Source organism: Arachis hypogaea, chromosome 20, assembly GCF_003086295.3.
Source record: "Arachis hypogaea cultivar Tifrunner chromosome 20, arahy.Tifrunner.gnm2.J5K5, whole genome shotgun sequence".
Lineage (NCBI taxonomy): Eukaryota > Viridiplantae > Streptophyta > Magnoliopsida > Fabales > Fabaceae > Arachis > Arachis hypogaea.
This window is the reverse complement of record NC_092055.1, coordinates 136,344,360-136,416,448: the sequence shown is the minus strand read 5'-3', so window position 1 is coordinate 136,416,448 and position 72,089 is coordinate 136,344,360. Positions and strand designations below refer to the sequence as shown.

At 32.4% G+C, this 72,089-nt stretch overlaps 6 protein-coding genes across 6 annotated transcripts; 2 read left to right on the top strand and 4 right to left on the bottom strand.

Annotated features, from left to right (window-relative positions):
• Positions 1-13,094: 13,094 nt before the first annotated feature.
• On the bottom strand, positions 13,095-16,818 carry LOC112785175 (uncharacterized). The gene is made up of 4 exons (XM_025828620.3): positions 16,535-16,818; positions 16,250-16,375; positions 15,430-16,148; positions 13,095-14,073 (listed from the first exon to the last, which is right to left on the bottom strand). Exons 3-4 carry the CDS (start codon positions 16,137-16,139, stop codon positions 13,890-13,892), a joined length of 894 nt encoding a protein of 297 aa, XP_025684405.1. The 5' UTR covers positions 16,140-16,148; positions 16,250-16,375; positions 16,535-16,818; the 3' UTR covers positions 13,095-13,889.
• Positions 16,819-17,971: 1,153 nt separating this feature from the next.
• Positions 17,972-19,010, top strand: LOC112785176 (protein CHLORORESPIRATORY REDUCTION 7, chloroplastic). Its single transcript, XM_025828621.2, has 3 exons — positions 17,972-18,253; positions 18,390-18,520; positions 18,602-19,010. The coding sequence occupies exons 1-3, from the start codon at positions 18,199-18,201 to the stop codon at positions 18,872-18,874; spliced, it is 459 nt and encodes a 152-aa protein (XP_025684406.1). The 5' UTR covers positions 17,972-18,198; the 3' UTR covers positions 18,875-19,010.
• Positions 19,011-19,765: 755 nt separating this feature from the next.
• Positions 19,766-21,040, bottom strand: LOC112785177 (uncharacterized). The gene is made up of 3 exons (XM_025828622.3): positions 20,596-21,040; positions 20,356-20,464; positions 19,766-20,231 (listed from the first exon to the last, which is right to left on the bottom strand). Exons 1-3 carry the CDS (start codon positions 20,769-20,771, stop codon positions 20,154-20,156), a joined length of 363 nt encoding a protein of 120 aa, XP_025684407.1. The 5' UTR covers positions 20,772-21,040; the 3' UTR covers positions 19,766-20,153.
• Positions 21,041-36,971: 15,931 nt separating this feature from the next.
• Positions 36,972-39,535, top strand: LOC112784967 (exocyst complex component EXO70E2-like). Its single transcript, XM_025828355.3, has one exon. The coding sequence runs from the start codon at positions 37,431-37,433 to the stop codon at positions 39,258-39,260; it is 1,830 nt and encodes a 609-aa protein (XP_025684140.1). The 5' UTR covers positions 36,972-37,430; the 3' UTR covers positions 39,261-39,535.
• An 18,172-nt stretch (positions 39,536-57,707) lies between these two features.
• Positions 57,708-61,072, bottom strand: LOC112785752 (UDP-glycosyltransferase 83A1). Its single transcript, XM_025829187.3, has 2 exons — positions 60,497-61,072; positions 57,708-58,760 (listed from the first exon to the last, which is right to left on the bottom strand). Exons 1-2 carry the CDS (start codon positions 60,975-60,977, stop codon positions 57,907-57,909), a joined length of 1,335 nt encoding a protein of 444 aa, XP_025684972.1. The 5' UTR covers positions 60,978-61,072; the 3' UTR covers positions 57,708-57,906.
• A 1,682-nt stretch (positions 61,073-62,754) lies between these two features.
• On the bottom strand, positions 62,755-66,741 carry LOC112782378 (UDP-glycosyltransferase 83A1-like). Its single transcript, XM_025824735.3, has 2 exons — positions 66,124-66,741; positions 62,755-63,777 (listed from the first exon to the last, which is right to left on the bottom strand). Exons 1-2 carry the CDS (start codon positions 66,599-66,601, stop codon positions 62,900-62,902), a joined length of 1,356 nt encoding a protein of 451 aa, XP_025680520.1. The 5' UTR covers positions 66,602-66,741; the 3' UTR covers positions 62,755-62,899.
• Between the last annotated feature and the right edge of the window lie 5,348 nt (positions 66,742-72,089).

Here is a 72,089-nt window from a genome sequence, read left to right as displayed (position 1 = left end):
TCACGGACCCAGTTTTCATATAAAATAAGTTTGAAATCATTCAGGGGTCCGGAAGCCAAGTTATGGCTCGCCGAAATTTGGCCAAAAACCAACTTTACACAAAAACCCTCAAACCTCAATTTTCACGAAAACAAGATTTACATCCACAACTCCAAGGTCCTATACAACATTATACAATCCAAATTACCTTCTCTATATCCTCATTCTTTCCACAACCTACAACACATCATTCAACTACTCAAACCCAACAAACCATATCCAAAATAACATGATATATCAATGAAACAACAATAATATTTTCATAATTATAAATCCTCACTACATCATCATCAACCACAAGCAATAGCGATCATTCCATTCTCATACTCATTCAGCCTCATTCTCAAAAGTTTTACTAAGCATTAAGCACAACCATAAATCCAACCTATCCTATGGTCATCTCGCCTAAGTTTTCATAGAGCATTATATATTAAATAAGTGAAACCTAAACCATACCTTGGCTGATTTTCACGTATTATCTAAGGCAACCTACTTAGGTGAAAGACAAGCCCTCAACACCAAAATTTAGATTTAACACTAACCAAGTTCCCAATCAAGCTTCCAATGGCTCCAAGGACTCCATATCATACATACATACACACCTAACACATATATAACATATTCATACCCAAAATTCAATACCCAACATACTCAAATCAAGAAATAGCTAGGGTTCTAGAGTTCTCACCTTACCCAAGTGTCAAATAAGCAAGAGTGAGCATTTTTCTCAAGCTAATCGGACCCTATAACATCAAAGAACCAAAATCTCAACACCACTCTAATAAATTTAAAAAATTTGGGGAAAAGAGGGTCTGAGAATGAAACTTAAGGTTTCTTACCAAATTAAGCATCGGGCTTCGTAGAGCTCGTCGTTGCAGATGCGTGGACGCAAACGGTGCGGCAATCGGAGCTCCGGATTGAAAGATATGGCAAGTTGAATGAAGAACAAAGGTTTGGAGTTAATCTTCTCCTTCCCCACTTGCATGCTCAGCGTGCTTCTCTTTAAGAAGAAGAATGAGTTGAAGCTCATGTGTTTTAATAAGATGGGTTGGGCCTTGGGCCCAGTTCGACCGATTCGCCGTTCGGTCCAATTTTGGGCCAAATTCTTTGAAATTAGTGTCAAAATTCTTATTTTAATTAGTTCTATCTTATTAAAATATAAAATTTATATTTCTAATTTATTTTATAAAAATTAATTTATTAATTAATTATTCGCTAATTTTTTGAGATTTACATCCCACCTCATTTATCTCCACAATTACCTTTTACAACTATTATTTCTTTACCACCAACTCGTGTTGCACCCTTTGCAGAACCTATTTCCATCCCCATACATGATATTGAAATCACTTTGCCAAGTTTTACACCATTCTCAACCCAAACTAGACCTACAAATAGGCCCCTATGATTGCCCGAGCTAAAAATGGAATTCATAAGCCTAAGGCACTGCAGGTCAGTCTTGAACTAAGAACAGTAAAACAAGCACTTGAGTCTCCAGTTTGGAATCAAGCTATGGATGATGAGTAAAAAGCATTAATGAAGAATCAGACTTGGGAATTAGTTCCCATTCAGCCCTGTGGTTAAGCCAACTTCAATTCGGTTAATGCTTACTCTTGCATTGTCAAAGTCTTGGTTTATTAGGCAACTTGATATTCATAATGCCTTCTTGAATGGGGATCTCTATGAAGATGTTTATATGAGGAAGCCTCAAGGTTATGAGCAAGGAGACTCTAACATTATGTGCAAATTCAAGAAAGTACTTTATGAGCTGAAATAAGCACCCAGAAAATGGTATATGAAACTACTTGGTGCATTCAAGGAGCTGGGGTTCACACCAACAAAGTCGGATACTTCTCTCTTTAAGAGAATCACTACAAAGTCAAGAGTCTATGCCCTTGTATATGTTGATGATATCATCACAGGTGATTCAGCTAGTGAAATTAACAATGTGATAAGTTTGCTTAATGATAGATTTGCACTAAAGGACTTGGGAAAGATTCACTATTTCCTAGAAATTCAGGTCACTAGAACAAATGATGGTGGTCTCTTGCTCTCTCAAGGAAAGTATCTCAATGATGTGCTTCAAAAAGGAGGGATGCAAGGCTGTAAATCCCAAGCTACTCCTCTACCCTCTACTCTAAAGCTCACAGCAAAGGGTGGTAGTACGTTTGAGGACCCAAAACTCTATAGAAGTGTAGTTGGTAGCCTCCAATATCTCACAGTTATAAGGCCAGAGATTGCTTACTGTGTCAATCGAGTATGCCAATTTATGTAGTCTCCTTTGGATTCACATTAGAAAGCAGTTAAACGAATCCTAAGGTATCTATTTGGAACCTCAAATTATGGTCTGCATCTTCAGAAACAAGCTCAGCTCTCCTTTACAGCCTACAGTGACTCTGACTAGGATAGTGATCCTGATGACAGAAAATCAACTACTGATATGTGTGTGTTCTTTGGCACTAATCTCATCTCTTGAACCCCATGAAAGCAGACTGTTGTGGCCCATTCTAGTACAGAGGCCGAGTATCGTTCAATAGCAGTGGCTATCACTGATATAATGTGGATTCAAAATCTTCTAACCGAGCTTGCATGTCCTTTATCAACAATTCCTCAAGTGTATTGTGATAACCTCAATGCAATTTTATTGGTAGCAAATCCGATTCTGCACTCAAAGTTGAAGCACTTTAAGCTAGATTTGCATTTTATACAAGATTATGTTGAGAAGAAGTCTATTCATGTAAGTCACATCCCTGAAACCAGATAGATTGCAGATATTCTAACCAAAGCTACACCATTCAGCACCTTTCTTCATTTTTGGTCCAAACTCAATGTAGAAAGCTCTTCAAACTTGAGTTTGATGGGAGAATGACAGTGTATAGATAATAAACATCATATAATTAGTAAAATTAGAAGATGATTCTAGCATAGTAGTTAGTTATGCTATGTCAGCTAGTTAATTATGATAAAGTTAGTTTGAGTGCTACCCAAAATCACTCTATATATATCAAATTGTAATCAATTCTCTGCAACTTTAGAATAATATCTACCACACCTAAAATGCTTTCTTTCTCATCTCTCTACTCTCTTCTCACCTAAAAAGATATCCTGGTACCTTTTACTCACCAAGTCAAACTAACTTATTAATAGCTCTATAAGTTATATATTGTTGTAAAATAAATAGATAAGGAAGAGAAAATAAATATAAAATAAAGAGATGTAAATAAATAAATTTAGTATTAATGTTCACCACAATCAATATCTCAATATAATAGAAATGATTCATATATATTACTAATATATGTAGTAACATATATATAAAAGAGAGAGAAGAGTGTTTATATATTATCGTAGCATATAAAGAAAGAGAAGAGTGCTTTATTATTGTTGTGTGTCATATGCTTCAGATTCTACTACCATTTATACACGTATGAAGGACACTCTTTTCAAACTTTATTAAATACAATCACTCTTGATAACCTGAGTCTTATGGAAAATGGGCATCCACCTCAGACATCTTATCACAACACTCCCCCTTGAATGACCATTTAGGATTATGCCTCATTAAAATCTTACTAAAGAAAAATCCAATGAAAAAAACTTTAGTGAAGGAAAAAGAGTACAATATCCTTTATGATGAGGACTGCCTAATTAAAAATCTTGTCAAGAAAAACCCAATGATAAAAAACTTGACCAAGAAAAAAAGAGTACAGCCTCCCCCTCTTGTCATCATTATTTAATATCTCAAAATCGGCATCCCAATCTGATGTACCAATCTTTCAAAAGAGGATTTTGGAAGTGACGTCGTAAATAAATCTTCCAGATTATCACTTGAGAAGATCTGTTAGACATAAATTATTTCTTGATTTTAAAGGTCATGAGTGAAGAAGAATTTGGGAGAAATATGCTTTGTTCTATCACCTTTGATGTATCCACCCTTGAGTTGATCAATGCATGCTGTATTATCTTCAAACAGAACAGTTGGAGCTATTTTATGATCAATCAGTCGACATAATGACAGAATATATTGGTATCAAACTCCTGATCCAAAAACACTCGCGACTAGCTTCATGTATCGCTAGTATTTCAACATGATTAGAGGATGTTGCTACAATCGTCTGTTTCGTGGACCTCCATGATATAGCTGTACCACCATATGTGAACAGATATCCTGTTTGAGATCTCTCTTTGTGTGAATCAGACAAGTATCCTGCATAGCCAACTAGTCGTGACTTGGATCCATATGGATAAAACAATCACATATCAACCGTTCCATGAAGATATCGAAAGATTTGTTTGATTCCATTCCAATGTCTTCTGCTTGGAGAGGAACTATACCTTGCTAGTAAATTCACCACAAATGATATGTCAGGTCATGTATTATTAGCAAGCTACATTAGCGCTCCAATGGCACTAAGATATGATACTTCAGGACCAAGGATATCTTTATTTTCTTCTTTAGGACAAAATTGATCTTTTTCCACATCTAAAGACCTTACGAATATTGGGGTACTTAATGGATGTGACTTATCCATATAAAATCTCTTCAAGATCTTTTCTGTGTATGTTGTTTGATGAATAAAGATCCCATTTTTTGTATGCTCGATCTGCAGGCCGAGATAAAATTTAGTCTTTCCAAAATCTTTCATCTCAAACTCTTCTTTTAGAGCTTTTATAATGGTTGATTGGTTGGAATCTCTTCAGGGGTTCCAATGATATTTAAATCATCAACGTATACAGCAATTATAATTAATCCATATGTAGATTTCTTTATGAAAACACATGGGCAGATATCATCATTCTTGAATCCGTTTTTGGCCAGATACTCAGTAAGACGATTATACCACATTCGTCCAGATTGCTTTAGACCATATAAAGATCTTTGCAATTTGACTGAGTATAATCCCTGTGAATATTCATTGGATGATTTAGATATCTTTAATCTTTCAAGAACTTTCATATAGATATCACGATCTAATGATCTGTATAAGTAAGCTGTTACCACATCCATTAAATGCATATGTAGTTTATGGTATGCGGATAAACTGACCAAATAACACAATGTTATTGCATCCACTACAGGAGAATATGTTTCTTCATAATCTATATCGGGCCTTTGTGAAAAACCTATTGCCACAAGTCGAGTCTTGTAGCGTACAATTTCATTTTTCTCATTTCGTTTTCTCACAAATACCCATCTGTATCCAACAGATTTTACATCTTCTGGTGTACGAACTACGGGTCCAAAGACTTCACGTCTTGCAAGTGAGTCTAACTCAGCCTTCATAGCTTCTTCCTATTTTGGCCAATCATTCTTTTGTCGACATTCTTCAACTATTCTTGGCTCAAGGTCCTTACTTTCATGCATGATATTTAATGCCACATTATATGCAAATATTCTATTGACAATTGTCTTATTTCGGTCTCATTTTTCTCCTGTAAAGACATAATTTATCGAGATCTCGTTATTTTCACAATTTTCAGGTACCTGAACGTCTTCTATCATCAAAACTGTATAAGAAATTTGGACAAGTGCAGGTGTCTTTACTATGTCTTTATCTTTTTCAACAGGAATAGTGTTTACCTATTTTCTTTTTCGAGAATTTTTGTTTTTGGAACCGATAGGCCTACCATGCTTTTGACGTGAATTTGTTTTGGTGGCCATTTGTCCGGCTGGGACATCAATTCGAATTGGAGTATTTTCAGCTGGTATATAGGATTTAGTAACCCTTTTCGTATTAGAAAATGCATCAAGCAATTCATTTGCTAATTTTTGCAAATGTATAATTTTTTGAACTTATAGTTCACATTGCCTTGATTGAGGTTCTAAATGCATCAAGGATGATGCATTCCAATTAAGTTCCTTTTCAGGAAGCTTATTCTCTCTCTCTAATGCTAGAAATTTTGATTCATCAAAATGACAATCTGAAAATCGAGCTTTAAATACATCTCCAGTTTGTATCTCAAGATACCTTACTATAGAGGAAGAATCATATCCAACATATTTTCCTAATTTTTTTGGGGTCCCATTTTAGTGCGAGAAGGTGGCGCAATGAGAACATATATCGCACACCCGAATATTCTTAAATGGAAAATATTTGGCTGCTGGCTAAAAGCTAATTGCATAGGAGAGAACTTATGGTAAATTGTTAGCCTCAAATGAATAAGTGTTGCAGCATACAAAATAGCATGCCCCCCAAGCCGAGGTTGGGAGATTTGTTCTCATAAGTAAGGGTCTAGCAATTAATTGGAGGCATTTAATAAGTGATTCTGCTAACCCATTTTGTGTGTAAACATGAGCTACTGGATGTTCAACGCTTATTCCGTTAGCCATACAATAAGCATCAACGGCTTGGGAAGTAAATTCACCAGCATTATCAAGACGAATTATTTTGATTGGATTTTCTGAAAATTGTGCTTTTAATAGAATAATTTGAGCAAGTAATCTCGCAAATGCCAGGTTGTAAAAAGACAATAAGAACACATGTGACCATCTCGAAGATGCGTCTATTAGTACCATAAAATATCTGAAAGATCTACATGGTGGATGAATAGGTCCACATATATCGCCCTGAATCCTTTCTAGGAATTCATGGGACTCAAATCTAATCTTTACTGGTGATGGCCTTAAAATTAGTTTTCCTTGAGAACATGCACCACAACAAAATTCACTTGATTTAAAAATCTTCTAGTTCTTTAGTGAATATCCATGGAAATTTTCAATAATTCTTCACAGCATGGTTGTTCTCGGATGACCCAATCGATCATGCCAAGTTATAAATTCATTTGGGCTAGTAAACTTTTTGTTTACAATGGCATGTGATTCAATTGCACTAATTTTAGTATAATATAATCCAGATAAAAGTGAGAGTAACTTTTCTAATATAACATTTTTATTTAAATTATGAGTTGTGATACATAAGTACTCATGATTTCCCTCATTCATTGTTTCAATATGATATCCATTCCGGTGAATATCTTTAAAACTCAACAAGTTCCTTAGAGTCTTGGTAGACAATAGTGCATTATTTATTGTGAATTTTGTTTCTCCGGAAAATAAAATCATAGCTCTTCCAGAGCCTTCTATCACATTACCTGAGCCAATAATAGTATTAACATATTCTTCTTTTGGTACAAGATGTGTAAAATATATATTACTTTTGAGAATGATATGCGAACTTGCACTATCCGCAAGGCAAACATCTTTACTATATGTCCTTTCCCTTTTCTTCAAAGACAAATAATAATAAAATGGGTAGAAATATTTGCACAGTAAAATTATTTTCTTGATTTTTTTTAAGAAGTACGGTATATAATATCATATACTAAAAATTTTATTATTATTATTATTTTAGAACTTGACATATTTAGTAATTTTGAAATTCATAAACATAAATATTTTATTAAACATTATTTATATACATCACACTTGGAATTCAAATATATAGAAAATAAAACTTAAAGTATTTACCCATTTTGGTCCTCAAAGAATTTCATATCAGACACTTTAGTCCCCAACTAAAATTAATTATTCAATTGGTTTCTAACAATTAATTCCGTCAGTCATTTAGGTCCTTGGCTCCGTCAACTCTAACGGAAGACAAAACGGTCCCTGACAATTCTAACAGAGGACAAAATAATTCCTGACAACTCTAATAGGGGACAAAATGATCCCTGACCCCTTTGTTTGAAAACGACATTGCTCTTCCCCAATTTTCATCATATCTCGCATAATCTTAACATTCATACGCTTCTTCTTCACCTTCATAGTCTTCTTTTCCATCTTTTCCTTTCTCCTCTTCAACTCCAAGGTCAAGCCATGGTGTAACTGCCACGTGTGTTGCACCTACCTCAACATGTCATGGACCACACACTTCTTAAATCTCTGTGACTAGTACACCCACCTCCTCCGCACTTCACCCACCAAAAGCATCCACCTCCACGTCCTCGATAACAGTATCACCTCCAACCCCGACAACGTCCACCAGATCCTCAAGACCAAATTCCATAACTAACCCAAGGACATGCCTTTTTTTCACTCTCCGGCAAGTAATATAGATTGTTGGACATTAGGATATCATGAGAATATTCTCTTTCGACATTATATGCAAATTCTCATTTAGAATGGACCGCGAGTGCTTCATTCCTTCTTTCTCGAAGTCCAAGTTGGCAGACAGTTTCGACCTTGCATCCAAGTTATTAGTACAACAAACAATATCGTCGTTGCTGCTTATATGGAAACTGAAACGATTACTGAACGTTGGTTCGGAGAAGAAGCTGAAAAAAGCAATTAAAATGGTGGACAATGTGATCATGGAGATGATAGGACAGAGGAGGAAGGAGATGGTGACGACGATGACAGGTCTTAAAAAAATCAGACTTGCTGTCTAGATTCATGGGATCCATCGAAGACAACAAGTACATACTTGAGAGACATAGTCATTAGTTTCTTGAGTGTTAATTGGTTGAGAAAAAGTTGAGAATTTTTCTTCTTATGAACATTAAAGTTGCAGAGTGTACATTGTGTAGCTTGAAGTTACAGTGTTAAATTGTTAGTGTTATACGAGATATGATGAAAATTGGGGGAGAACAGTGTCGTTTCCGAACAGAGGAGGTCAGGGACTATTTTGTCCCCGGTTAGAGTTGCTAGGGACAATTTTATCTTCCGTTAGAGTTGACGAAGCAAAGGACCTAAGTGACCGACGGAGTTAATTGTTAGTAACCAATCGAGTAATTAATTTTAGTTGGGGATTAAAGTGTCTGGTCTGAAATTTTTCGAGAATCAAAATGGGTAAATACTCTAAAACTTAACAAAAAGTTTCTTACATTATTTATTGACATGAGTACTTAACAAACCCACATATTAAACTTTTTCATCATTGATCAAATGACCAATATTTTCTTCAAGATCCTCAAAGAAATCAGATACTTTATAATGAGTGGTGCACTTTTCAACAACATCATTTGAAACAAAATTTGTCTCCTTTCCTTTGTCATCATTTTTCAAAGATGCTTGATAAAGATCAACTAGGTGCCTCGGGGTACGACAGGTACGCGACCAATGACCCTTTCCACCACAATGGAAATATTTATCCTCCGTTGATTTATTTTGCCCATTATTTCTTTTTTTATCCTACTTCTGGTGAGATCATTTCTTATGAATATAATTTTTCTTTTTTCCATAATTTTTCTTATTACCAAAACCTTGTCATTTACCTCTTCTGGGGTAATGATTTACCGCATTTGTTTCCGGAAATGGGGTGACGCTGGCTGGGCGCGCTTTATGATTTTTTAAAAGCAATTCATTGTTGCGTTCAGCAACAAGAAGACATGAAATTGGCTTAGAATATTTTTTTAAATTCTTTTTCTCGATACTGCTGTTGCAGGAGCACATTCGAGGCATGGAAAGTCGAACAAATTTTTTTTAACATATCATTATCAGTTATCTTTTCTCCACATAATTTCAGTCGTGAGGTAATTCGGAATATTGCTGAATTGCATTTATTTATGGATTTAAAATCTTGGAGATATAAGTGCGTCCACTTATATCGGACTTGAAAAAGTATCGATATCTTTTGATGATTATACCTTTTTTCAAAGTTTTTCTACATATCTACAAAATCTTTTAGTGTGAGATATTCATTTTTCAATCTTTTATGTGTCATATGTCTCAAATTTTACTACTATTTATACACGTATAAAGAATATTTTTTTTAAACTTTATTAAATACAATCACTTTTAATAATCTGAGTCTTATAAAAAATAAGTATTCACCTCAAACAATCTTATCATAACATATATAATTGAGTAATACGCCTGAGCGTTGAGTTTTTGTATAATTATATCTTATTTTGTTTATTATATTCTCGTGCAGTTATTATTGTTGTTCTTGTCGTTGTTAACGCGAAGAAACTCCGTAAAAGAGAGAAGAAAATAAGAAACCGAAAGCGCAGTGTGAGAGAGACAGAGTAAGAGAATTTGGAAGATTGATTTCTTCACTTTGGGAAATGGATATATCAATATAATATAATTCTAATATATATATATTACATGTATTTTAGGGTTATTTTGATAATTACTGCATATATTTCAGAAATATATTGATTATAAATCAAATAACCTTTTAACATATTTTTTAGAATTCATAAAAATATTATAAGAAATATTCTTAATCCTAAACAAACAAATGTTTAAGAAGAATATTATTTTCAGTTATAATATTCACACATAATTCCTGAAAATGTAATTTATAATTTTAATAGTAATTTAAAATATAACTGGTTTTTATATAAAAAAAATCGTATTAAATTATCAATCAATAATTTTTTTTGTGACTAAAGATCTTTTATATTTAATGAGAGGTCTTTATTTTAATATTCACTTGAAAAATATATTTTTATATAAAAATATATAATATATACATATATATGACTCGAATTGATTGAATAGAGTTGAGACTCAATCCACATAAAAATTTTATCTGCACTTTATCTTATTCGTTACGGATCTAGTTGATCAACCGAATTGAGTACCCACGAATATGATATATGTTGCACTCTCTATGCAATCATTTAACTTGATCAATTTTTTTTATTTCTTTTCCAAAAGCAAAACTAAATAATTAAGTGAAAAAAGTGATGGTCACTTTTTGGTGTACATTTGGGAAATCCATTTCATACGCATTAAAATTCTTAATTTAATTTATGAAAAAAGTATTAAAGAATTTGAATTGTGTTGTTAAATTAATAAAGGATAATATATCCCTAGCTAGAAGAATAAATCAATATAAAAAAAAAGGGGTATCTTTCGGATACCCCATTAAATATGATAGCAACAAAGCACTAAAAAACTAAAACGTTAGGTTGAAAAGTTGTAATGGATTCCAACTCTCCAACGTAAACGGGATCCACAACTTTTAATATATTTAACTATTACGAATTTGAGTGAACATGCTGTTTTTTTAAGCTGTGAATTTGTTGTAATTCAATTTTCTGTACCACCCTAAAATTAAACAACTTTTAACTGAATCTATTTAATTATTTTAGCTTCATGCTGGGATTATTTCTATTTTCATTTTCATAATAAACGAACAAAACATTAAAGAAAATCAACAAATAGGACCCACATAAAAAAATTTGAAACAGAAATTAACATCTGTTCTGCTGTTGAAATATACAGTAAAGGATAAATTAGAGGTTTGTTATTGGTTAATGTATTATTACAGACAAAATGCGGGTATTTGATTCATAATTATCAAAATTGAATTAATCAAACTATTGGATCATCGAATTATTTGTTTAATAAGTGAATTACATGTTGAATCGATTCACTCGATCACTAATTAAATAATTATATAAAATTTAATTTAATTTTTTATTTTTATAATAAATATTTTTTTAGTTTTATTTTTATTAAATTAACTATTATTTTTTAAATTTTAATAATTTTTCAATTAATTAATATTTATTATATTGCTCAAGTATTTATAAAAGAAAATAAAGATAATAATCATGGAAACAGAAAATATCTTGTACTTAATTAAAAAAAATTCTTTTAAATTTGTAAATATAATTTATTTATGTAATATATTAGATAGAAAAATATCATGCATGGTAAATAACAATTTTTTTAGTTTGGCCGAATTTTACCAAGTTTGACTATGTTAATTCATCCAGTTTTGATCGGTTATTAGATTTAACCAAGTTTCAATAGGTTAATTGCGCGACAGATTTAAATGATGGCTCAATCTCAGTTGATGATTAGATTTTCGGTTCAACCTATCGAATCAAACTGAGTTTGATAACCATTATTCGAACTCTGATATTTATTTAAATAAATGAGTGAGTTAATTACTCGATTAACCAAGTTGATTAAGATAAATAAAATTTTTATTATTTCTTCTACGTTAAATTATATTTTTTAATTAAATTTATAATTTTATCTTATTCACATCGATTACTATTTTACTAGATTTTTTTTTTATTTTTTAGAATTTAACTATTATGTGCCCTAACGGCACATATTAAGATTGCTACTATTAAAAAAATTTTTTTAACTTTTTATTTTAACAAATACATTCCAAATTTAAGTAAGAAATTTCGATTAAAATTTTAATTTGAAAACTTGATAAAATATTAACATAAATATTAATTAATTATTAATATTAAAATTTAAGTAAATTATCATTAAATATATTTATCTAAAAGAATTTTAGAAAAGAGAAAATTATATGATAATAATATTTAAGATAAAAAAGAATCACGAAGAGAAAACCATTAAGAATAAGAGAGAAAGGCCAGTAAAGTAATCACTAAAGTGGATGACATAAACTTATAAATTTAGCCTAAAAAATACAATTTAATATAAAAGAAAGTATAATTTTTATGCTTAAATCAAAATTGAATGTGAATATTATTTCTGACCTAATAGATAGGGGTGAGTGCAGGTAGCGGATATTCGAATCGAACCAATTAAATTGGTTTTGGAACTAACAGATAATCGGGTCCAACCCGAACTAAATCGATGACCTTTGTTAGTTATTGGTTCGGGTATCGGTTGTGGGGGTGCAGAACCCGAACCAACCCATGAATTCGATCATATATTAATTAAATAAAAAAATTGATTTTTAATTAAAAAAATTGAATTTCCATTAGACAAAGATTATTCACTATTAATATGTTTAGATTTTAATGAGTTTAGTTTTTAATGTATTTGGTATTTAACATGTTTGGATTATTTCTATTAATGTTATTGTTGAATTTTTAAGATAAAAATTTTGTTTTTTTTTTATGAATTTCAAAGTCATTGGGTACTCAATTATCCGAATCGAACCAATCCGTTTTTAATCGGTTTGGTTTGGTTCAGATACATACACAAAAAAAATACAAATTCGAACAAAACTGAACCAATTATATTTTAATCAGTTCGATTCTAATTTCATCTTGAACCCGAATCAAACCGATTTGTGCTCACCCCTACTAATCGAAGTATGGACTATGGAGTATAGCAATTTTCTTAGTTAAAATCTCTCACTGCTAGACCAATCCTACGCTACACCCGAAAATAAGAAAAAGAATAACAATAGACTAAATCGTATTACAATATCTAAATCCGAAATTAACTTAATCATGGCAATTGATCAATTTCCATCCTAATCCTATTTGGATAGAAAATTCATGTAACAATCATGTAAACTATTACTACAACTCTACAAGTATAGACATTCATGATTCATGGACACAAAAAAAAAAAAAAAAAAAGAAAGAAGAAAAAACACTATATATATACTATTTCTTTGATCACATTCTCTCCCACCAAACAAAATCTAAGGAAAGTGGGAGGAAAAAAATGTAAAGCTTGGCAGGATAATCAGATTCTCTTCCTTGATCTTCATCCTCCATCATTTTGAAATCTTGGTAAGTGTGTTAAAACATAAATACAGAGATTCTGATAATAGAAAGACTGAGAAGAGAAGCAAACAAAATATTTTTGTTTTGATACAAAACTTGTTCAATTTTCTGCCTCTTCAAAAACTTGTTCAGAGGCGAAACATTGGAGATACAATTTTTTTTTTTTTTTAATTTTGTCTCAATCGTAGTTTCTAGATTCATAATACAAACAAAGAAATAGACCAAATACTTTTGTTTAGTACAAAATTTGTTCAATTTTCTACCTCCCAAACATTTTTTTTCTATCTTTTCTCAATCTTAATCTCTTATTGCTGTTGTTTTAAGACACTTACCATCAAAATCAAGCATTGCATTTGCATATGTTAAAAGGTGGCACTCTTAAACAGGGGCAGAGTCATTTAATGTTTTTCTGTTTCAACATCATTTTGAAGACTTATCATCTGTCAGAAACATGAGAAGCAAAAACAGCAATATCTTCCACCTTGTTTTGATGCCTTTTTAGCTTTTGGAGGAGGAGGAGGCCGCGGCGGCGATGATTTCTCTGGCTGCTGTTGTTGCTTTTCAGTTTTTTCATGCATTTCTGATTCTACTGTTGAAGAACTTATTCTTTCTCCATTATTTGTTAATCTAAAAGAAATCAGGAAAAGAAAGCTATGGTTAATAGTAGGAAATTTTACCCTTTTGTAATGTTTAGAATTTTTTTGAAGAATATAATTTAAACAAAAATATAAATGAAACTGAAATAATTTCAAACTGCTAAAAAATATTATCCAAAATTTAACCTTGAGAAGGTACAGGTAACACCATGAATTGTCAAATAAATAGTTGCATATCTAATCATTTGTGCTATAACTAGTGATGGATTAATTCTTATAATAAGATATTAAACTTTAATTCTTATAACTGGAATTCATGTGTTACTAGCAAAACTCCAAGAGGTTAGTTAGGAGTTGGAGTTTGCATGTAGCAGTATCCTTAGTTAACTGAAATTCCAGCTAGGAAGAATATCTACTTGATTTCAATCATGTTTACTTAATAGCTTTTTGTTGTATTACTTAGAACTGGTAGTACTACTCGTACCTGTGGTTATTCAATCTGTAAAGAATATGATCAGATTCGGGTGTTAAGTCAATTTTATCCGTTCAACCCATATTTTTAAAATATAATGTCTATGTTCATAAAAATATATACTTACAATGAAAGAGCGAAGATTTTAATCTAAGTTTTTCTGTTATATAAACACTTATTGGTTCTGCTAAGAAACCAATTAGGAGGGTAGCCAACTAGAACCAACTAATTAAAAAACAAGAGGTCTGTTATAAAAAAGAAAAACAATTTTCTATTATTTTAATTTTTCGAATTTTAAAACAACTTAGATTGTAATTAGTTCCTAGACTTTTTCATACTTAATCTAACCTAATAATTCAATTTGTTAATAATACATAAATAATATTGATATTATAAAAATATAGAAAGACTAAATATTGTATTTGAATGAAAGTAAATTTATTTTTTTACTGACCCAAGTAAAGAAATTTAGGATATAATAGACTAAAATTTTAAAAAATTTAAATTCATGAATAAAATTAGGGTAAAACTTAGAGAGTGCTAAGGACGAATAAGTTTTGTGATTTGTAGTTATCAATTAGTCATTATTGGTGTTTTTAATGGTATGAGATTTTATCCAATGATACGAGATTACTCATTTTTCTTTTGCTAGTTAAGTGCTGCTCAAATTTTAATAAAAATACTGGTCCTAAACTTTCTCTAAAACTTAAATCCTATCTTATCCTACTCATTATCATTGCTATACTATTACTACATGACATAGCATTCATATTAAAAAATGCAATTAACCTTTTCAGTAATGTGTTTTATTGGAAAAATTTCCCTAAATCCTGTGTATATTATATAATATATACTCGAGATTATGCATAACAACACATAATAAAGCTGATATGATATGATGAAAGTGTTTCTTACATCGGAAACTGAAACGAACGACCGCTCTCCATGGATCTGTAAGACACAATAGGGACATTATTTGCTTCTTTACTATGATGATCCATTGTTGTTTTGTCCAATACTTTTGTCTCAACTTTTCTTGATTCCTCATCATTCTTATGCTCATGCTTTTCCAAATCAAGAACCACGCTTCTGTCCGACGAATCCGACGAGTCGGAGTTTCTGTTGTTGTTTTCTTCATAACTCACTTCCTGAACAGTTGGCAATGGCATGGAAACATTGTAAAGTTCCCCGGATTTGTTATTATTATTGTTCATTGCAAAAGAAATGTCCCTAGTTATGAAACTCCCATTCCCTAATCGGATACTAAACAAAGATTCATTTGATGCAACACTCCATTGTTCGTTAGGATTTGATTTACCGAACACAGATGCTGGAATTCTGTTCGGATCATAACCGCTTTCCATTGTGTAATGAGATGGAGACTGTGCAGTTGAAGCACCCGTGTAGCTCCATACGGGAGAATCATATACATGTAGATCATAACTATGTTCGAAACTATTTCTATTTCCCCGTTCTTCTCTATCGTCAGGATCTAATGACGATTCTGACGATAGAGAAGAGACAGAATATCTCTTAATAGAATCCACGTCGCTGTCGCTGTCGTCGTCGTCTCCCTTTAGGTTAACTTGCACTTTTAGTTTCTTGCTACTTCCTTTGTTATCCATTTGAGAACTCTACAAAAGCAAGATAAGTAGCAATGTTAGATGATATTGAAGAGAATAAAGCAATTCTTGTAAAATGTAACATATATACATTTGTAACAAAAAGGAGTTACCAAGGTTTTTGAGTTCTTTTGAGGAGGCACAACAATGAAATTGTGTGTATCTTTTGTTCTAATTTCTTATTTTTTTTTTATACATAAAGGCACATATATAAGAGCTGCAAGATATTAGACATCCTTCTGCAACAAGAAATTAAATTGAATTATCATTGACTTGTAACATTTTATCTTACATTGAAAAAATGAAAATAAAATAAAAAAGCTAACATGTAAGCAATGATCTTATTGTAAAAATTAAACACCGAATAAAAAAAACTAAGGTAATGCTATGAAGCTTACTCAAATATTCATAATTGAATCTTTTAACCTTGCAGCTTCAAATTATAATTGATTCGTTCAAATCAATTCAACATGAAGGTGAATTGCAAGGACCCAGAAAAGAGATTAACCTTTTTTGGGCCCCCAAATTAGAAGAAGATGGAAAATGACAATAATGAAAAATTAAGCATGAAAATTTTGAGGAAGAGAAGGTCAAACATGAAATGGTCCCAAAGGTTAATTAAGGTTTAAAAACTGGGTTTTGGGGATAACGTTCTGTTAATGAAGAAAACGCAGAAAAAACTAAAGTGGTCAAATGATAAAAATAGTCAGAGAGAGGTTCCCGGGATCTTATACACTTATATAGCAATGTGATTGTCAATTTACTAAATTGGGTCACTCTCACAGCCTCTTTATGCAAATAAAAATAAAAATAACAAAAATAAGTTATGATATATATAATAATTGATTAACTTTCCATGATTTTAATTGCTTTTAAATCTATCCATATAGATATGGATCATCACCTAAAGCAATGACGAGCATGGTGAACCATCAGCCACGTCATTATGCCACCACTTAAAACTTGCATTAGGAAAAGCCAAAAATAGGCAAGGTATAATGTCAAAGATTTGTCACCACTGAGAAGAATACTAAACATAGTCTAGATTCAGTTCATTTCTACCAATTCAAGTGTGTGTTTTTTCTCTAGAACTATGTCATTTGCATTCCCTCTAGAAAAGGACTAGTAGGACGTATGATGTCGGGTAGGGTAGAATTTATATTTTATTTTAATTTTATTTGTAAGTTTAATAATTTATTTATTAAAATTTAAATTTTTTTTAATTTTAATTTGTTATAATTTAAAGTTTTTTTTTACTTGATTTTATTCAATTTTATTCATAATAAATTAATTTTTTAATCAAATATAATATTTAATTATTTTATATTTTATATTTTATAAATATACTAATAAAATAAAAAAGATAAATTAAGTCTATATTAAAATTAAAAATAACAAAAATATAATGAGATCCATGTTAAAATTAAAAAACAGGAATAATATAGATTTGATTTTCATCAACTTTATTTTATATGTATAATAATTTATTAATTTTTAATTATATATTATAATATATTAAGACTATTTTGCTCTGAACGAGACATATTGCGGGTCGAGTTGTCAATCCTATCTAAACAGGTCAGATTAGATACTCGCGGATAAAGTTAGTATTGCCAATCCTAAAAAGGAGTAAAATTTAGAAGATTATTGGAATAAAGTGAATATATTAATTTTATTTTAATTAATTATTTTTTATTATTTTTTTGAATATAAAAACTAAGGATTAATTTATTTTTTTAAAGTTAAAAATTAATTTATGTTTCTATTTTACTAGAAACTAATTTGTCAAACATTTAAAAAAATATAAAAATTTTGACTCTTTTTAGGACTAGTTTGTTGAATGCAATATCACGTTCTGAAACTTTGAGAAGAGGACAAGGTGTAGAAAAGGACAATGCTGAAGATATGTTAAGAATGGAGGGTAATTTAGAGAAGCATAACAAAAGAAGTTATCCATAGATAGATTTTGTGATTGTAAATGTTCCTATGTTTATCATCATCTATATCAGAAAAAGGATGATAACCAAAAACTATGAATGAAACTTAGATCAAAATAGTTGCTATGGTAGGAGTTTTGCAGTCTCAGCTCTTCAATGTTAGAGTCCACACCTTAACTTGTAAGTTATGCTCTTATGTATTTTGGTCTTTGACCTTTGTTCAAAACATAACTGTATTAGTGTTGATCTTTGTTTTTATATTATGTACATTTTTGAATCCATTATGTATGATTTTTTGTTTCTTTCTCTTTTGCAGCCAGAACAAAATGCCTCATTCCAAATCCAATAATGCATACAACTTCACGAGGCCTAATTACATGTTTTGATGGTACTTCAATCCATCACAAAATGCCTCAAGTTCCAAGTGATTGCAGAAGTATTACAAAGGTATAAATAAATATACTAAGATTTCATATTCACAGCTGTTCAAGTAAATTTATAACACACTAAAAATAAAATTCCTATAAGGTATTTGGGCTGCGGCGAAGAAGGGCGAATGAGAGGACTGAAACTTATGTGCTGTTAGAACCAGGGCAGGAAGAGAAGTTTGTTTCTGAGGAAGAACTTAAGGTCAAGTTGAAAGGGTGGCTTGAAAATTGGCCTGGCAAGTCTCTTCCTCCTGATCTGGCGCGATACGAGAACATCGACGATGCTGTTTCATTTTTAATAAGATCTGTTTGTGAACTTCAGATTCATGGAGATATTGGCTCAATTCAATGGTACGAGGTTCGTTTGGAGTGAACAGATAGATGGTGTAAAATCATTCTCATCAAATATAAAAAATACAATACTCTCTCTGTTACTTAAATTTTGTAACGCATTTATTAATTGTTGTAGTAATTAATAAATATTAAATAAGATAAAGTTTAGTTTTTTTTTATCTTCTTAGCATTATCGTTTTTATTAGACTATATTTATAAAATGATCAATTAGTTAATAATAATAATTAAATGCTAGTTAGTTATCTTTCTTTCTCCTGTTAGCACGTGTATGCATATGTATAATATACTTCTAGGAAAATGATCATCTCCAGTTTTTTTAACAATTGATAGAATACACTGTAATTTGATTCTATGAGTGAGACCAAAAATAAATAAGAGAGAGAGCAATGAATGGTTAGATTGAACACTTGATACCATCCAATTTTTTTCTCATTGGAAAGGATCCACTCCCTATACTTCTATAGTTCTATGTACTCTGAGAATAGAAGTACATTATATATAGGTGGCTATTCCAGTGAAGATTTAATGATTGTCATCATGTGAAAATATATCACTTTGACCATTAGATGATAGATTATAGGGTTTGATTTTTATTTGAAGTAAAAATATTACTTTTATTTAAAGTGTTGCTAAACAAATAAATTACACTTTTAAATAAGGATCATCATAAAAAGATATTTTTGGCATCTTCATGGAAATAGTTGCCTTATATATATGCATCTATGTGCTAACAAGATAAAAAAAATAATTAACTAACACTTAATTATTATTCCTAACTAATTGATTATTCTATAAATATAGTCTAATACTCTCGTGAAATTTTGTTTTGATTAGTATTGTTCTCATTTAATTTAATTACTCCAAAGAATTACATAATTAATCTAGAGAAGTTGTTTAGTAGCACAAAAGATTTTAGGAACTGCCATTTATTTAATGAAAGTTTATCAAAAATAATGCTCTAAATAACTTTATAAGACCTACGTAATTGATTCGTTATTAAAAGTAATTAAATGGCTAAATGCATTGATTAGATTATAAGAATGAACAAAACTTGTGAAACTACTCTTGGGGAAGAAAATCAAAAGAGCATCTTCTTCCCTAATTGTCACTGATATTTAGTTAGTCCAGCTGGCACCTTTTATGTGTATATAAGGCAAATTTGCAGTATGATTCTCTATCATAGCATTTTTTTGAGACTAATAGATATAAAATGAGATGAGATTATCACAGAACATATAGTTCTTTCTTTGGTAGTAGAGTATTACAAAATCTTCAAACATGATTGAATTCTTCAGGTTTTAGTTGAGCTTCTCTTCGATCAGCATTGGCACTTTGTTTTGTAAAGGACTCACATCCTGCAAAGACGTGTCTGGGATCTGCAATAATTGTACCAATTAATTATCTATTTTTTTTTATGGATCCACTTTAATACAATAATCACCCAAATTAAAAGTAAACATGTTCTAAATTATAAATATAGGTTTAATTGTGATGCACTACCTTAGTTTCAGTTTTAGAAGGTGGTGGTAACAGTGCACCACCCCTTTTGGTTCTGGCAAGAAGCCCTTTGGTCACAGGGGATACCATCAAATCTGTTGGGCTTGTATACCTTAATAAATATATATAACAACAAAACGCATATTAGGAAAATTTTCAACTAGTATAGTGTCACTAACCGTTACACCATATAACAAAAAAAAAAAAAAAGTATAAATGTTATTTACTTATGCATATACATACCTTTCTGGGTACTTGAATGCCTTGGGGACTCTAAGGCGATCTGGGGTGACAGGTTTACGCAATTCGTTAAAGGAGCTCAGTGGAGTTGTTGGTGTTTTGCAATCAGGTTGAGGTTCAGGTTGGAGTGGTTTTGCTTGAATTGGAACTTTTGGAGGCGTTTTCAGCATGTTTTCCATGAGTAAATCTTTTCTCTGTAGGGCACTTGAGAATGTGATGGTGATGAAAGTGGTGGAAGATTAAGTAAGGTGGGTGAATGTTTAGAAGAAAGGAAAAAAAAGATTGGGAAATACAACGGTCGAATTGTGTGTGGCAAGCAGTGATAGAAATATATAGAATTAGAATAGGTGTTATATATTCAAACACAATGAAGGCCGTTGGAGATGGATACAACGACCACCACCAAAGGTTTGGGAGTCATCCTCTCAAATTTTTTTAATTATTTAGTAAAATATGATGTCTTATCGTTTAGTATTTTTTATATATATTTTTTATTTTATTTAAAAAGTATAAAGTGAAAATTATACTTTACTACACAATTGAACAAAAAAATTGAAATAATCATTTTTTTCTACTAGATAAAATATCAATAATATTAATTTTAGCTAATTTTTTTATAAAATATTATAAAATTTAATAACAGAGTGTTACACTCAAATTTTATTAATATCTAAAAAAAATAAACGATTATCTTCAAACAAATTTGATACTCGTTGCTTTTTTCATTTGAAATTTTGTTGTATATAGTTTGCTGCTTTTAAAGAAAGATAAATAGTATTTGAGTAAAGCGCAGGCTATAGTGAAAAGGAAAACTGGCAAAGAGATGAAAATTCTTTATATTTTCTTAAAGTCTACACAGAAATTATTTTTGTTATGGGAAAGAAGTTGGTGTTTTAGGAGGATATTGGAGGGTGGGATGATTTACCGGGCGGTGGAGCTGCCGGTCAACAAGCAGGGGCGTGGTGACCCTGCTACTGAGCAGCGTGTTAGCACCACGCAGGGACATGGTGACACGGCGAGCATGCAGGTTCTGGCACCACGCAGGGCGTGGTGGAGCTGGCGTCGCGGAGTCCCGATGTTCCTGCACCACGGGGGCGTACTGCAGCTACTGCTATGCAGGGGATAGATCTCACCTCGGTAAACATCAAGTGTGGCCTCTTCATTGCTCTATATAAAAAGTCTCCTCCTCCAACTGCAATATAGAAAGAAAGTGTGTTAGTGAGAGGGCAGAAAAGCATTAGGAGAAGGGGGATTGTGAACTCATATCAGAGGGGAAGGGTGTTGCTGCTCCACAAGGAGAAAGGGTGGGAAAATAGGCAGTAAAAAAATATTATTTTGTATTTATTTTAAAGAATGGTTCGTAATTATAATGCTCCAAAGGAACATATTATAAATTATTTGTATCATCTAATTTATGTAAATTGGTAAATTATATTTTTATTGTGTATTTTAATTTCTGTTATTTTTTGTTATTTAATATGTTAAAATATAATTTTTTTGTTAATTTTAAATTAATTTTTTGTTATAAAAATACTAAAATAAAATATATATTATACTATACTATACGACATACTAAAAATTTTAAAAAAAAATATATTTCTCTACAATAAAAATATAAAAATAATACTATAGTAAAATAAAAAATATATATTCTATAAATAAATATGTATGTTGAACATATTCAAAAGTTTAATATATAAATGTTAAAGTAATAAATAAATATTAGAAAAATATATATACGTTGTTATTAATAATATTAGAAAAATATATGTTGATGCACGAAAAAAAATTATTTTGACTATGGTAATGCACTGCACGTTAATGATTCTAACAAATAAAATATTAAAATAAATAAATATGTAAATAATATTATTAATTGAAGTGATCACATACATTTTATAAATAGATATGTTAATATTTTTTATTAATAAATGAATATTTATAACTAATATAACAAATATATTTTTGTTGATGCAGTCTAACAGAAATTTGTTGGTGCGTAAACTGGATCCGCCACAGAGTTGGAACCCGAGGGTCGAAAACTACTTACGCGCCACGGGATTCTATCACGTATCTAGGATTGGGATGATAAGAGGATTTCACCCGTTGTTAGCTGCTCTGGTTGAAAGGTGGAGGCCGGAGACTCACACTTTTGTGTTGCCGGTGGGTGAGGTTACAGTGATCCACCGTCAGCCTCAGCTGATCCACGTGGGGCATCAGTCGATATGAGCCATGGTTTGCGGCGTCCTGCTTCCGACCACACGTCAGAGGGTGCATTGTGTGATAGTGGATTCCTTCGGCGGACATACACACTTGTTGACGAGTACAACTCCGGTGCATCCGCTCCAGCAGAGGCAGGTGGGTCGGCCCCCTCCGACAGAGGCGGGTGGGACGGCCCCTCCGGCAGAGGCGGGTGGGTCGACACCTCCGGCAGAGGCAGGTGGGTCGGTCGCTGTAGGTATGGATGACTCAGTTCCAGGTCATCCATATGACCTACGGACGGAGCGAAATCCACCTGATAGTTAAAGAAAACATATTATTCGGTCATCACGTACCTATGTTTGAATATTCCGAAAACTCCGGTGCATGCATAGCGTCGAGATCCAACTCACGCATAAAAGGTGGCACGTTCATCGGTTGACTGATCGAGGGGTGAACCACTACATTATCCGCTGCTGTCTCAACTCCCACATCACCAACCTCGTCTTCGTCGCCGGCTTCATAAGTGGCTTCGAAGTTCTCTTCGTTGTCACTATTCATTCCCTCGTACACTGCAGCTCTATCATCCTCCACCTCTAAATCATTTTGAATCACTTCCGTCTCTACGGTTTCAAACTCAACATACAGCTCAATCTGTGGCTGTCGCATCTGAGTCTGCCGGTGAATTTGAAACATATTATGCATAGTCACTTCGTCAGTGATTGGCATGGTATCAAACTGTATTAGACCACCGAAAACTACAACCAGATTCCGGTACAGAATTCTGCTCTCTCTCATTAACGTACCGTTCTCCATGCTTTGACAGAGACCGTTTTGAAGTTCCATAAACGTCATGGTGCATGAAACCACAAACGAAAACGGATTCTGGCACACAAACCTCACTCCCTCATGAGTATTACGTATTATCTCACTGTCGCGATACACTACCAAGTTTGCGGTACCCTCTATTACACCAGAAACACACTCAAAGAACACTCACACACTTCCTCAGAATGAAAATGGACCCAAGCACTGCCTTATATAGAGAGTAGTATTCACCACGCCCCACGTTTTGATTGCCTCAGGCCAATCACGTACTGCCATGTGTCAGGACGCCCCTGCGTGCTGACTCAGCACGCCCCCACATGCCACGTCATCACGCCCCCACGTGATGTCCCCGTGTACCAATCAAGCTCCGCCACATCATCATCACGCCCCACGTGCTACATCAACACGCCCCCACGTGATGCTTACATGGCCCATTCAGGCTCCGCCACGTCATCATCACGCCCCCACGTGATGCCTGTGTGGACCATTTAAGCTCCGCTACGTCATCATCATGCCCCACGTGCTAGGTCAGCACGCCCCCACGTGATGCCATCGTGTCCCACTCAAGCTCCGCCACGTCATCTCGCCCCCCACTTGTGGCAGTCAACACGCCCCTGCATGTTGACCATGCATCCACCATAGGGTAAAACACAATATTCCCCCATTTCTGGCCAAAACACCACTTTCCTTCCCATATTAAATTCTTGAGCCTAGAATACACTTCTTTTTATTTTCTCAATACAAAAATCTCTTCATTTTAGAATTATTTTTTTAGTAAATAGTAAAATGATTTTTCAAGTTTTATCCGTTAAATAAAAACAGAATTCACGTACAATTATATTAACATAAAATTAATAATTAAAATTAGGGATAAGTATTGTTTTGGTCCCTGACGTTAAGGGTCCGAATCGAAACCGTCCCCATTGTAATTTTGGATTTAAAATAATCTTTAACATTTTTTTCGTATTAAAATTGTCCTTTTAATTTTTTTTTTGACAAAAATACCCTCACCACTACCAACACAATTACCTCCTCCATCACCACCAACACCAACACCAACACCAACACCAACACAACCACCAACACTACAACCACCACCACCACCACCACAAACACAAACATCACCACCAATACCAACCACCAACACCAAGAACACCAAACAACAGCAACAACACCAAACCAAGAAGCAAAAACAGAAAACAAGAAAGCAGAAGCAAGAAAGCAGAAAACAGAAAGCAAGAAAGCAGAAGCAAGAAAACAGGCGGCGAGGTTGCGAGGCAGAGGCGGCGAGGCAGAGGCAGCAAGGCAGAGGCGGAGAGGCGGAGGCGGAGGCGGAGAGGCGGAGGCGGAGGCGGAGAGGCGGAGGCGGAGGCGGAGAGGCGGAGGCGGAGGCGGAGAGGCGGAGGCGGCGAGGCAGAGGCGGCGAGGTGGCGAGGCGGCCGCTGTCCCCCTCCCCCTTCCCCTTCCCCCTCTCCCCTTCCCTCCACCCCCACCCCGCGTCCTTTCCCCTTCCCCCCACCCCGAACCCACGTCCCCTTCCTCTTCTTCTTTGGCTTCTTCCACTTCCCCTCCCCTTTCCTCCATCACCACCACCACAGAGCCGCCGTCACCGTCCCCCCTCCCCCTTTTCCCTTCCCCCTCCCCTTCCCCCTCTCCCCTTCCCTCCACCCCCACCCCGCGTCCTTTCCCCTTCCCCCCACCCCGAACCCGCGTCCCCTTCCTCTTCTTCTCTGGCTTCTTCCACTTCCCCTCCCCTTTCCTCCATCACCACCACCACAGAGCCGCCGTCACCGTCTCCCCTCCCCCTTTCCCCTTCCCCCTCCCCTTCCCCCTCTTCCCTTCCTTCCACCCCCACCCCGCGTCCTTTCCCCTTCCCCCACCCCGAACCCGCGTCCCCTTCCTCTTCTTCTCTGGCTTCTTCCACTTCCCCTCCCCTCTCCTCCATCACCACCACCACAGAGCTGCCGTCACCGTCCCCCCTCCCCCCTTCCCCTTTCCGTCCCCTCCCCCTTCGTATACCCTTTCCCTCCCCCCCCCACCCAAACGCGTTTTCTTTTATTTTTTTTTTTGAAATTTTATAAATTTTTTAATATAGTAGGGCTAGTTTAGGAATAAATTAAAAAAATTTATTAGAAATGACGATTTTAAAATGAAATGCAACATTAAGGACGATTTTAAGTCAAAAATTACATCAGGGATAGTTTCGATTCTGACCCTCAACGTTAGGGACCAAAACAATACTTATTCCTTAAAATTATTATCAAATTTATTAAGAGTTTAATTTTGATGATGCACTAACGGTCTAAAACATTTTATACAGTCGTATAATCAAAATCTATTCTTTTAAATGATTATTTACACAGATGCATGTATAAAACTCTTTTACATTGACAATACATTAAAATTAAATTTATTTATTAAATATTTTAAAAAATTTATTTATTAATTTTGCATAAAAATAATTATATATGAGCCTTGAATGGTACTTCAATTTTTCAATTAATGAAATTTGCACCCAAATTAACCCATTGGTCTAATTTCTCTTTTCACACTGATAATCAACAGTTAACTAATAATTTGACTTACTTAAATTATCTAACTATTCTAACTTAATTATAAAATTATAAAAATATCCACCTCCTCTTATCCTCTTTTTTTTCTTTTTTTTTTCCTTCTTCTACCACCCTACCATTTTCAACACCACAACTATTTTTACTATCATATACCAACACCAGAACCATTCTTATTATCTATACTGGGCAGGAGGAGTTTTGAGAAAATAAAAGAAGGAAACAAAATTTGTATGTTCACCATTTACAAGGAGAAAGAAAGAACGGAAATTTTAGGTGCGGCTAGGGTGTTTGCGGTGCGGTTTGGTTCGATTTAAAAAAAAAAACATTTGATTCAATTTTATATTAGTAGTTCGGTTTAATTTGGTTCGATCTTTTTATTGAGACTATCCAAATTAAACTAAACCAATTAAAATCGGTTTAATTTGGTTTAGTTTGTTCGGTTTTTCAATTCAAAAAAAAGTATTATGTTCTAATTATTTCCCATGTACTAAAACTCTGTCCTATGTTATTTTTAACAAAAACATATACAACAAAATAAGAAGTTTAATTTCACAAAATCATAAATAAAGTCATACAACATAATAACTAACAAAAATCTTGATACAAAAAGTTTAACAACAAAAGAAGTTATAATACAACAATCAAAAAGCATGAAAAGTTCAACACAACAAAAAGAATAAAGTTGCTTCCATTAATTTTTCCAGCAAAGCAGCCATATTTTGATGTTCTCTAGCAAGATAGCAAAACATTGTTCAGCAAACAAAGAACCTGAAATCAGAAACTGAGTTATAACACAAATAATTAATACCAAATGGAATTGTATATTCATGAAAAAATGACTGTTAAACAGTGGTGTGAATGCTTAACTAAACTAAACATGTGCCTCTCAATGTTAGGTATTCTCGATTCTCAATCTTCAAATTAGGAGTACAGTTGGGCCTCAATTTTTGCATTATTTTCAAAATTAGAATCATAAAAAGTTTAAGCAAATAAACACCGTTTACAAACAAAATGATTAGTTTACTTTATTAAAACTATAGAATCATTGTAGTACAAGCCTACAGGGCAGCAACCTTAAACCAGAATTTAAAAAAAAAAAGGAAGAGCTTTTTATGTTAATTGTTAAGGACATCCTCTGAGTTTGAACATTGAACCATGAATAGTGAAAAACAGAACAACAATCAGAAGCAACTTCAGTAAATCAACAAGAAGTAAACAAGCAAATCTCAGCTTGATGCATGGTTAATCAAGTATATATCGCATAATATTTGTTTTCCCCTTAGAAATCAAATTACCAATTTCCACATCCTAAAAGTTACAATGCGTGCCTAGGCCTCAACCTTATTCATCAATTTCCTAATGGAACTCAGAATAAAAAACAAATTGCTCTAAATACAGGGACAACGAAAAACAGCTCCATCTTAAAAACGAAAAGATTTATAGCTAACAAGAACAATAGTGCAAAGCAAACACGATAAGCGAACACCATGATCAAACAAGATGAAACTATATTTGTAGAACTAAGATGAAATCTACAACAGAAAAGGATCGCAGATAAACTGATACGGTATAGAACGAATGAATCTGTTAGGGTTAAAAAAGCATGAAAAGATGTATTTCATTGGTAAAGTAAACAAGTCATAGAAATTGAACAACAATCGGCGACGCTGGGAGGTGGTGGGAGGAAGGGGTTCGCGCGGGCTGGGAGTGGGAGGTGCTGGCTGTTGGGAGAGTGGGAGGCCAAGTGGGTTTTGAGGGTAGAGAGCGCAGAGTGGAGTGAGTGTTGGCGGCTAGGTTTGGTCACGTTAGGGGTGGGTTGGTTTTGTTTGGGTTTTATGCGAACCGGTTCAGTTCGGTTAGGTTTTCAGTGTCAGAATCAAAAATCGAACCAAACCGCAATAAAAACGGTAAAATCTAATTTTTTCGGTTTTTCAGTTTTTGGTTTATTTAATTTTTTATTTTTTTAATTTGGTTGATCGATTTTATTCGGTTCGGATCGGTTTTAAACACCCCTAGATGCGACAAAAGAAAATGTTTAAAGTGTTTTAAACATTTTTTATTGGTTTGTGAATTTAAAATATATAAAGAAAAAAAAGGGAGAATGTATGATATAATTTTATTATTTTATTACTTACTAAATTAAACTTATTAAATGATCTAATTGTAGAAAAAAGTTATTTTTGTGAATATGCAAATAATGGAGTATTTGTATGTTGTAATAAAATAAATATATAGTACCTTTTCTTGGTGGACAGTATAGATATTGTTTGTCTTAAATAGTTCTACTTGAGTCAAGTATAGATATTGTTTGTCTTAAATAGTTCTACTTGAGTCAAGTAGGACCACTCTCGCAGTACATTTTTTTCGTCTCAATTTTGATATTATGCTCATGAATCATATCCAAAATCTCTTGTTACTCTAAAATAGTCCCAATAGTTGAGTTATCTACACCCTCTTAAAAATAATATATATTTGTGTATAAATATATATTATTTAATTTATTTTTAATATATATTTTATATTTTAAAATAATTTATTTAGTAGTTAAATTTTTATATATATTTAACATAATTGATATTTTATTTATTTTATTTGAGTTTACAACATAAAATAGGATCCAAAAAATATAATAGAAGGGATATGTATACATATCTCACCAAGCTAAGAATGATTTTTTTATTAAGTTTTGTTTTTTTACATCATACAAGATTTGTTCTCACATTTTATTTTAATTTTAGTGTCAAATTTTGGCTCATTTTTTTCGGTATGCCAGGAATTTGTGTGTTGTGCGTGGATATGGATTATATGGGTGCTAGATTTTGGTGTGGGATAGCTCTTAACTGACACAATGAAGGAAGAAATCGGACTATCTGATTTCTTTATTTAAAAAATTTGGCTACCAATCGGACGGTCCGATTTGTGTGGGAACGAGAATTTGAACTTTGGCTTAGCTAATCGGACCGTCCGATTTTTATATATATCAAATGTTTTTTTATTTTGCGAAAATCAAATCGGATGGTCCGAGTTGATTATTATATAATTTTTGAATCAGTTAAAACTAATCGCTGGTCCGATTTATATATATAAGTGTGTGTAACTCGTAAACCACTTCTCATATCTCCTCCTCTTGTACTTCTTGTTCTGCTTGTTCTTCTTCTTTCCTCAGCTCTTGTATCTCTCTTCTTTCGTATGAACTAAAAAAATTTGATAGTGAAGTTTTTATTTATGCGGGTGAGAGAAATGGATGATAGAGTCCTTTTAAAAGTATATTATTTTGGTCAGATTTTGTTACAAACATCTGAAGGAGTAAAATTTACTTGTGAAAATTCGTTAGATGATGTTATTCCCTTCACAATCTCATTTGAAGAGCTTAAAGGTGTGATTTGTGAGAAGATAGATTCTAAGATGACAAGAAAAATATCATGTATTTTATACAGATATCCCATACCAGTATTTGGTGGATTCGTTCAGTTTCAAACCAAATATATAACTGAAGAAGCGAGTATGCAAGAGATGTTTTCAATGTATATGGAAAGTCGGGCTCAGATCTCGTTCATCGAGTTGTACATTGAGTTCGAACAATCTGAGGCCAATCGAAATATTGAACGGGAAGATTAGAATAGTGACAGTGAGGAAGAGTTCAAAAGCAATTACGAAGTTGTTGGTCCAAACGGAGATAAAGATCAAGGTGACGGTACTATGGCTCCAAATGTGATAGACGTGGCAAATGCACTCGCAAACGAAGTACCGTTTGAGGAGCCATCTTTCATGCGAGTTTTGGATTTGGAAGCCATGCATGCTCTGGAGTTTCAGAAATATATGATTGCACGCACGTAATTGCCTATATTTATACGAAGGATTAGAATTTTGTAATAATTTATATTGAATGATGGACCAAATAGTTAAGTGACGTGTGAAATTACTCAATTAGCATTTGTTTATGTGTTTATTTAGTTAAATTTAAGATAATAATATTTTTAGTGAATTATTGATTAAGTTAAATATTAATTAGTATTTATTAATCAGTATTTATTTATGTCTTTATGTTTTTTTTTGTTAAGTTTGAGATAATAACCTGATGTAAAGTTTATTTATATTAATATTAATGTAGTGAGTATTGATTTACTTTTAATTTCGGTTATTAAATATTTGTGTATTAAATATTTATCGAATGGCTGTCGTCGTGGCAGAAATTCCTATTGTTGTAGATGGTGAATTTGCCATGGGAATGGAATTCAGTTCTAAGGAAGCTGTTATTATGGTGATGAAAGATTATACCATCCGAAGAGGTGTAGACTACCGGGTGTATGAGTTAGAGCTGTTGACATTTTATGCCAAGTGTACACAGTATGTGTCAGGGTGTGATTGGCTTATCAGGGTTAGCATGATCAGCAGAAAGTACTGTTGGGTTATAAGGAGGTATAATGATAGTCACACTTGTACCAGAGCCACCATTTATCAAGATCATTCGAAGCTGGATTCGAACACAATTGCAGAAGCAATAAAGCCGTTGGTTGAGGCTGACCCCTCGATAAAGGTAAATTCAGTTATTGCAGAAGTGCAATCAAAGTTCAATTACACTATCAGCTATCGGAAAGCATGGTTGGCTAAGCAAAAGTTAGTGAAAAAAATATTTGGAGGTTGGGAAGTATCGTACGAAGCTTTGCTGATATGGTTTGAGGCCATGTGTCATAAGGAGCCGTCAGCAGTCGTCCATTTTGATACTATGCCTGCATATCAAGGCGATGACTTGGTAACTGATATCCGGGTATTGCATCGAGTCTTCTGGAGTTATTATCCCCACATTAGAGCATTTAGATATTGTAAGCCAATTGTCCAGGTAGATGGGACTCACTTGTATGGAAAGTACAAGGGTTGTCTGTTAGTTGCAGTTTCACAGGATGGTAACAACAATATCGTCCCAATCGCATTTGCTATTGTGGAGGAAAAGACTTCTGATGCGTGACACTTTTATCTTAGTAACTTGTGACAACATGTTGTGACTTGGGATGGTGTGGGACTGATATCTGACCGACACGAATCCATCAATGTAGCTGTGGCCCGCAGTAATGGAGCTTAGTCACCTCCTAGAGCTTTTCACATGTTTTGCATCAGGCATATAGAATCAAATTTTTTGAGAAAGTTCAAGGCATCATACCTGCAAAAACTTGTCGTCAATATAGGTAACATTGAGTAATTTGAAGTTTGTTATTAATAGAGTTAACTTCATTATGTGTTTGTCATCCTTTTTTTTCTGTTTATTTTTTCTTATTGTACAGGATATTCAAGGACGGTTCGCGAGTACGAATTGCGTTACCAGCGTCTATGAGAACGGGGCGAGGCTTACATTAACTTGTTAAATCGAATCCCCCCGCGAACAGTATGCATTGGCATTCTGTGGTGGTTACCGATAGGGTCACATGACCACGAACCTAGTGGAATGCATCAACTCAGTCTTGAAGGGTGCATGCAATCTCCCTATCACTGCACTTGTCAAAGCAATATTCTACAGGCTTAACGAGTTGTTCACTCGAAAAAGAGCTGAGGCGGAGGCTCGGATAACTACTGGACATGTTTTTTCTGAGATTATGATCTCAAAATTGCATGCAAGTCAACTTGCATCAGGAAACATCCAGCTTAATTACTTTGACAGGCAGAATAATGTCTTTGAAGTGCGTGACATACCAAGTGGAACAGAGTATGCCGTCAACCTCCGTCGATAACGATGTGACTGTGGTGAGTTCCAGGTGGACCGAATTTCTTGTCGACATGTGTTTGCATGTTGTACAAATCAACGACTAGATTGCCAAGTGTATGTTCATGATGTTTATAAGATGGACCAAGTTCGAAGGGTTTACCGAGCTAGGTTTAGGCCACTGGGAAATCCCACTACATGGCCTGCGTACAACGGGCCTCGATTTGTACCAAATCCGTACCTAAGACGAGTGACTAAAGGTCACCCAAGGATGACACATTTTTTGAACGAGATGGATACGTGAATGTTACGTGGTCCTAGGCAATGTAGGCAATGTGGGGCTGATGGACACAGCCATAATAGATGCCGTCAGTCAGGTGGTGCAAGTGCTGGCAACAATGCTCAGTTGATTTATATATTTTATATTTTATCCAAGTACTCTATGGCATTTACAACTTCATATTTACAACAGTATGATATTTGAAACATTGTTATTTTATGAAACTACTTTATGACACTTGTGACTTTAGAATTTACCCAAACGCTCTACAATATTTAAAACTTTATAACTTATCCAAGAATTCTACTACAAGCATAGTAATGAAATATAGAGCAGTTAAATGATACATAGAAAAGTTAAATGATACATAGAAAATGTTAAGTACACAACAACTACTTTTTCATTGTCCACTTTACATCTTTCACAAATTTCTTGCATTTCTTGGCGGCCCGTTTTAGCATGAACGGGGTGTATCGATCAGCGCTATGACATGGCGGATCAACCCTAAGATTGTATCATTTGCTTATCTCATCTAGAGTACATGCCTCGCCTGTACATAATTTAATTAAACAGACCATCCAATGATGTATATAGTATAAACAAAAGAATGTCCGCCAAACAAGTATGTAACATAGTCAAACAAAAGAAGACTCAAATATAAATATAATATAATCAATTGCCAAAAAAGTAAATCATTAATAATTGGACCTGCATGATCACCATCATCAAGAGCATCATTGCGGGATTCTTCATCCTCATCCATGTCCTCATCTTCACCCTCTTCGTCATCCTCGTCACCTGGTTCATCTACTAGATACTCATTAGTCTCTTGCTCAGTTGCCTTAGCATTTACTTCAATTAGACCCATGAAAACACGGCGTGGGTTTTGACTAAGAATCTCTCAATCACCGTCACTCCTACTAGAGTCTCCAGATACCCTACCTCCAGAAATACCCGAGGAAGTGCAGCATGGATGCCTCGCGTCCAAGAAATACCTACCCGTCATGAAATCAGGCTGCTGGCTAGATTGTGATTGGCCTGTATTTGCAGCCATGAACCCAAGGAACTGGCTAAAAGAAGCTCCGTCTCCTGAGTCAAATTGTGGAGTACTCCAATATTGCTGATGTATTGGATATGACGGGGCAAACTGTGTTTGAAATATATATGGGACCGAGGACTGTGGTTGTTCATGTGAAGGTGGAGGTGGAGGTGGAGGTGGCGGTGATTGTGGCTCCTGCTCATCATTGTCATCATCCACAACTGGATTACCCCTATCATTGTCATTATCCATAACTGGATTACCCTCATCATTCTCTTGAACCACATGATATTTGGTACGGTACCAGTGCATGTAAATATCCAACGGATATTGTGGAGGCACGGTAAGCTCAGTAAGAACGTGATTATACCTGTTTGTTCACTGCATCACCCAAAATAAATCAGTCGTGGCTATGGCCCAGTCAAGATTCTTAGGACCAATAAGAACTTCTCCGTGTGTCTTGTCTAGATTCCGTTTCTGATGAGGAACTCCCTGAACGAAACCAAAATGTCGCCTAAACCTATCACTAGCATGTCGCTCAATGCATTCAAATGAAACTAATGGCACCGTAGCACTCCACACAACTGAGTGCATGTAGATGTCTCCAGGAATCATGTCTGGATCAATGCGATCAACACCATAAGCAACCCACACAAACTGCACACAATAAAAGAAACAGACCATGACAAGCCAAATAACAGTAAGACTAAACCCGAAACAAATACTTCTTTAATGAAAACATACCTGACCTTCTTGAATATCATCCAATGACTTCCTAAAGTGTGCAAGAGTAAGAAATCTATAGCGTTGGTCTCCACAGTTCCAGTTACGCCACCTAATATGATTCATTTCATTAACACAATTAAAACATAAATATGAAGATACGATGTAAGTCGATAATATTACCTATTTGCAAGCGAAAAACTGTGGGGTTCTCTAGGAACCGACACAAGATATGGTAGACAGATCCAAGCCCAAGTTAGCAGAAGTGTTAGCGGACCATCGATTTTCTTATATTCAAAACGAGATGCCCTGCATAGCGCCCTGTACAGGTGTGCTAGGCATGCCAATCCCCAACTATACTATCCGATACTGCCGAAATCACGAAGCAAAGGCAGGAACTTCCAGTGCACAGATGCCCTAGACTTGTCTCCAAACAAGATCGTACCAAATAACAACATAATGTGGCACTTCATGTACCTCTGAATACTCTTTTCACCAATCAACTGTAAACGTTCTTTTAAATCCCGAAGCCACATCAATTTTATGCAGCTTCCTCTACAGTCTGACTTTCTCGGTGCAACCCTAAATTGGTGCGAACACCCAGCCTCTAAGGCTTCAAAACTGCTCATAGTCATTCCTGTGACTGAAAGACTGTTCGTCGGAAGACCAAGAATTACGGCCATATCTTTCAGTGTCACAGTACACTCACCAACCGGAAGGTGAAAGGTGTGTGTGTCTGGGAGCCACCTTTTAACTAGAGCATTTACCAGTGCTTTCTGACATTGAACTATTCCAATATGCGAAACATGATAAAAACCAGTAAACCATAAATGTTCCTCCGAATTAATTATAATTTCTAAAATTATTACAAAAAATTTCTAAAATATTCTCTAACAAACTACATCTAAACATATATATTTCTAACTATATTCCTAAATTTCTAACAACAATCATATTTCTGTCACATATATTCCTAAATTCAATTTCTATCAACAATAATAAAAATTAAATTTCTAACAATAATAATTATAATTCTGAAATATAAAAAAAATAAAAAAATAAACTTACATAATCAGGATGGCTGAGATAATTTACAATATGAAGTTCAGGACGATCAACATCTTTATATTTGTGTTTCTTTGGCATTGTAAATTTTTTTTTCATGCACCTAGAAGAAGAAGAAGCTGCTAAATGAAGAAGAAGAAGAGAGAATGGCTGCTGGTGGGTTGAAGGAGAAACTGATTTCGGATGGAGGGAGTGGGTGCAGGAAGGGGGTATGTTGGGTTTAAGGGGCACCGTTCTGGGAACTTGGCATGCGCGACACGTGGCGGGAATGGCACAACTCGGATTGTCCGTGTTGTCACCCTCAAATCGGACCGTCCAATTGGGCAGCTTCAACTCGCACCGTCTGATTTCTTCTCCCCTGATACCATACCCTGGTAAAGCACGCATGCACTACATATTGGCGTCCTACTCCATTCTCCCCTCTATATGAAAATTAAAAAGCGTCAAATTATAGAAGTTGAGTTTAAAAAATAATAATATTATTTTTTATGATGACAAACATATAATTAATTGAATTTAAAAATCTAAATATTATTTGATGAATCTTTTATTCGTACAGCCTCGTATTAATGTTGTTATTGACAGAAAGGCCAAGCATTTCAGCCGTTCATATTGAACAAAATAATAAAAAAAAATTGCAGAAATTTAAATCAAAATGGACAAACAATATTACAAGAAAGGAAGAAATGGCTCTTTTAATCAAACTGATGAAAGAAAAATGATAAAATTTAGAGCCAAAGTTAAAAATCAAGGATGAAGATTAAATTAATACAACAAAGATAAGTGTGGTTATCAAACGAAAGAAGGATAGAAATGACAGCACATACAGGATCTTCTGTAATCTATAACTTTGTTCTTCTATCATTTTACACTTCCATTACCTCTATTGTTGTACTCATTTCTAGAGAAGAATGTAACTATTTTACAGTATTATGCGCTCAGAATTTGTTACCAAAAAAGTTTCAAGCTTTGGAAATAATGCACCTATATAGAAAGGACATTTGGCCAAGAATTAAAAGCAAGGAGTAAAAACACAAATCTAATTTTCTTAGAACATTTCTATTACTTATCTTTTTTTTTTATTGAATATGTTACTTTTTTATTCTATCTTTCTTTGTTTTCATGAAAAAGGTAAATATGTGAGGCATTAGTAAATGTCATTGAGAGAAAAATAAAGGAAATATATTTAGAAAAAAGTCTTTGAATAAGTCAAATTCTTTTGATGTATTTTCTGTTTTGTGTCATGAGTCTGAAAAGTTCTTTTTACTAAGTTGGGAGAGCACTTGACAGAAAAATTTAAGCTAGGTTAGTTTAGTGATGAAAACTCGATAACGAGCTTGTGTGACTAGGGGCGGAATCACTCCTACATAAACCTAAATTTCAACTTTTTCTTATAAGTTATGTGTAAATTTTGGTTTAACCCCTCCTTAAAATTTTAATTTTAGTCTCCTTATATTAAAAAATTAAACTTTGTCACCTCCCTAAATTTTATTCTAACTCCGCCCCTGTGTGTGATCCTTGATAGGATTAAGAAGAATTTTAGGGACTTAATAATTGTAATTCTTTCGAATTATAGTAAAAATTTTACTATTATTATGGTAAAGACTAAAGAGTTTAATTTTAATGTACTAATATATAGAACGTTTTACACAATTGTATAATTACAATTGTTCATTTACATAACCATTCAAACAGCCAATATAAAAAATAATTATTTTTATTAATACAACATTATATGATTAAATACATTATCAATAAGTTAAAATTAAATTCATTTCTAAAATCATCTAGTCTTACTTGACCTTCTTTTTCCTAAACCCCGAGTGACATGTGATTTGCGTAACAATTCATTGATTTTGGACACTTATTTTAGAATGACAAGAGCTGAAGAAGTCAAAAGCATGAACATTTACCTGTTCAATCTTCAAACTGTATCGTACTTAAGAAACTCCAAAATTAAAGTACATCTTCCCATTGAACCGCGTCAAGCCGCTAATAATTCCAAAATAATAAAAACAAGTCAGAGAAACAAAACATCAGTAACAGTACCTTGCAAGACTTCTGTAGGGTTGATCTGATATTTTATCATATCCACAAATCACAGCCACTAATTGAACCATGAGTCCATGACACTTATTATTATTTACCCAAAAAGCAAAAGTTTTCTTCTTTCTCCATTGTCCTGTTTTTCTTCTCAATAATTGTTATACTTCTTCGGTGCTTCATAGTGAAAAGTCAATAAACTCCATACAGTTCTTTCCATTGCTACCTTTAACATAATATAGTTGGTTATTCTTTTTCTTGCAATAATTTGTACCTACTCATTGTTCTAATGGTGATTGTAACATTGGCTTCTTGGTTGGTGAGTCCTTCTAAAACTTAATTGTAGTGAAGGATTCTGCTCTGTTCTGTTTCCGTTCTCTTTGTTTGTATAACATGGCCTTTGAGGAATCTGAGCTTATGATTCCGGAGCTAGAAAGAGAGGAAAACCTGATCGCCGCAGCGAGGCACGTTGTGAGGGCATTAGGATCAAAGAAGAATCTCACCGGCGACGCGAAGAAGATTCTAGCAGATCTTGGCACTCAGCTGCGTTCAATTAGCATAGCGAGTTCAAAGGAGAAAGACCTAGAAGATAGGCTCAACGCCATTGAGGAGGTAATAATGAACTGGGAGGAAGATCAGAGCGAGTATTTGAACGCCGCGGACGAAACACGACGGTTGATTGAGAAGTTAGAGAGCTCAACTTTAAGCAAAGAGGACAAAGAATATAAGCTTTTGCATAGAGCTTATAGCATTCTCCAAACCGCTATGTCTCAGCTTGAACAAGTCTTCAAGAGCTTGCTTAGCCAGAACACGCAGCCTTTTGAGCCTGAATACGTGTCGTTTAGAAGTGAAGGTGACTTTTCTGATGAGAATTCAGTGGTGTCGTTCGGTGATGAGTCCGTCGAATCGTTCCGGAGAGACAGTATCAACGATCCGGTTAGTCCAGATGTGATTCTTCATCTTCGGTGCATTGCTAGTTTGATGTTTGCTTCCGGTTATCGCCAGGAATGTTGCCATGCTTATACCATGGCGCGAAGGGAAGCGTTGGAACAATGCTTGGCAATTCTTGAAATTGAAAAACAAAGCATTGAGAATGTCCTGAGAATGGAGTGGACTGCTCTGAATTCCAAGATCAAACGGTGGATTTGGGCCGTGAGAATCTTTGTTAGGGTTTATCTTGCAAGCGAGAAGTGGCTTGCTGACCGGATTTTCGGGGAAGGCGAACCGGTAAGTCAAGTTTGTTTTGTTGATGCATCAAAGTCTTTGATGTTGCAGCTTCTGAATTTCGCCGGAGCCGTTTCAATTGGCCCTCGCAAACCTGAGAAATTGTTCAAGATCCTTGACATGTATGAGGTCCTTTCAAGCCTTGTACCGGAAGTTACCGATTTGTATCAAGACAAGGCCGGTTCGTCCGTTAGGTTCGAATTTCTCGAGGCAATAACCGGATTAGGCGATTGCGTGAAGGCCACGTTTCTTGAATTCGAGCATGCCATTGCCTCGGACGGTGCATCAACTCCTTTTGTTGGAGGCGGAATCCATCCATTAACCAGATATGTGATGAACTATCTTGAAACTTTAACTGACTACGGCGAAAAGCTTAATCATCTTCTCAAGGACAAAGAAGAAACAGAGGAGGGAAAGATGGCGCGCCACTTCCGGTCCGTGGCATCGATCTTAGAATTCAATCTTGATGAGAAATCCAAATTATACAAAGATGTTCCCTTGCAGCACCTCTTCTTAGTGAATAACATCCAGTACATGGCTAGAAAGGTTAAAGGATCTGATGAACTTGGGTCGATTTTCGGAGACGATTGGATCCGAAAGCGCAAATCCAAGTATAGGCAGCATGCAATGGATTACCAGAGATCTAGTTTGAGTTCAATTCTTTCCTGGCTTAAAGATGATGGAATCCAAATGCAAGGAACTATTAGCAATGTTGGCCCAAAGAATGTTCTTAAAGACAAGTTAAGAAGCTTCTACATTGCATTCGAGGATCTTTATAGGGTCCAAACAGCTTGGAACATTCCAGATATTCAGCTTCGCGAAGAACTGCGAATTTCGCTGTCCTTGAAGGTGGTCCATGCTTATAGAACATTTGTAGGGAGGCATAGTAATCAGATTAGTGAGAAGCACGTTAAATATAGTGCTGAAGATTTAGAAGCTTATATTTTGGATTTCTTTGAGGGAGCTGCAAAATCATTGCAAAGTCCCCGGAAGAAGTAAAGATAGGATAAAGGATAAAAGAAAGTGTTCCGGATGCATAAAAAATCACCCACTGAATCAGGTATTATGTATTTTAAATGTGTATTTTAATTTTTAAATATATATTTTATATTTTAATATGTAATTTATTCAGATAATTAATTTGATAGTTGATTTTTAATGTACATAATTGGAATGATAATTATGCTCCATCTCTAAGAGAAGCTTATTGTATTTGTACTATATATAATAACAAAACTGGTTAGGGTCCATGCCAAAACCTTATTGTTCTTCCACTTATTACTTTGTGTATATGTATTCAATGGTATAGTTATGTAGAAGACTAGAAGTTAAAGAATTCTAAGTGCTTTTTATTGCTTTCTTCTAACTTCTGATTGAGAATTTCCTGTGTGCACTGAGAGCAATGAATGCTCATATTATGCATCATATATTTTATTCTCATTTTAGATATTCTAATCTTATATCACCTAGTATTTTCTCTAAGCTATTTTTTATATTCATTCTTATATCTAACAGGATATTATCTTTAAAATAAATAAAAACAAGTGACATTGATATTTTGCTATGAAGTACGGACACTTCGTTGAGTTGCTATATCCGTATGTTGGACACATTTTAGATACGACACTCACTGACACTCGTTCAACATGCGTGTCTACTGTGTCTAACCGTGTCTTAATAAAAAATAAAAAATTATTCTCCAGACACGCCTAAACATACCTAAATACCATCATGTGTCAAAGTGTTCAGTCTTATTTTTAAGATATATTCTTAAAATAAATTTAGATATAGTATATATTATTTATTATTAAAACAAAAAATATTTTAAATATTTGATATAATTAAAATAAGACATTAAAAATAATTAAAAAAATTTAATTTATATTTTAATATCAATAAAATATCAAATTATCATTACGATTTATCCAAAAAATATTTTATATTTTATATGTATGTGTGTCTCCATATCATGTAAGATTTTAAAATTTACGTGTCGACATATCCCGTATCATATCGTGTCCTGTATCCGTATCAGTATTCATGCATCATAGCTTATTGTAAATTGGTCATGTAAAAAATTAACATAGATAAGAAATCTGAAAAATCCTTATTTTAATTGCTCATTAATTGAACATCAAAATCTTGTTTGTAGGGTTCTATATAAAATTCTTTCATAATTGACTGAGTAAGTCTTTGATAAGGCAGAGACTGTTAGAGGTAAAAGACCAAACCAAGTCAATTGTCAAATATATCCTGTTCAACATTTGACTCAGACAAACAAAAATTATGTATTTTAAAACTTCTAATATATATATATGACACAACAAAATGTCGAAAAAGAACTTTAACAAGTAAAAAATATTTTTAGCTGATTTCCTATTTGATGAAATTGTCTGGAAACTAATGAGAAACTTCAATATAATTTGACATTTTTAAGCATTTTCTTTTTTTGTTCCTTTTTTTTAAATCGTTAAAATAGGTTAAATTTAATTAGTTAACTCATTTATTTATTTAAATAGGCAATTTTTTTTTTAAAATTAAACCCGTTTAGATTTTGGGTTAAATAGCCTGAATCTGATTAACCTAAAAAATGACGGATTAAATGAGTGAATCATTTTTTTTATATTAAAAAAATATTTTTAGCTAATATTTTTTTTGATCTAACATAAAAATTCGACCTATAAACGAAAACACAAATAATGTTTATTTAAGGTTTTTGATTTAAAAGTTTTTTTTGTCAAAATTTGTTTCAAAAATTAAAATAAAAAAATAAATAAGTTCGTCTGCTTAACCTATCAAATTGGTTATAAATAATTCGAATTAAAAATTATGATCTATAAATAAAACAAACTTAAACAGATCAACTTATTTAACTCACAAATTTAATAGGTCAAACCTAAATAAATTGGGTTGGCCGTTTGACAACCTTAATCTTTATATGATAATTGAAAAAAAATAGTGAAAGTAATTAAAGGTTACTCCAATGTCAATTATAATAATGATAATAGAGTGGACCATGAATACTTTAAAAAATAATTCAATATTCACAACTTATCAATGTTATAAGACAATAAATATTATTATTTTAGATGAGTATTTAATCAATAATAATTTATATTTATATTTATAAAAATTTGTTTATAAAAAGTTATATAATTTATATTTATATTTATTAAAATTTATATGTATAAATTAATAAAATTATTTATTAAAAATAATTTAATATTTATATTGAATAAATATTAATTAAAATTACTAAAAAATTGTTGGTTTATGTTGTAAAATAAATAAATAAATAAATAATAAATATAAAATAAAATAATATAAATAGATAACTCTAATATTAATATTTATCACAATTAATGTTATATATATATCTTAGCATATAAAGAATGAGAAGAGTGTTTGTTGTTATTGTAGTGTGTTCTGTCTCAACTACGCTACCCTATTTATATACTTATAAGGGTCACCATTTTTAAACATAATTAATTGTAATCTCTTTTGATAACTTGAGCAACATTAAAAAATTGAGCCGCCCACATTAAATAGGCATCCACCTCATACTTATCAGAACACTATTCTTTGGATGACCATTTAGGATTATGACTCGTTAAAATCTTATTAAAGAAAAATCTAATGAAAAAAAAACTTATTAAAAAAAATAGTACAAAATTCTTCGTGATGGGACTGCCTCATTAAAAATCTTGTGAAGAAAAATTCAATAGTAAAAAAATCTGACCAAGAAAAAAAGAGTGCAGTCTCCCCTTCTTATCGACATTATTTAATATCTCAAAATCAGCGCATCTCAATTTGATGACCAATTTTTCAAATGAGAATTTTGGAAGTGGTTTTGTAGATAAATCTGCCAGATTAAGTTGAGCAGACTTGTTAGACATCAATTGTTCCTTGATTTTGAAGATCATGAGTGAAGAAGAATTTGGGAGAAATATACTATGTTCTATCACATTTGATGTATCCACCCTTAAGTTGAGCAATACATGCTGTATTATCTTCAAATAGAATAGTTAGAGCTATTTTTCTATCATTCAGTCCACAAGATGATAGAATATATTGGATTAAACTCCTTAGCCAAAAGCACTCGCGACTTGCTTCAAGTATCGCTAGTATTTCAACATGATTAGAGGATGTTGCTGCTATTGTTTGTTTTGTGGACCTCCATGATATAGCTGTATCACCATATGTGAATAGGTATCCTGTTTGATATCTTCTTTTGTGTGGATTAGACAAGTATCTTGCATATGCATAGCCAATTAATTCTGACTTGGATTCATATGGATAAACAATCCTATATCTACCGTTCCATAAAGATATCGAAAGATTTGTTTGACTCCACGTCAATGTCTTCTGGTTGGAGAAGAATTATACCTTACTAGTAAATTTACAACAAATGATATGTCAAGTCGTGTATCATTACAAAGGTACATTAGCGCTCCAATGGCACTAAGATATGGTACTTCAGGATTAATGATATCTTTATTTTCTTCTTTAGGACGGAATTGATCATTTTTCACATCTAAAGACCTTACGATCATTGAGATATTTAATGAATGTAACTTATCCATATAAAATCTCTTCAAGATCTTTTCTGTGTATGTTGTTTGATGAATAAATATCCCTTTTTTGTATGCTCGATTTGCAGGCCAAATAAAATTTAGTCTTTCCAAGATCTTTCATCTCAAACTCTTCTTTTAGAGCTTTTATAATTGTTGGAATTTCTTCAGGGGTTATAATGATATTTAAATCATCAACGTGCACAGCAATTATAATGAATCTAGATGAAGATTTCTTTTTGAAAACACATGGGCAGATATCATCATTCTTAAATCCGTTTTTCTCCAGATACTCAGTAAGACGATTATACCACATTCATCCAGATTGCTTTAGACCATATAAAGATATTTACAATTTTACTGTGTATAACCCCTACGAATATTTATGAGATAGTTTAGATATTTTTAGTCATTCATGAACTTTCATATATATATATATATATATATATATATATATATATATATATATATATATATATATATATCACGATCTAATAATCTGTATAAATAGACTGTTACCACGTCCATTAGATGCATATGTAGTTTATGCTATGCAGATAAACTGACCAAATAACGCAATGTTCTTGCATCTACTATAGGGAAATATGTTTCTTCATAATCTATATCGGTCTTTTGTCAAAAATCTTGTACCACAAGTCGAGTTTTGTAACATACAACTTTATTTTTCTCATTTCGTTTTCTCACAAATACCCATCTGTATCCAAAAAATTTTACATCTTCTGGTGTACGAACTACAAGTCTAAATACTTCACGTTTTACAAGTGAGTCTAACTCATTCTTCATAGCTTCTTCCTATTTCGGCCAATCATTCATTTGTCGACATTCTTCGACTGTTCTTGACTCAAGATCCTTACTTTCATGCATGATGTGTAATACCACATTATATGCAAATATTCCATTGATAATTATTTTATTTTGGTTCTATTTTTCTTCTGTAAAGACATAATTTATCGAGATCTCATAATTATCACAATTTTCAGAATTGTTAGGTACCTGAACATCTTCTGGCATCAAAATTATATCAAAATTTTGGACAACTGCAGGTATCTTTACTATGTGTCTATGTCTTTATATTTTTTAATAGGAATAGTATTTACCTCTTTTCTTTTTCGAAGATTTTTGTCTTTAGAACTGACAGGCCTATCATGCTTTGGACGTGAATTTATTTCGGTGGCCATTTGTCCAACTAGGATATCAATTCAGATTGGAGCATTTTCAACTGGTATATAGGATTTAGTAATCCTTTTTATATCCAAAAATGCATCAGGCAATTCATTTGCTATTCTTTATAAATGTATAATTTTTTGAACTTCTATTTTACATTACCTTGATCGAGGATCTAAATGCATCAAGGATGATGCATTCCAATTAAATTGTTTTTCAAGAAGCTTATTCTCTCCTCTTAATGTTGAAAATGTTGATTCATCAAAATGACAATTTACAAATCAAACTTTAAACAAATCTCCTGTTTGTATCTCAAGATACCTCAGTATAGAGGGAGAATCATATCCCACATAAATTTCTAATTTTCTGTGGGATCCCATTTTGATACAAGAAGGTGGGACAATTGGAATATATATCGCACACCCAAATATCCTCAAATGGAAAATATTTGGCTGTTGGCCAAAAGTTAATTATAAATGAGAGAATTGATGGTAACTTGTTGGTCTCAAACGAATAAATGCTGCATCATATAAAATTGCATGCCCCAAGATTTGGAGATTTGTTCTCATAAATAAAGGTCTAGCAATTAATTAGAGGCATTTAATAAGTGATTCTGCTAATCTATTTTGTGTGTGAACATGAACTACTGGATGTTCAACGCTTATTCCGTTAATCATACAATAAGCATCAAAGGCTTGAAAAGTAAATTCACCAACATTATCAAGACGAATTGTTTTGATTAGATTTTCTGAAAATTTTGCTTTTAATCGAATAATTTGAGCAAGTAATATCACAAATACCAGGTTACGAAAAGACAATAAACACACATGTGACCATTTCGAAGATGCGTCTATTAGTACTATAAATGATGGTTATTAGTGGCTAAGAGAAGAGGGGGTTGAATCTTAGCCCCCTTTTTGCTTGATAAGACTTGCTGACCTTTGAAACCAATTTTGAAAACTTCTTGTCTTTTTATCTCGTGACTAGCCACGAGACTTTTCTTTTTGTCTCGTCACTTGACACGAGATATTTTCGGTTTTTGCTCCTGTGCAGTAGAAACAGAAATGGAGTAGGGAAGAGAGAAAATTACACCCAGATATATCCTGGTTCAGCTGCTAAGTGCAGTGCAGCTTACATCCAGTCTCCATCACAAACATGATGGAATTTCACTATAATCTTCCTGATTACAATCTGTAAAGTGCTAACCTAACTTACAAGGGGATTCCCACAGAATCATGAAACACAACATAGATGAACAAAGGAACTCTATGGACATCTATGGCTTTTTCTTTTAATTTTGCACTCTCTGCCTTTTTCCGCTCTATGGCTTTTTCATACAAACCTCACTGTTTGCCCTTTTTTTTTATGAGACTCAAGACATGACAAAATTAAACAGAAAAATATAAAACAGAATACATTGAAGGAGAAGAGAAATCTGTTAGCTCAGGTAGCTCTGAGAACACTGTGCCTTGCACTCTCAAATTTTCTCCTTGCTCCAAACAGTGGCTGTTCTCTCTTTTTATAGAAGAGGGAAGCCTCCACTTTTGAAGCCAAAAACCAAGCCAACTTCTTCTTCTCCAAGTAACAGAACCGGTTCGACCACAGAGAGAGAGAAGAGATAACCATGCAAAACCCAACATGCAATTACCTCTAGTCCTTCCATGGTCATCACACTTCATCAATCCGAGCGCTCCATCCTTGGCTTGCTCTCCAAGATGGATTTCTGGCCCTTGATGCTTCATGATGATGATGGTTTCATCTGCTCCAATCTCTGCCTCTTCCATCACTTCGCCACTCTAGCTACTTCCTGTGGTGATTGAGCAGAATCAAAGACAAGCCATGCCTCCAAGAATCTCTTCCTTGCTGGCCGAATCTTCTTCTTTCTTTTTGAGTATGAAATGCTCGAGATTACCTCACCAAATCTTACCATTTTTGGTGAAAATCTCAGCCACAACATACTTTTATTTTGTTATGTTTTCTTGCCATCATTGAGATGGTCTTGAAGCGTGCTCTTCCTTCAATTTGGTAGCTAAGTTTTGCTTCCATTGTTTCCTGGGTATTGTCTGAAAAGAGGAGAGAGATGAGAGAATAGAAAATGTAGAAAGAGAAGCATTCAAGTGTTTTTGAACAAATAAACAAAAGTGAATTAATTTACTTCCCTTTCTTTGCTATTGGTAGCGTGCAACACTATGACAATCAATCAATTCAGCTGCAAATTTCTCTCTCATATTTCCTATGTAATAAATGACAATTTAATGAAATTTGAAATCCATCACATGGTAAAATGCTTGGGTCCGTTGGAAGACACAAGGCAAATGGTAACATTTGCTTTCCTGATGGATTTTTAGATCAAGCATTGGATCACTTAGCATAAATTATAATTGGGCTTGGAGCAACAAAATTCATTCTGGCCCAATTAATATCACAACAATTCAGTCATATAATTATTTTAATTTTTATGTTCATGCTGAATAAATTCACACTTGGGCTTGCATAAAATCATTTAATTTTCGGCCCAATTGTACCTGCATAGCAGAAATTAATTTATTAACATATGTGAATTAATATTTTTGCTATTTATCAAAATAATAATGTTTAGTCATCACAAATATTTGCTTAGAGTTTTCCAAACTCATCAATAAAATATCTAAAAGATCCATATGGTGGATGAATAGGTCTACATATATCGCATTGATTCCTTTCAAGGAACTCAAGAGACTCAAATCCAATCTTTACTGGTGATGACCTTAAAATTAGTTTTTCCTGAGAACATGCAGCACAACAAAATTCGGAGTTTTCAATCATTCTCTGCATCATTGTTGTTTCAGGATGCCCCAATCGATCATACCAAATTATGAATTTATTTGGGTTGGTAAACTTGTAATTTACAATGGTATGTGATTCAATTGTACTAATTATAGTATAATATAATCCAGATAAAAGTGATAGTAACTTTTATCATATAACCTTTTTATTTGAATCATGAGTTGTGATATATAAGTACTCACGATTTTTCTCATTACAGCGAATATCTTTGAAACTCAACAAGTTCCTTAGAGACTTAGTAGACAATAGTGCATTATTTATTATGAATTTTGTTCTTTCGAAAAATAAAATTATAACTCTTTTGGAGCCTTCTATCACATTGCCTGACCCAATAATGATATTAACACATTCTTCTTTTAATACAAGATGAGTAAAATATATATATTACTTTTGAGAATGGTATGCGAACTTGCACTATGCGCAAGGCAAATATTTTTATTATATACCCTTACCATTTTCTTCAAAAATAAATGATAATGATGATGATGAGTAGCATCAGTACATGTACAGTACAATTGTATTTTTTATTAGAATTATTTTTTTAAGAAGCACGCACTGTATATAAAAATATTATTATTATTATTATTATTATTATTATTATTATTATTATTTTACAACTTGACACATTTAGTGATTTTAAAATTCATAAACATAAAGATAAATATTTTATTAAACATTATCTATATACATCATATTTGAAATTCAAACACACAGGAAATAAAATTTAACAAAAATTTTTTTACATTATTTATTTACATAAATATTTAACGAACCTAAATATTAAACTTTTTCATCATTGATCAGATGATCAATATTTTCTTCAAGATTCTCAAAAAAATCAAATACTTCATAATAAATGGTGTAATTTTCAACAACATCCTTTGAAACAAAATTTGTCTCCTTTCATTTGTCATCTTTTTTCAAAAATACTTGATAAAGATCAATTAAGTATCTTGGGGTACGACAGGTATGTGACCAATGGCCCTTTCCATCACAATGAAAATATTTATCTTCTGTCAATTTATTTTGCCCATTATTTCCTTTTTTATCCGACTTCTGGTGAGATCCTTTCTTGTGAACATAATTTTTCTTCTTTTCATAATTTTTCTTATTACCAAAACCTTGCCATTTACTTCTTTTGGGGTTATGATTTGTCGCATTTGCTTCAGGAAATAGGGCGGCGCCAGCTAAGCGCGCTTCATGATTTCTTAAAAGCAATTCTTTGTTACGTTCAACAACGAGAAGACAATAAATTAGCTCAGAATATTTTTAAATTCTTTTTATCGATATTGCTGCTGCAGGAGTATATTCGAGGCATGGAAGGTCGAGAAAGTTTTCTCTAACATGTCATTATCAGTTATCTTTTTTCCACATAATTTCATTCGTGATGTATTTCGAAATATTGCTGAATTGTATTTATTTATGGATTTAAAATCTTATAGATACAAGTGTGTTCACTCATATCGGGCTTGAGGAAGTATCACTGTTTTTTTATGATTATATCTTTCTTCAAGGTTCTTCCACAAATCTGTAAGATCTTTTAGTGTTTTTCAATCCTTCGTCAAGATGACGCGAAGGAAGATCATGACTTTAGCTTTATCTTTCTAAGATGTATTATTTTCAGCCTTAATAGTATCTCCAAGATCCATTGAATTAAGATGAATTTTGACATCTAAATATATTTAACAATAATTTACTAAAATTTAATGCTAAATATACAAGTTTACACGAATATTTCCTTTTGGTTATTAGTTTTTTGTTCACACAAAAAAATTTTATATAAAATTTTTATTTTGTTTTTAGGTTCATATTTTTTGTAACATAAATAAATAATTTAATATTAATTGAATTATAATATTAAAAGAGAAAATAAAAAATATATGATTAAATAATACTAGTATAATAAAGTAATAGAGAGAACATTAACTAAGAGAGAAAAAGACTAGTAAAATAGTAAAGTAGTTAATGTATTTTAGACACAGATAGAGACAAAAAAAATCTTATTTTATATATATAGATAATAAAAAAATAAATTCCATTTTTTTAAGAAAAATACATTAAATTAGTTCGTCTATTATTTTCTTGCCTTATTTATTATTTATGAAATAATTTGATTATTCTCAAAAATTATTTTCCACCCAACTTAAGATGACATTTTTTAGCATACATTTAACAAACAAAAATTTCGGAACATGACAAATATTTAATATCGACCAAAATAATATTCATTAATCATTATCACACTAATTTATAAATAATATTTTTTTTATTGCTCTTTTTTTTTTCCGGCCTTGTATTTCTCTCTTAATTACCAGCTTTGTATGTTTTTTTCCCCCTTTGGTCATGGAAAAAAAATTCCTCTTTTCTCGTTTTTTTTTAAATTCGAATTTTACCTTATCCACAATTGATTAATCTTTAGTATATCGAATTTTTTTTTTTTTTTTCGACGTGTGTATATCGAGTTAAAAAGATACTGTAGACAACCAAAAACACTATTGTCCTTTCTATATCAAAATTTTCACATCATTGAATTGTTACCCCTGTCCGCCCATGCATTAAATTCCCAACACAAACAATAAAACTTACATTAGTGAACCTATTCATTTAACTCCAGAGCCCAATATAGCCCATGATCGAATGCCATTAGGGGGGAAGGACTCAAAGCCCAAAAATAACTAGTGTAACCAAGTTAGATACACTTTGCCTCTCCATACTTTAATATTAGAAGAGTTCATACAATTGTATACCAAAAAAAAAAAAAAAAATTATATTAGAGCTAGTAATAAGTAGGGTAAGCTAATTCTATCCCTAAGTTTAAATTCTCAATAAAACTCAACCTTATTCTATTCATGAATTGATTCAATCCTAATCATATTTGTACTCTAAAATTTTACATTTGACTCAATTCACAATAAATTAATTTTTTTAATCAATCATAATATTTAATCATTTTATAGTTCATAAATATATTAATAAAACGGAATATATAAAACTAAGTCCATATTAAAATTAAAAGCAACAAAATTATAATAAATTTTTTGTTAAAATTACATAAGTGAAAGGATATAGGTTCTTCATCAATTTCATTATATATATATATCTAATTTTTAATTATATACTATAATACATTAAAAGTGTTGATTAATCAGGTTGGATTACACTTAAATTCGCATTCGATTCTATCTGTAACTCGACCTATTCTACTCTCAATCCACTTGTTACAGATCAGGTTGTCAATCATATTTAAACTAGTTAGATCAGATTAAAAACCCACAAATAGAGTTAGTATTATCAGTCATGTTCATATAATTTATTTATTCTTATAAAAAGAAAAAGTTACCAAGACTTTTTCTATATAATTATATTTAATTATTTACTATGCAAGATATTTAGTGATGGTTTCAGTGGCTTAAGAGAAGGGAGTTGAATCTTAAGCCCCTTTTCGCTTGATAACACTTGCTGACTTATTAGACTAATTCTGGAGGATTGTACTCTTTTTATCTCTTCACTGCACACGAGACTTTTGTTTTGTCTCGTCCCTAGCCACGAGACTTTTTTTTTTGTCTCGTCACTTGGCACGAGATAATTCTGGTTATTGCTCCTGTGTAGTAGAAAACAGAAATGGAGTAGAGAAGAGAGAAAATTACACCCAGATATATCCTGGTTCAGCTGCTAAGTGCAGTGCAGCCTACATCCAGTCTCCATCACAACAATGATGGAATTTCACTATAATCAATCTGATTACAACTTGTAAAGTGCTAACCCAACTTACAAGGGGATTCCCACAGAATCATGAAACACAACATAGATGAATAAAGGAACTCTAAGACATCTATGGCTTTTTCTTTTAATTTTGCACTCTCTGCCTTTTTCCGCTCTATGGCTTTTTCATACAAACCTCATTGTTTGCCTTTTTCCATGAGACTCAAGACATGACAAAATTAAACAAAAAAATACAAAACAGAATACATTGAAGGAGAAGAAAATCTGTAAGCTTAGGTAGCTCTGAGAATCCTGTGCCTTACACTCTCACTGCTTACTTCTAACTCCTTGCTTCAAACAGTGGCTATCCACCCTTATTATAGAAGAGGGGAGCCTCCACTTATTGAAGCCAAAACCGAACCAACTTCTTCCTCCTTCAACAAACAGAACCGGTTCGGCCACATAGAGAGAGAAGAGATAACCATGTAAAACCTAACATGCAATTACCTCTGGACCTTTCTTGATCATCACCCTTCATCAATCCGAGCTCTCCATCCTTGGCTTGCTCTCCAAGATGGATTTCTGACCCTTGATGCTTCATGATGATGATGACTTCATCTGCTTTAATCTCTGCCTTCAACCATCACTTCGCCACTCTAGCTACTCCCTGTGGTGGTTGAGCAGAATCAAAGACAAGCCATGCTTCAAGAATCTCCTCCATGCTGGCCGAATCTTCAACGTCCATTTTTGAGCATGAAGAGCTCAAGATATCTCACCAAATCTAACCAAATATGGTGAATATCTCAGCCACATCTCATTTTTATTTTAGTATGTTTTCTTGCCATCATTAGTTTGATGGTCTTGATGCATGCAACTTCTTCTTTTTGATAGTTGATGAACATTGCTTCCATTGTTTCCTGGACAAGGACCGAAGAAAGAAGAAGAAAGAGATGAGGAAAAAAAGGAATCTGAAGAAAAGCAATACAAAGTGGTTAAACAAATTAAATGAGAATAGCTTGCTTTTACTTCCCTAGCTTAGAGTGGCGTGTTTGTCATAATAGCCATCAATCAACTCAGCTGAATTTTTCTCTCTCATATTCCCCATGCATTAATTAACAATGTAATAGATTTTGAAATCCATCACATGGTTAAAGGCTTGGTTCCGTTGGAAGCACTTTGCTTTCATTTTTCCTTGGTTTCGGATCAAGTTTGGAACCATACATCTCAAATGAGATTTGGGTTTATAGCTTTGAAATTAAAACTGGCCCGTTTGGTTAACATTTGCTTTCCTGATGAACTTTGTTTCGGATCAAGCAAAGGAAGCTTTTATCAAAAATTAACCATGGGCTTGGTTGTCATCAGCATTGGCCCATCAATTTAAAGTTTCAGCCCCTTAGTATAAAACATGCAACAGAGCTAGTTATTGGGCTTAAGCCAGAAATTTATTTTTCGGCCCAACATAAAATCTGCACAACAAAATTATTAATTAAGCAAATATGAATTAAGATCAAATTAATAATTTTGTAGTTAAATATTTTAATAATGTTTGTTCATTATTAAATAAGAGTTTTCCAAACTCATCATTTAGCTATATAATTAGGAGATAAGAAGACACGAGTATAATTACAAAAATAATGTCTCAATTTTGAGATGTTATATGTAATCAGATGAAGGAGGGAAAAAATGGTAACAACATGATCATTGATAAGATGTTATATGTAACCCAAAGAGATCTACAACTACTTATTTTTTCAATCGACAACCATCTTTGCCTGACTGTTCGACATTAACCAATAACCATGCACCACTTTGCGGCCATCCTCTTCACAACAACACAACAATCGATCTCTCATCATCTATCAGTCTAAATCAAGCTAACAATGAAAGCAGAAGGAAGGAAAAAAAAAATGTATGTTGTGTGTTGTAACACTCTGAAGACATCAGTGCTCTTTGAAAAGTTTGCATCAATAATTATTATAATTAACAAATGATTCTCGTTATTAGTCGTTACGAAAATAATTGTCGGTAACAACCCTCAATTGCTTATAGCCCACCCGTCGGTTATAAGAGACTTTCCTGTTCCACAATTTTTATTTTAAAAAAGAAAAAGATCAGAGCTCCCTTATTTAAATAACATAACCTATACAAAATAATAGTATATCCTAAAAGACGGAATTTATAAGAATAATTATTTAAATTAGCCTTTAATATTGAATACTTTTGTATTTCAGATTTTAAAATATTTTTTAATATTTATTTCTGTTAAACAATATAATTTTTGTCTAATTTGATCTAAAGAATGAAATATAAAAATCTCTAAAAACTTTTAAAAATTTTAAAACAGTAATTTTAATTAAATGAATCAAATAAAAAAACTGTATTATTATTGTTTAATAGAAACAAATATTAAAAATATTTTATATATTTTAAAATTTGAGAATTAAAATATGTAATATTAAAAATTGTAGTACAGTGGGTAATTATGCAATTTATAATTATCTTCGATCTCATGAATACGGGATCCTCAGCAACATGCATCCATGACGAAGACGCAATTTAACTTCAACGAAAAAATGGATATTTTGAAACAAAAAATTTTGCTGCGCGAACACTTTTTAATTAATATTAGGGACCTTAATATTACTATATTACGTACCATGTATAAAACGAAAAGTAGTAGTCTGGTTTGATTTCCTAAACCAATAAAGGATTAAAATATTGACTTGTGTTGTTGCCATGTATGTGATGCATGGAATATATTGTTGCCATGGTACAAAGATTTTAGGAAAGAAACGAAGAATTATTTAGAAAAATATTATTTTTATTCATATTTCTCATCTGTGATTACAAAGTTCTTACCAATATATAGACCAGGAGTACACTAAGAGTACACTTGTTATAGAATAATATCTTAATAAATTACATTGATTTTTTTCTAATTCTCTTTGATATTTTCCTGATTTTGTTCCCTAATGATGATATTCTAATACTCTCCCTCAAGGTGAGTAGTGGGATCACCAATACTTAGTTTGGTTAGAACCTTAGCAAGGGCTTATTTTAAAACTGCTTTAGTAAGAATATCAGCCAACTGTTCTTCTGATCTCACAAATGGAAGCTCAATAATTTCATTCTCAATTTTTTCTTTGATAAAGTGTCGATCCACCTCAACATGTTTTGTTCTATCATGTTGTACAGGATTCTCTGAAATGCTGATTGCGGCTTTGTTGTCACATTTCAACTGGCTTGGCGATTGTGGTGGAAACCCAATCTCAGTCATCAATTGGCTTATCCACAATACTTCAGTTATGCCTTTAACGATCCCTCGAAATTCTGCCTCAGTACTTGAAAGAGCTACAACTTTCTGCTTCTTGCTTTTCCAAGTTACCAAGTTGCCTCCAACAAGTGTAAAGTAACCAGCTGTTGATCTTCTATTATTTGGGTTGTCCGCCCAATCTGCGTCAGTGTATGCCTCAACCTTCAAATAGTCATTCCTTTTGAAAATGATTCCACTTCCTGGAGCTCCCTTCAAATATCGAACTATCCTCATAACAGCTTCCATATGATCTTCTTGTGGCTTATGCATAAACTGACTTACTATTCCCACAGCATAAGCTATATCAGGCCGAGTATGTGATAAGTAAATTAGTTTTCCAACCAGTCGCTGGTACCTTTCCTTATCTGCTAGGGTGGCACCTTCTACCATCTTCAACTTGTGATTAACTTGCATGGGCGTATCTATTGGTTTGCAATCTACCATTCCTATTTCTACCAGAAGGTCCAAAATGTACTTTCTTTGGGAGATAAAGATTCCTTTACTGGATCGTAGAACCTCTATTCCTAAGAAATATTTTAGTCCTCCCAAATCCTTCATTTCGAAGTCTGTAAATAGGTTCCTTCTCAATTTTGCAATTTCTTCAGCATCACTTCCCATTATGATCATATCATCCACATAGATTATTAGGCAAGTGATTAAATCTCCCCATTTTTTCAAAAAAAGGGTATGATCAGAGTTGCTTTATTTGTACCCATACCTTTTCATGGCAACTGTAAATCTTTCAAAACAGGCACGTGGAGATTGTTTAAGCCCATAAAGAGCCTTCTTTAATCGGCAAACTTCATGTTTTCCAAATCCCGTTGAGAAACCTGGAGGAGCTTCCATGTACACTTCTTCTTTCAACTCTCCATGCAAGAAAGCATTCTTGACGTCAAATTGATGGAGTGGCCAGTCTTCATTTGCTGCTATTGAAAATAACACCCTGATAGTATTAATCTTTGCAACCGGTGAAAAAGTATCAGTGTAGTCGATACCATAGGTCTGTGTATAACCTTTGGCCACCAACCTTGCCTTGTACCGTTCAATAGTGCCATCTGCCTTGTGTTTAATGGTGAAAACCCATTTGCACCCGACTGGCTTTTTTCCTGTCGGTAGGATACACTTTTCCCAAGTTCCATTCTTCTCTAGAGCTTCCATTTCTGTATTCATGGCTTTTCGCCATTCAGCTTTCTCATTGGCTTCTCAGACAGTTCTTGGAATGTCTTCTGTTAAGAGTCTGATGGAAAAAGCCTTTGCAACATCTGTCATTCCTTCTCTAGCCACTCTTATTGGGTATCTTGAGTTACGGGGAACATGGTCTGGTGAGTATCGATCAGGAGGCATCCTTCTATTTCTTCTTGGAGGAAGAATAAAGGTATTAGGCTCTGGTTCTTCATGTTCCAATGCTATACTGTTATTGTTAGTGGTCTCATTAAAAACAGGAAGTAAATTATCAAATTGACAATTACTTACCTCTTGTCTGACATTCTCAAAAGGACTCTCATTGGTTGTATGTACCGAGTTATTTTCTACGTTGAGTGAAGTATGCTCGGTGGCTCCATCTACTTGCTCTGTTTGAACAGTTTTTGGGCAACAAAGATTATTTAGCCAACTTGGTGGTTCATTATTGTTCTCCCCCTGAATGCCATGTTGGCGGCTGAAGTAAAATTCAGATTCCAAAAAATCACAATCCATGGTCACATGAATACGACGAGTGATTGGATTGTAGCACCTATACCCCTTTTGGTGTGTAGCATACCCAACAAAAACACATTTTTCTGCACAAGAATCAAGTTTGGTTCTATTGGCTTTGGGAATGTGGACAAAGACGGAACATCCAAATACTCGAGGTGGTAAGGTTAGAATAGGCGGGATTGCAGTTTGAGTAGCCAAGACTTGTAAGGGTGTTTTGTGGTGGAGAACTTGGGTAGGTAGGCGATTTAGTAAGTAGGCAGAGGTCGCTATAGCTTCAGGCCAAAAAAATTTTGGAACTTGTGCATCAAAAAGCATGGCTCGGGTCATCTCAAGTAACTTACGATTTCGCCGCTCAGCCACACCATTTTGTTGGGGTGTATTTGGGCAGGAAGTTTGATGGATAAGACCATTTTTCATAAAAAATTGTACATTGACTGGTTTATAAATTTCTCACCATTATCTGAGCGAAGTACTTGGATTTTCTTGTTGAATTGAGTTTGAATCATTTGGTAGAAAGCAAAAAACTTGTCAGGTACTTCAGATTTGTGTTTTAAAAAATATACCCAAGTCATGCGAGAGAAATCATCCACAAATAACACAAAATATTGAAAATTATTATGGGAAATAGGAGTTGGACCCCACACATCAGAGTGTATTAGAGAAAAACTAGAATTGACTCTAATGTTGGTTGGAGGAAAAGAAACCCTGTGATTTTTTGCACGAATACAAGTTTCACATTTGGGGGTTCAGTACTACTTGTAAAAAGACTAGGAAATAGTAACTTGAGGTACCCAAATGAAGGATGTCCGAGACGCATGTGCCATAACCATAGTTGCCTAGTAACCGTTCCGTGAGCAAGCATGGCATGACCCTGGTGTGCTACTTCATCAACGTAGTAAAGGCCTTCTCGCTCATTACCACGCCCAATGATCTCCTTCGTAAGAATGTCCTGTAAAAGACAAAAGGTAGAGTACATGAGTACCACACAATTTAATTCCTTTGTTACTTGGCTAACATACAATAATTTTGATGATAGTGCAGGGACATAGAGGTAATTTTTTAATTTCAATTTTTGTAATGGAGCCTCCACCTTTAACATCAATTAATTCTTCACTAGCTGTTTCAATATGGGCTTTTGAGGGTATAGTCAAGCTGTTAAAATCATGAAGGTCATGAGTCATAGTACCGGTAGCCCCACAATCGAAAATTCATTCATTTATCTTTTTAATTGGATTCTGATTTTGGGACTCCCCTTTATATTGAGCCGCAGTTTGGGCTGAGCAGCCAAGGAGTTCAGTAGTCCTTACCCTTATTACCGCCGCAGCTGCCTTGCCATCATGACTTGTTCCTCTCTTCCGCTACTGGTGACTTATGAGATACTCACAGCGGCAGCTCCCTTACTCTGATTTCTTGATGATTTTGGATTGTTTTTCCACTAATCTGGGTAACCCACAATCTTAAACCAGTTTTTTTTGTGTGTTTCTTCTTTCTTCTTCCACCAATTGCTTTTTCTATCAGAGTTGCCCATAATGGATAATTATATCCGTTTAGTTTGAAACCAATTGACAAATTGTCAGAATTGGTTTGTGATGATCGCATGCCAAAACTATTGCGTAGCATATTTGTAATTTGTAATGTGAATTCGTCAGAAATTTGAATTCCTAGAACCCAACTCTGCTCTGATACCATGTTGCCATGGTACAAAGAGTTTAGGAAAGAAACGAAAAATTATTTAGAAAAGTATTATTTTTATTCATATTTCTCATTTGTGATTACAAAGTTCTTACCAATATATAGACCAGGAGTACACTAAAAATACACTCGTTATGGAATAATATCCTAATAAATTACATTGATTTTTTTTTAATTCTCTTTGATATTTTGTTGATTTTGTTCCCTAATAATGATATTCTAATATATATATCTTCATTAATTTATGTACATCATTTTTAGGGAGAAAAAACAGTCTAACACATTCTCCTTGACTTTAATAATATAATTGATCTGATAACATTAGATGTCAAGCGTTTTTTGCTTATTATTAAGAAGCTTAATTTAATTATATTATTTAAACACATGAATTTTTAAAACTATTTATTGTAATATGTATAAATTTATAAAAAAAAAAACTCTAAGAATAATTAGCATTGGAGATAAATAATTAATCACAATATTATTTATTATTCCAAATGTGATCGGATACATGAGATGGGCAATGAGCAAATAAAGGATTATTAGGTGAAATACATTTCCACATATGCATATTGAATAACGGTTTGATAATGATTAAACTTCATTTTCTCACTTTATTAATATGATTGTTTTATAAAAAAATTTAAGACATAATTTGTTCTTACTTTTTCAACCATGCAACAAATTTTCTCAAGTTCTCTCTAGATGCACCTCCTTTTTCATTGTTGCTCTTCAACTTCTTCTTTAACTCAAGAGACCTTGACTTTATATTCTCATCACCAAGAAGTTGGTCTACTTTGGCCTTTATCTCTTCATGTGAAATTAGTCCATTTTCATCACCTTCAAATCCCAACCCAACTTTCAAGTCATCACAAATATATAATTTGTTAATAAATTGATCACAAAAATATGGCCAACACAAGAATGGGACCCCATTAGACAAAGCTTCAATAGTAGAATTCCAACCGCAATGACTAACAAAACAAGCAATAGCAGGGTGACTCAGTACTTTCTGTTGAGGCGCCCATCTAACTATCTTACCCCGGCTCCCAGCCTTGAACTCATATTTGAAATCTTGACGCATAACCAAAAGAAAGGGTTTGTTTGTGAGATCAAGACCAAGAACAAGTTCTACCAATTGTTTTTCATTGAGATGAGTGGTGCTTCCAAAGGCAACATAAAGAACAGAGGCAGTTGAGTGGTTATCAAGCCAACTCATACAAGAGAGATCTTCTTCCAAGAATGATGTAGTGCTATCTTCATTGTTATTACTTTTCAATAATGGCCCAATGGGGAGTAGCTTTGGGAAACAAGACAATTCTGCAGGTTCAAGTTCATTTGTGGTGTTGCAAAAATACCAATCTGTGGAATATTGAGTTTTTGTGAAGCTCAACAAATATTTAAACATCTTCCTCTGAGTTTCTATTTTTGGAAAATTTATCCACCAGATTAATCCTGTGTCCATTTCTCGAATACTAGGTGATAACTGAAATCTTTTTTCTGCTGTTGGAGCTCCTGACGAAGTTTCAAATGAAATACATAAATGTTTGGAATACAATATGTTAGACAATTAATATTTTTTAGAAAAAGTATGCAGAGACAATGATTTTAGTGTACAATATGTATAATAGTATTAAAAAAGAGAGATAAAATAAAAAAAATCAAATCATTAATTATTTAATTTCAAATTTTAAAATTTAAAAAATTAGGATTAGTATTTAAATTCATGAAAAAATATGGAGAGACAATAATTTTAGTGTACAATATGTACAATAGGATTAAAAAAGAGATAAAAATAGGAGTTACAAACGGTTAAAAGGAGGAGGAGGGTATTTGAGTGAAATGTTTTAATAAATTAGGGTTGGAATGATTAATTTTTTAAATAATTGTTTAAATTTTTTGGTTTAGATAATTTAAAAATTTTTTTATTATTTTTTTTTATATTGGGCCAAATTTAGAGCCCATTGTATACATTATCAAGATTTTTCATTATCTCCTTAGCAGAGTTTTATTTTTTATCACCATTATACTACGTGTATACTAAAATCAGATCAGTCACAAAAATTAGACAATAATATAAAATACAAAATACACATTAAAAATAAATTAAACAATATATATAATATACACAAATATATAATAATTGATTTTGATAACTAATTTCAGTATACAAATAATATTTTATTTTTGTAATATTAATTAATATTTATTTTTATATTACTAAAATTTAAAATTTAATAAAACAAAATATTTTTATTAGTCAAATAATAAAACAATAATAAATTTTATTAATAATGTATTATTATACATAAAGAAAATACATGAAATTTAATTACGCATAGTTCATTAATGCCCGGAGTTTTCTATTATAAAGAACGTTTGACCAAGTAAATAATAAATCATAACACATTATAAAGAAAAAATATAAATTAAAGAACCAACTATAAACATAAGTCAATTTAAATTAATTTCTTTTATTTTTAATTTTAATATTAAAAAATTATGGTAGTAGAGTATTATTTTTTATTTTTTAATAACAAACTTATTTTTTAATTAATTAACTTGTTTAATTGACTACACTCTTAATTAATTCTCTAATGGAATATTGCATTATGAAATATTAAGTTTGATTTCATACATTTCAAACAGAAAATTTTCTATCAAAGCAATTCACCATAAAAATAATCAAACATCTTATGAATGCAAAATATCAATTATTACTACTATATTTTTACATTTATTCATTTTTTAATTATAAATATAAATAAATTGTTATAAAATATTTTATATTTTATATCAATATAACATGACTGTTTTAAAATATCAATGACAAAAAAAAAAAAAACCAATATTAAAAATATATATTTCAATAAATTTTAAGAATGCATAATATTTCACAAATTAAACTAATAAAATTATTATTACTAAACAAAAATACTATATATGTTTACGTTCGTTCAAAATCAACTATCAAAATAATTGTTATGTATTTGTATATAAATATATATATAGTTTAATTTATTTTTAATATATATTTTATTTTTTAATGTATATTCTACTTCACTAACATGATTATTCCTAAATAGATAATATTTGTATCAAAGCTTATATTATATAATTGTCTTAACCAATAAATTAAGGATATGCAGCAAAAAATATTTGCTTTTAAACAGATATTATAAAACTAACAGAAATGGAAGCATATATATATATATATATATATATATATATATATAGGAGTATATTATTACCTTGAGAATCTATGATTCCATCATCCATAAGCTTGGGAATGTTATACTGCATCGCAAACAAAGCCGCTGATGCAGGCCAAAAGAGAGCTCCATTGATTCCGATTTTCTTTGCAACTTCCAAAGCCCACCCCATAGTCCCATCATAAACAATACAATTTATTGTAACTCCATCATTCAATCTAACATCTTCGATTAGCTTCTCTAACATAGAGGGCATGGTCCTTAATATAGAGATACATAACTCTCCTATATTTCTTCTGTCATCCTCAGGTCCCAGACCATCAGGGATTGACATCAATTTTATTGATGATGATCCATTACTATTATTATTGATGGAACTCACCACCTTCTCATGTATGAATTCTGTGTTAACAAAGATGATGTTGCACCCATGCTCAGCTAATTTTTGTGAAAATATCATCAAGGGATTAACATGTCCTTGAGCTGGCCATGGTAGAGCCAGAACTGTTGGCGTGTTCATTATGAATTTATGGTATTGGGTTCATGGTAACTTAGATGTATGCAATGGGTTAATATATACTATGAATATTCAAAATGATCATCGTCATGGCTTACATGATGTGTGTGTGTGTAGGTTAAGAACTGGGAATATAGGAGATTCCAAACCGGTCGCATCTAAGGATATATTATCGATGATATTTGTCAGATTCTATTTTGACTAGTAAAGAAAAAATAATATTAGAATATTTAACTAATATACTAAGATAAATACTACCATAAAAATTTTATAATTATTTTTATCTGAAAATATTTTTTTTGATTCTTAGATGATAAATTATATGATTAGATTTTGATATGTTATAAAAATATTATCTTTTTATTTAAGATATAATTAAATAAATAAGTCACATTTTTAAATCAAGCATTTTTATAAAAAAAATATTTTTGCTATCTTCATTTAAATAGTTGTTATATATTAATAGGAAAGAAAGTTGTTTGAAATTGAGATAATTTAATATTTAATATTTTGAATTGCTGTATATATTGTATTGAAAGTAAAATTGTATTTCGCATGTAGGTGACGTAAAGAAATTTGAAGTGTTAAAGGAGAAAAGCTTTTATTGAAATATGTAATAAAATTTTCAATTTTTACAAATGTTGATTATTTAATCTCTTTAAAATAAGAACTTTGACAAATATATACTTTATTAAAACCGTTATTTATTTTTAGTTGAAACTTACAACTTTTTTAAAAAACTTAAACAAGCAAATGTCTTTTGAAGTGAAAGTGAAAAAAAAAGAAAAGAAAATTAAAAAAAAGTTATTCATATTCATAATATTATAGTATAAAACAGTCAACACTAAGAAAAAAGGAAAAGAGAAGGCCGCCGAGAGAATCATTACATCCAACTACCCACGAGATAATGATCAAGTGTATGTGATACTTTTCTTTCTCATTTAATTTATAAATACCAAATAATAATAATAATAATAATAGGTAATTGCTCCGTTTTTTCAAGAAATTACAGAGTAAATTATTTTTCAATTAAATATTATTAAATGATAGATTTATTATGTAAAATTTAACACATAAAATAATTATATTTTTAATCAATTTAACTCAAACAAAAATAAACTTTAGAATATACGCTGCTCATATGTAATAAATTAAGAGTATAGAAATAATATAATAAATTAATTATTTAAAAATCGATTCAGATAGGATACTACAGATGTAGATAAAATATATAAATAAATTTATTTATTTTATACGTTAAATAAAGTGTAATTAAGTTTAATTTATTATATAATAGTAAAGGATATACCAAAACAATGGCCTAATAAAAATATTTAGGCCCATAGCTTTCGTGTTTAATTAGTTAAGGAAAATTAATTTTGTTTTATATTTTGGTCCCATAATTAATTAGTATAATTGTGTATTAATATTAAATACTCTAATAAATTTTCATATATCGTTATAATAGATTAATAGTAAAAACATGCACGGAAGTGATGATCAAGTGGTTGATTATTTTGTTAAAAAAATATACATAAAGCAATATAATAAATATATACAAATATGTTGATTTTTTTTTTCACATTTTTGTTAATCTAAACTACCTTTTTAACTTAAACTAACATCAAAACATAAATTAAAACTCACATAATTGATATTATAAAAATATAAATTATACAAATAATCGGTTACTTATAAACCAACTTTAGTCTTATAACTTTTGATCTATACAATACCTCCCGAGTTACTAAAGAGATTATTATCGTATACATTTATAATCTACTTTAATGAAGGTAAAAACTCATTTATTTTGAAGCTAAGTGACTAATTAAAAATTATTAAATAATTTAATATATTTAACTAAATTATTATTTAACTATTTTTAACTACTGCACGATATACGTGAGTGTTTACCTTTAATTAATCTATTCCTTCAACCACTTAATGAACTTGTTTAAGTTCTCGGAAGAACTACCTCCTTGTTGAATGTTGTTTTCTATCTTCTTCTTTAGCACACGTGACCTTAATCTAATGTTCTCATCAGCAAGTAGTTTGTCCACTTTGGCTTTTATTTCCTCACGCGAGATCAATCCATTTTCATCCGAATCAAATCCCAAACCAACTTTCAACTCATCACAAATATACATTTTGTCATAAACTTGATCCGAAAAGTACGGCCAACACAAGAAGGGAAGTCCATTAGACAAACCTTCAATGGTGGAATTCCAACCACAGTGACTTATAAAGCAAGCTATAGAAGGGTGACTTAGGATCTTCTGTTGAGGACCCCATTCCACAATCTTACCCTTACTCCCTTCAAATTCATGCTTGTAAGAAACATTTTTGTTGTTAACGGAATCTTGACGCACCACCCAAAGAAACGGTCTTTTTGTTAACTCAAGTCCAAAAGCTAGCTCGCGAAACTGTGTTTCCTCGAAAAGAGCGAAACTACCAAAGGCGACATACACGACAGAAGCGTGAGGCTGTTGATCAAGCCAACTCATGCAAGAGGAATCTTCTTCCCAGAAAGATGTTGTGATATAATTTGTGTTGTAGGTTCTTAACAATGGGCCAATTGGTAAGATCTTTGGGAGAAAGGAGAAAACTGCAGGTTCAAGATCATATGCAGTGTTGCACAACCACCAGTGTGACATGGTTAGAGCTTGTCCGCAATGCATTACATAATCGAATAGCGTCTTTGCATTTATTGGGTCATTAGCAGTGTTTGACCAATACAGGGTTTCTGTGCTCATAAGAGCCATACTTTCTGATAACCGAAATGTCCTTTTAGTGACTGGGAGTCCTGCAATGTAATGCAAATTCAGGTATCAAAGAGGAATGCTATGCGGCAGTAATTTTGGTGTTTTGTAATTATCAATTGGCTATTAATAGTGTTTTTAATGGTGTGAGATTATATCTAATGGTGAAAAATCACTCACTTTTGTTTTAATGGTTAAGTGCTGGCCAGAAAACACAAAAGTTGCTGGCTCCTAAACTTTTTCGATATCAAAATTTCAGAGAAAAAAAAAAGAAAATACTCAAAATGGTAATTCAATAGAAATTAGTCAAATTACTTTATGGGATCTTCATAACATGCAGCTTGATGTTTGATGTATGTAGTTTTGCCAAAATCTAATTATATTTTTTCATAAAAAAATATTACATGTATATAAAAAAGTAGCCACTAAATTAGTCATAATATATTGTGTATATATGTGTGATTTAATTTATATTTAGTATGTATTTTATATTAATAACTGATTTTTAATAAAAAAATATTAAAAAATCAATATTTTTTGTTACTATTAGCCAACAATTTAGATTAATACTTTATTTTTATATTATTAAAATTTAAAATTTAAAATTTAGTATTTAATATAATAAAAATATTTAGTATGTATTAACCAAGTATATTAATTTAAAAAAATTGATCATATAGCATTGCTTTATTTAATATGTTATTTTGGGTAAGAATTCTTTTTAGAACTTAAACCATGCACTATGCATAGATTCATTCATACTTTATACTGAAATTTCATATCTTATATAAAAATTGAGTTTAACAACAAAAATAGAATTCTCTAAATATCTGATAGAGATATAATTATTTATATATATTCTTCTATTAATTTAAATTCTTAAAAAAATAATTTCATGATATAATATAAAATTTTTTATTAATATCTTGCCAACTGCACCATAAATAATATTGAATTCATTTGGGTTCACCAATGACGATCGAAATCTTGACCTTTTGGATCTAGAGCTATGTTATCATCTCATGAAACTACTCATCCAAAAAACTTAACCTGATAGGAAAAGGTAACACTAATGATTATATCTCTAATACTGAATCAGACATTCCTAAACCTCCATTGTACACATTATACAAAATTTCTATTGGCTCCCTATACTTCCTCTTTTTCTTAATATGATAAACGATATCCACAAATTTTATTCGTCGATAATTTTGCTCAACTTTATTTTTAGTTTTTGGGATGAATGAATCCGCTGATAAAAATTTTGCCATTCTAAAAATATGATTTTTGTTGTTGTTTTTAATATGAAAATAACAGATAAATTTTTTGAAAATAAAAATTTTGACAAAACAATAAAAAGATATCACACAATTGTCACACAATAACATAAAAAATCTATGAAAAGTTAAAAACAACAAAAGCATTTTTTTTTGTCAAAATAATAGAGAAATTAAATTATTTCATAATAACAAAAAAGGTAATTGCTACCCATATTATCCCTTTTTTTTTAATCCATTCGTAGCATATATTATCTTGGAAAAATTATTATAAAGGACTGTTAAAAAGATTTAATTATTAAAAAGGACTTTTAATATTAAAATTATTTAGAAGGATTAATTTTATAATATTTAAAAAAAAAGATCAATTTTTTTTGTGAAAAGACAAATATATCTTTAGATTATTTTTTTACTTATTTTTTTTTGTAAACATTTTTTTTTTAATTATCTATCATACTCAAATCCTTATTCTTCATCTATAATTCATAGAGACATTTGTTACTGCCGATCACAAATTGTAAGACCTAGGAGTACCTGAGAGCATACTAATATCTTACTATTATCATAGAGAGTAGTCAACAACGAACATCAAATAAATCATTTAAAATTTGTGGAACTTGTCTCGAGAGATCTCTTTCTTCAATTATTCAAGGTTTAGCCCTTGAATCAAATGCAATAACCGGTGCTGATCTAATTGGTCTCTGGCGTGAATATTTATATATCTTTGTAATAGACACTCGGCTCCTTGGCAAGGACAACATTGGAAAATTAACTTATATTCATTGTTGACTACTCTCTATATGATAATAGTAAGACATTAGTATGCTCTCAAGTACTTATGTTTTGTGATTGACAATAACAAATGTCTTTATAAGTTATAGATAAAGAATATGGATTTGAGTATGATAGATTATTAGAAAAAAATATTTTAAAAAAAAATAAATAAAAAAATAATCTAAAAATATATTTATCTTTTTAAAAAAAAATTTAGTCTTTTTTTTCAAAATATTTTAAAATTAGTCATTTTAAATAATTTTAATATTAAAGATTCTAACGGTGGTTTGTAATAATTTTCCCTTTAAATAAAGTGGTGAAGTGATATTAGATTCTTACCAGAAGAATCTATGATGCCACGATGAATGAGCATAGGAATATTGTTCAACAAAGCAAACATAGCTGCTGACGCTGGAAAGAAAAAAGCGCCTTTGATTCCCATCTTATTCGCAACTTCCAATGCCCATCCCATTGCAAAATCAACAACGATGCAACTAACTCCATAATCTTCTATCAATTTCTCAAGAATTGAAGGCAAGCTGCTTTTCAAACCAACACATTGTTTGGCGAAATTGGTTCTTTCGTCCTCAGGGCTTAAACCATCCGGGACGGAAACCAGTTTTATTGTTTCATCATCAAGGGTATTATTGTCTTTTTCCCTAACCATCATGGAACTCACAAAACGGTTATGGTTGATCTCCGTGTTAACAAAGATGACTTTGCATCCATTCTCGACCAGCTTTTGTGAGAAGCTCATAAAGGGAGTGACGTGTCCTTGAGCTGGGTATGGTAAAGCTAGCACTATTGGAGTGTTCATGTTTTTGTGTATTACACTTTCAAGTTTCAAGTTTTTATTAGACTCAATGAAACTCTTAGTTCATAGTGGTTTCCAACGTTGATCTTTCACACCACGAATGAAACTCTACTTATATAGTGCACCTAAAATAAGACTAATTCTATACAATTGTCATAACTAATCACGCTGATTCTTGATTATCTTGATTCTTTATAACCAACGAGTTAGGCTCTTCCACATAAGTAACTATCAGCAATTTCTGGCAAAGGGGGGCACTCTTTCTCATACATAAATGCTTGTTGGGTCATGCATGATAGAAGTCCCAAGGTGATCCATAGTGAATAGGAATAATTGTTTGTATGAATGAAAAAATATGCATAACCACTTATCTTTTTATGTATAATAATTTATAGAATTTACAAACGAAAAGAAAAATGAATGATTATGCATATTTTTGTAGCATTAAGTTTTGCTTACTTTTATAGAAGAATAGTGTAACAAATGATTGCAATTTTTTCATCTTCTTTCCTTGTTGGTGGTTGCTAGCTAGAATTTACCGTTTCTCAGCTTTTATTTTAACATTTGTTTGTAGCTTTTAATAAGCACGAGGTGCAACACATGTCAACGGAAAATGATGCAACTAACACACGTCACTCTTAGGATATGTCTCCTTTTTTGCATTGTAATTGTCATTTGTTGTGGCTAAAACAGAACATCTATAGAAAAATTAATTGTGGTAAAAAAAAAATGAAAAATGTGATTAGGTATATAAGGTTTGATGACATTTATTGCTTTCATATATGAGGCACATGGAATTAGGGGCTGGGGGGAAGCAAGTCCCATCCCGCTAAAAGTTCGCTTTTTGGTGGACTGGTCCACCCCACCTCGCTTAATGAGACGATTCTAAAACTTTAATTCGCTCCGCCTAACAGTAGGCTGGCAGCCCAAGTCTGCAAAAGTTCTCTTTTTTTACTATTAAGTATTTTACAACTACTTTAATAAATTTATAATTTCTAAAGATACACTACAACAATTCCTGCAGATAGCGGCGAGAATTTTGCGGCGGTTTTATAAAACCGCCATCAAATGAATAATTGCGGCGCATATCGCGGCGGTTAAGAGTGGGGTTGCAATAAGCATTATATTTAGTGGCGGTTTTTCTAGAACTGCCACAATAGGTTACTTGTGTTGAGTTACTATTTTACCTTTTGCTGAAGTTTTCTTTCAACCGCCGCAATATGCGTTTAAATACATATTTCAATATTTTTTTTACGAAAAAGCTCTACATCCATGTAAAAATTACATGGATGGTATCCAAGTAACTTTCACTCCATGCTCCCACACATTCGTTTGTTTTACATGCGCCTCTTATAACGTATATAACGAATCCTTATTTTGCGTTATCAATGTTTCTCAACGTAAACCTTTTCATACAATGTAAACCTCTTTCGCGTTCTTGTTCTTCTTCTTCTTCTTCTTCCTATTCTCCTTCTTCTTCTTCAACCTAATTAAATTCGTTGTTCTCCTCTTTCGCGTTTTTCTTCTCTGCATTATGGATCTGGATTGATTCAATGCAATTAGCTTCGTCGTTCATCTTCTTCTTTGTTTTCTTCTTTGATCTGCACTTTTGAATTGAAACAATGAATGAAACAACTTCAAATCAATTGAATGAGTGCGATTTTGATGATTCTTCTGAAACGCATCAATTTGATGAGGTTTGGATTATTGAATTTTGAATCGAATTTAATGGAATGAAATTGCTAATTTAATTTGAAGTGAATTGAATGGACTGAGGTGATCTACATCTGAATTGATTTGATAATATGTAACTGTGAGTAACTGTGAGTAAATGTGAGTAACTTTTCGGTTCGGTAAGTACTAAAGAGGTGGTTCATCACGTGCATATTTTCGGTTCGGTCCGCAGAAAGGAGTCTAAAAAAAATTAGACGAATATGTTCTGTTTTCTTCCCTAAGCACTATATAATTATTTCACCGTAATTAAGATTTCAATTTTCCGTGCAGAATAGCTGTGTTGTGGATGAAAAATTTATCCCAAAGGTGGGAATGATTTTCAAGATACTAGAAGAAGCTGGAAAGTTCTACAAACATTATTCCAAACTTGCCGGTTTTTCTATGAAAATAAGGAACACGACTCGGGACGGAGACAAGATTAAGAATCAACTAATTGTATGCACCAGAGAGGGGAGGTGGAAATCTAAGATATCTCCAACTTTGAAGACAAACCCTTCAGCTGGGTTAAATTGTCTAGATCATCGATTCAGTCAACCTCCACTCTTTACAATACACCAGATATGAATTATCCAAGAGAGGATTATACAAGTTTTAGTTTTTATTAATGTAAATTTTTGTTCACCCATGAGAAAATTTCGGTTCACCATGGTTATTGCAGGTTTAAATTCTGAATGTTGATAGTCTTTAATGAATAGTCACTTTTTTTGTGAAATTCTATATTGATATATGCGATTTTTTGATTCGTTTAGTGTATTAATTTCTAAGTTGAATAATTAGAATTTGTTTTTTGGTTCATGGTTCAGAGTTCAAAGTTCAGGGTTTAAGGTTTCAGGGTTTAGAGTTTTAGGGTTTAGGATTCATGGGTTCAGGGTTTAGTGTACAGGGGTTCAGCGCGTTTCAAACTTTCGGTTCGTCCCATGTATTAATTTCGGTTCACCGTGTTCATGGTTGAGAGTTTAGGGTTTAGGGGTCTAGGGTTTAGGGTTCAGGGTTTTTGGGGTTTAGGGTTTACGGTAGGGTTCAGGGTTTAGGGTTTAGCATTCAGGGTTCAAAGTTTAGTGTTCAGGGTTCGGGTTTAGGATTTAGGGTTTAGGGTTTAGCGTTCAGGGTTCAGAGTTCAGAGTTCAGGGTTTGGGTTTAGGGTTTAGGGTTTATGTTTTAGAGCATAGGGTTTAGGGTATATGTTTTAGGGTTTTAGGATTTATGGGTTCAGGGTTCGGTGTTCAGGGTTCTGGTTTTAGTGTTTAGGGTTTAGGGTTTATTCAATTGAATTGATAATATGTAAATTGATAATATGTAAATTGTAGGCAGAGTTATTTGAATTTGATTTTATATAATGGATTATGTTTCGTTCACTCAGTACTATACAATTGTTTCACCATGAGTACTGTGTTCGATTCACCATGAGTACTGTGTTCGGTTCACCATGAGTACTGTGTTCGGTTTATTCTGCAAAAAGCTGTTTGAATTTGATTTTATATAATGGATTATGTTTCGTTCACTCAATACTATACAATTGTATTGTGTTCGGTTCATTCTGCACTATTTAAAACTCTTCTTCCTCACCTTCTACTGCTTCTTCACCAAAGAGAGAAGGAGGAAAAGACAAAATAATACAGCAGTAACAACAACAAAAGAATGACGATAAGGAGAAAACACGTGAAGAAGAAGAAACGCGAGAAAGGAGGAAAAGGAGGAGAATGAGGAACACGAAGAAGAAGGCGAAGAGGAAGACGCTCCGTGCGTAAACGAGCATGAGAAGAAGAAGAAGCGCGGGAGAAAAAGCTATTTAAATTTGATTTTATATAATGGATTATGTTTCATTCACTTAGTACTATATAATTGTATTGTGTTCGGTTCATCATGAGTATTATGTTCGGTTCACCAGGAGTACTGTGTTCGGTTCACCATGAGTACTGTGTTCGGTTCATTCTGCACTATTCAAAACTCTTCTTCCTCGCCTTCTACTGCTTTTTCACCAGAGAGAGAAGGAGGAAAAGACAAAAAAATATAGCAACAACAACAAAATAATGATGATAAGGAGAAAACACGTGAAGAAGAAGGAACACGAGAAAGGAGGAAAATGAGCAGAAGGAGGAATGCAAAGAAGAAGGCAAAGAAGAAGACGCTCCGTGCGTAAACGAGCGTGAGAAGAAGAAGAAGAAGAAGAAGAAGAAGAAGAAGAAGAAGCGCGGGAGAAGAAGAAGAAGCGTGGGGGAGAAGAAGCGTTGGGCAAGAGTGATTTCGTATGTGTTGGGTGCGTGTATTTCATGTTTCATTTAATGGTATTGGGTTTTTTTGGTGTTGGGCCAACTTGGTTACATGGTTACATGGATGTGTAGCATCCCTATTTTTTTATTCAAAACCATCTTGGTATAATATACTTAAGTTACCACTACTTTTTTAAACTACATAAGTTTAAATCATTGTTACTTAAACTTATAACACTATTTTCATATTTGTTTTTTGTAAAAAAGTTAATAAGTTAAATAAATTATATATGTTAACTCATGTGAACAAATTTATGGATAAGATTTCATCGTTTACTATATTATCATTTAAATTTGCATTCAAATATAAATGTAAAAGAAAAAATAAAGTCAACGTCTGAATTTATAAAATTAAAATAAAGTTCTAACGAGCATAAATTAAAGTTAATCTTCTTCGAAGTTATGCCTTATTAAACCTAAATCAATAAATTCTAAAAGTAGATAAATATGTAAAACAGCAACCCAAACCATTAAATTAAGGGAATCAACGTAACTCTTATAATAAAAGATCAAAATTTCTCTTCAACATCGTATTGACCTGCCGAAAAATACTCTGTCAAGAATCTATGACCTTCACGTCTTACAAGATCTGATATGTCATCTCCATACCATGGCTTTTTGTTCAGATTAAAGCACCTTTTTCGTAGCATGTATATCATCTTGTCTTTGATAATCTTCTAAAGTTTCATTGTTTTTTTCAAGAACTTTATTGGGATCAAATTGCATGGAGATATCAATTCCAATGGAGGATATGTCAACTAAATTATCTTTTGAATCAGACTCTTTCCTATTTAGACTATCAGGAACTATTTCGCTATAATATTCAGCTAATACTGAAAATATCAATATGCATACAACAAAATAAGTATACCCAAAAGAAATTGAGAACTCCTAAGTCATTAGATAGTAATTTAGAAAAAAAAAACGGACGACAATATGCTAAGACAATTTTAAAACTAAAACAAATAAACAACAATTACTATCTCTCTTATTGGTAGTTTGGGCAGATTTTTTAGAAAGAAGCTTCGTAATTTGCAATTCTATATACTTCATTTTCTCTTGTGATGCAATATACAACTCAACAACATGCTTGTTTGTAAAGTGCGTCTATATAACAAAAAAATATAATTCATGTTTTTTTTTTTTGTAAAATAGACTATTAATATTTGAGTTTCTTTTTACATTAGATATTTATTCTTTTACCTTCAATTCAGCAAGTATGTCTTCAGATCTCTTTCCAGATGCACATGTCACAAAAATATACCCAAATTTCTTCTTGTACATTGATCCCTATTCATGAAGTTCCTACAAATTTGAATGTTAACGTATCACACATTACTATAGCAAATTTGTTAGCATATATGAACTTAAAATATATATTATTCAAAGTACAGTTTAACACAAATTTCTAAGGGTATGCCTGCAGAACAAACCCGCATGATAGATTCTTTCGCCATTTTCAAGTATTGGTTATAATAAGATCGTCC

Coding starts and splice junctions, on each gene's coding strand:
- LOC112785175 (XM_025828620.3), bottom strand. CDS start 16,139: ATGGATAACAAAGGAAGTAGCAAGAAACTAAAAGTGCAAGTTAACCTA. Junction 14,074..15,429: donor CGTTCGTTTCAGTTTCCGAT/GTAAGAAACACT, acceptor GATTTCTTTTAG/ATTAACAAATAATGGAGAAA.
- LOC112785176 (XM_025828621.2), top strand. CDS start 18,199: ATGGTAGGAGTTTTGCAGTCTCAGCTCTTCAATGTTAGAGTCCACACC. Junction 18,254..18,389: donor TAGAGTCCACACCTTAACTT/GTAAGTTATGCT, acceptor TCTCTTTTGCAG/CCAGAACAAAATGCCTCATT. Junction 18,521..18,601: donor ATTGCAGAAGTATTACAAAG/GTATAAATAAAT, acceptor AATTCCTATAAG/GTATTTGGGCTGCGGCGAAG.
- LOC112785177 (XM_025828622.3), bottom strand. CDS start 20,771: ATGGAAAACATGCTGAAAACGCCTCCAAAAGTTCCAATTCAAGCAAAA. Junction 20,465..20,595: donor GCATTCAAGTACCCAGAAAG/GTATGTATATGC, acceptor ATATTTATTAAG/GTATACAAGCCCAACAGATT. Junction 20,232..20,355: donor CTTCTAAAACTGAAACTAAG/GTAGTGCATCAC, acceptor CAATTATTGCAG/ATCCCAGACACGTCTTTGCA.
- LOC112784967 (XM_025828355.3), top strand. CDS start 37,431: ATGGCCTTTGAGGAATCTGAGCTTATGATTCCGGAGCTAGAAAGAGAG.
- LOC112785752 (XM_025829187.3), bottom strand. CDS start 60,977: ATGAACACGCCAACAGTTCTGGCTCTACCATGGCCAGCTCAAGGACAT. Junction 58,761..60,496: donor TGGAATCATAGATTCTCAAG/GTAATAATATAC, acceptor AAACTTCGTCAG/GAGCTCCAACAGCAGAAAAA.
- LOC112782378 (XM_025824735.3), bottom strand. CDS start 66,601: ATGAACACTCCAATAGTGCTAGCTTTACCATACCCAGCTCAAGGACAC. Junction 63,778..66,123: donor TGGCATCATAGATTCTTCTG/GTAAGAATCTAA, acceptor ATTACATTGCAG/GACTCCCAGTCACTAAAAGG.